Source organism: Panicum hallii, chromosome 8 (genome assembly GCF_002211085.1).
Source record: "Panicum hallii strain FIL2 chromosome 8, PHallii_v3.1, whole genome shotgun sequence".
Classification (NCBI taxonomy): Eukaryota; Viridiplantae; Streptophyta; class Magnoliopsida; order Poales; family Poaceae; genus Panicum; species Panicum hallii.
This window is the reverse complement of record NC_038049.1, coordinates 108,255-179,918: the sequence shown is the minus strand read 5'-3', so window position 1 is coordinate 179,918 and position 71,664 is coordinate 108,255. Positions and strand designations below refer to the sequence as shown.

At 45.1% G+C, this 71,664-nt stretch overlaps 2 protein-coding genes and 1 long non-coding RNA gene across 6 annotated transcripts; 2 read left to right on the top strand and 1 right to left on the bottom strand.

The window, feature by feature from the left end:
• Nucleotides 1-32,383: 32,383 nt before the first annotated feature.
• Nucleotides 32,384-41,294, top strand: LOC112902350 (nuclear pore complex protein NUP98B-like). Of its 2 annotated transcripts, XM_025971384.1 has the most exons (9): nucleotides 32,384-32,656; nucleotides 33,217-33,570; nucleotides 33,879-34,207; nucleotides 34,314-34,374; nucleotides 34,602-34,817; nucleotides 35,355-35,877; nucleotides 36,002-36,071; nucleotides 36,181-36,241; nucleotides 36,581-41,294. In XM_025971384.1, the coding sequence occupies exons 1-9, from the start codon at nucleotides 32,638-32,640 to the stop codon at nucleotides 36,775-36,777; spliced, it is 1,830 nt and encodes a 609-aa protein (XP_025827169.1). In that variant the 5' UTR covers nucleotides 32,384-32,637; the 3' UTR covers nucleotides 36,778-41,294. The 2 variants fall into 2 exon arrangements, with proteins under 2 accessions (XP_025827169.1, XP_025827170.1); XM_025971385.1 differs by lacking the exons at nucleotides 34,314-34,374; nucleotides 35,355-35,877; nucleotides 36,002-36,071; nucleotides 36,181-36,241; nucleotides 36,581-41,294 and having other exon boundaries at nucleotides 32,389-32,656; nucleotides 34,602-34,740.
• A 2,686-nt stretch (nucleotides 41,295-43,980) lies between these two features.
• Nucleotides 43,981-45,384, top strand: LOC112903119. 2 transcript variants are annotated; one of them, XR_003230728.1, is made up of 5 exons: nucleotides 43,981-44,040; nucleotides 44,140-44,187; nucleotides 44,472-44,514; nucleotides 44,610-44,746; nucleotides 45,022-45,384. It is a non-coding gene; the product is annotated as an uncharacterized LOC112903119 (long non-coding RNA). The 2 variants fall into 2 exon arrangements; XR_003230729.1 differs by having other exon boundaries at nucleotides 43,990-44,040; nucleotides 44,418-44,514.
• Nucleotides 45,385-53,433: 8,049 nt separating this feature from the next.
• LOC112902409 (nuclear pore complex protein NUP98A-like) lies at nucleotides 53,434-59,264 on the bottom strand. 2 transcript variants are annotated; one of them, XM_025971475.1, is made up of 11 exons: nucleotides 59,010-59,264; nucleotides 58,096-58,449; nucleotides 57,290-57,787; nucleotides 56,861-57,076; nucleotides 55,787-56,310; nucleotides 55,595-55,664; nucleotides 55,426-55,486; nucleotides 54,916-55,051; nucleotides 54,652-54,765; nucleotides 54,378-54,555; nucleotides 53,434-54,267 (listed from the first exon to the last, which is right to left on the bottom strand). In XM_025971475.1, exons 1-11 carry the CDS (start codon nucleotides 59,026-59,028, stop codon nucleotides 53,678-53,680), a joined length of 2,760 nt encoding a protein of 919 aa, XP_025827260.1. In that variant the 5' UTR covers nucleotides 59,029-59,264; the 3' UTR covers nucleotides 53,434-53,677. The 2 variants fall into 2 exon arrangements, with proteins under 2 accessions (XP_025827260.1, XP_025827261.1); XM_025971476.1 differs by having other exon boundaries at nucleotides 55,426-55,477.
• Nucleotides 59,265-71,664: the final 12,400 nt, after the last annotated feature.

Below are 71,664 nucleotides of genomic sequence, written 5' to 3'. Positions count from 1 at the left end.
GGGCCACGGTACAGGCTGAGCTGAGTCATCAGGAGAATTACCTGAACAAAAGTTACAAGGCAAGGCTGAGTATTCTAATACTCAGCAAGGCTTACCCGGTGATGGTATACATAGCCATATAACTAGACTCATGATAACTTGTAATGGATATGGGTTCATTTCTCAGCGGAAAAGCAACTAAGAGTAGATCCTTATTTTCAACTTTTAGCTTTCAAGTTCTAGTTGAATATCCATTCTAGGTAAGCACCTAAATCTATACAAGCATGGTATAATCTCTGATCAATCATCATTTATGATAATAATATGATTGCTCTTGATACTCAATGTGGCAAAGGGATTAAGCAGTCTCATTCATCGTGAGAGGCGGATGATTCCTGAATCGAAATTCAACCTTGCAAGGTAAACCTAACTCACACGCTTGGAACACCAAAGGGTCGTTCCGAAGCAACCATTTGCCTTTCATTCCGACTCGTGGATCAGAGCCACCACAAGCGACTGCAGGACCATACGCACTTCCAAAGTGCAGGACATACGTTTGTAGCGCGACTACAAAATCCGTACTCCTGGTTGCCCTTGCAACACGTATTCCCACACGTCGAACTTAAGTAACCAGAAGAAGCAAGACGAGTGGTGGGAGGTATGTCCACTCTTCGGGCCGATTGGTTACTAGGCTTACCGCCTACCATATTTCGCAGCATGTGGCTAGTACTTTCAAACGCTTAACCTGCACTACCACACGCTGCGACCTTATCAAATTCAACAACACAGACGGGTATCATCTCAACCATGATACCTCACAAAATTCCCGTCCGTCATCCTTATAGTGATAGCAGGAATGTAAACATCATAACTCCTATATCACGCGAGTGACAGAAAATCACCCGACTTCTACCGGTCCTATTAGCATAGCAGCTAGTCGGACTCAAGTGCTAATATTCAATACATTGGTTCCTAGGGAAATGCAACTAGGGTTTCAAGCAATTCCTAGGAACTTAATGCATAGAATACATAAATAGATATAGATTGCAGTGTAATTAAAATAGTGGATTATGTCCGGGGCTTGCCTTCTTGTATAGGGTTGGGGCCAGTAGGATCAAGGTTTTCCGAACCTTGGTTCGGAGCTTCAGTTAGATTCTCGACGGTGTCTCCGGGATCTGCAGGAGTCTCCTCGGCTTGGTCCGCGATTAGCTCGTAATCACCGTCGGCGAGAGTAAACGGTTCTACATGATATGCAACAATATAAGGTTAAGAAATGCATATTCTTTTTATTTTATTTTATAATGAGGTTGCAACCTAAACAGCTAACATATATAAATATCATGAACTAATGATACAGAAGGGGGTTTAATTTTGGGCTAACAATCATATTTAAGTCATGATTACAGTATCAAATTTATTGAAATAGGAACTGAAACCTTTGAATTTGAATATTAATTTCAAATTTAAGTTCAAATTTTGGACAAAAGAATTATAAAGCCTAGAAAATTTAACTATAAATTGGTTATTAACATATTGGATTATGGTAAAAAGATCTAGTTATAAAAAGCCTAAGGAAAATACTTAATTAAATTTATAGCATTTCAAATTTGAAATGCCCAAGTTTAAAAGAACTTAGACTACAAAATATTTCTGGGTTTGAAATTTTTACCTAAGCTCACACATAACCTATGGATGTTGTATACCAAAAATTACAAGCAACAAAACAATTATGTGAGAGTTATGCATCCTTTACCCTTTTACCTTGAATTTAAAATAGATCCAAAAATATTTAGTTTCACACCAAACTTTATTAACAAAAGCTGTAGGATTTGAAATCTAGTTTTCAGCAAAATTGATTTGACATTTTTTGAAATTTCCTACGAATTTCTATGGATTTTACAATACAGAAACACTACTCACATGAAATGATAGACATGTTTACACAGAGGTCCCTAAGCAGAACTGTTCCTATGCAAAAAGCCCCTCAAGTTTCTTTCTCTTCTAACCCGCAGTCCCCCCCCCCGGGTCAAGGCAGAGGTCGCGGGGTTGACCGGTTTGGCCCGGCGACGGCGATCGCCGGCGGTGAGAACAGAGGGGCGGGGGAGCACCAAGGGCTTCTTGCGCACCTGTGCTAGCTTGGAATCGGGGAGAGATGGCTCGTAGTGGTGGCGCGACAGAAGCTTGCGGCCGGCGGCGAGGTGGAACGGTGGGGACGGTACTCCGGTGGTCGGAGAGGGCGGGGAAATGGTCGATTAGCTTCTGGGCGAGATGGAGATGCTCGGGATGGGGACAATCGAGGTCGGGGAGAGCTGGAGACTAGAGTTCCACGATGAGGCCGAGACGGCGGCGGGCGGCGCTCGTCGATAAGGAGCTTTGGCCGGAATTGGGGAACAATTGGGGATCGATGAGCACAGGTAGGGGTCAGGGAAGCTCGCAAGGGGAGTGATATGGGTGAGGAACGCTTGCTGGTGGCTGCCCATTGCGACCCGTGTTTTGCCGGAGGGGAGGAATGGGCGGCGGAGGCAATAGAGCTGGAAGCTTGTACAGTAAAGGGGAAGAGAGTGCAAATGAGGTCTCTATGTTCTCCTGGTCAGGTTGAGTAGAAGAAGAGAGACGGGAGGGTAAGCGTGGGCACGGAAATGGCGGCGACAACGTGGCAGCCGGCGAGCAGCTCGGGTCACTGTGGCACGCGCGCAAGGATGCAGCACAGGGAGGGGAACAGGGCTAGGATGGGAGGACGACGACGCGTGGATGCGAGCCCAGCATGAGGTGGACGGCGGCGGTCTGAAGAGCGGCGGCCAGGGGAGCGGCACTGACAGCGGCGCAGAGGAGGCAGAGCGAAGCAGAGCAGAGCAGGTGCTCGGGGAAGAAGAAGAGAGGAAAGGGGATCCAGGGACCCGTTTGCAAAATTCAAAAATTACAGGGTCTCTGTGATAATCTAATTTTTCCCGCTGATCTAGGGGTTTTCTGAGAAAAAGCCCAACATGAAAGTTGTAGAGTTTTTCAAGCTCTACATTTTTGCTTTAAGGCTCAACTTCAAAAACTCAAAGTTTGCAACTTTATAAGTTGAATTTTAAGCAAGGTAAAATTTAAATCACCCCTGTCCTTACCAAATTAGATTTTAACCAAAATTTTGATATGTTTGCAAATATTCATGAAATGTCATGATGACAAGTAATTTTACAAATAAACCCTCAGGTAAGCATGAAAGTTACTTTTATTCCTCAACTATTTGCACAAAAGACCCTATAACCTATATTTATTTACACATAGGCCCTTATCCTTACTTAAGGGCTTATTTCTCCTTATGATCATATCCAAAGCACACTCCTTGCACTTAAAGACCTATAGTGCATGGAAATTTTCAAATACACCCCTAGCTCTTATTACAACCCTTAACAACCATGTCTATTTCACCCAGGGTTTAGTATTTATGAATCTTATTACCTGGATGTCACAGCCTGCACCTTCGTCGATCAGCACGTGGTGGAGGCGGACGTTGGAGATGGTGGGTGCCGTGACAAGCGGCAGCACACGTGCGCCCACCATGTTCTCTGGGCAATCTGACGGCCCGAAGGAGATGGTGGTGTTCTTCCACCGCTGGTGTGGCGCCGCCTTTGGTGTCGCCGGCTTCACCGAGAGGACTTCTCGGCGAAGGGTCTTGACGTCCCGCTGGGAGACGAGCTCCGAACTGCTGCTGTACATGACGTACAGCTTCTTGCAGCGCTCGTCACCACCGGACTCGGAGTCGGACTGGTGGAAGAGTCCCTTGAGGTCTTTGTTGGGGGTTTGATACGCCAACTCCCTCTCCGCCGCGATCGCATCGGCGTCGGAGACCTTCTCCTTGCCGGACTGCCACGGAGGGGAGGAGCCTTCCCTTGAGGCTTGGTCGCGCCTCTTGCTGAGGCGCTCCGCGAGCTTCTGGATCTCGCGGCACTCGGTGGCGCTGTGGCGAGCCCCAGGGTGAACAGGGCACGACCCGGGGTCGGTGCGCTGTTGCCGTGGGCGCTTGCCGCGGGGGTTCTGGCCCTCGGTCGTTGCTGCAGCAATGGCCGGACCCCCGACCCGTGACTTATCGAAGCCACGGCTCTTCTTGTTCTTCTTCTTGCCGCTGCCAGGGGTAGCAACACTAGGCCCACTCGTCTGAGCGGGACTTGCCTGGGTTGTAGAGTGCCATGCACGGCCTTCTGCTGCCCTGGCGCATTTGTCCGCCAAAGCGAACAAGGTGGTGACGGTTTCCACCTGGTGGGTCGCCAGCTTCTCCAGCATCTTCTCATCATGGACCCCCTGTCGGAAAGCCGTGATAATAGACACGTCGGAGATACGCGGAATCGTTCCACGTACCTTGGTGAAGCGGGAGATGAAGGCCTGGAGGGTTTCTCCGGGTTGCTGCCTCACGGCGTGAAGGTGGGCCTCCACACCGTGCTGCTGATACTCACTGGCAAAGTTTGCCGTGAACTGTGCGCACAGCTCCCCCCAGGATCGGATGGATCCCGGAGTAACGTTCATGAGCTAGGTCCGGGCTGGCCCGGTCAAGGCTACATGAAAGTAACTTGCCATGACAGCGTCATTACCTCCAGCCGCCGTGATGGCGATGATGTAGACCTGCAGGAATTCTGACGGGTTAGAGGACCCATCATACTTTTCCGGCAGGTGCGGCCGAAACTTGGACGGCCAGGCGATGGCACGAAGGTGATCTGCGAGCGCGGCGCAGCCCACCCCGGACACCGGTGCCTGGACAGGTCCCTGCGGGGCCGGAACCACCGCAGCGAATTCGGCATCGAGGTCGCGACCCTCGATATTGAGCCGGCGACCACGCGCCCGCTCGATGGAGACACGGGTGTCCTCTCCCGCACGTCTGCGGTTGAGCTCCGCCCGGAGGTCGTCAGTTCATGCACTCCTCACTGATGGTGAGTGCACTGAACCGGATGCGCCACCCCGACAACGGCGTTGCCTGGAGGCAGACCCCCCGCTGAACATGGGGAAGCCTGTGCCAGGTTGAGGAGGCGGTCGACGTCGTCACGCCATTCCCTCTGGGCGTCGGGCGAGGCCGCTTCACCACGAGGGTTGCGAAGCAACTCCCTGGCTGCCATGAGTGGCCCATTCGGTGCGGGCATCGATTGGGCAACGGAGGCCCGCGCCGCAGCACGCTGCGGTGCTGCCCGCGCCACCCTGGACGTTGGACGACGGGAAACATGTGGCATCATGGACGCCACCTCCTCGCCCAACTGGAGGTTGTGGTGACCATCTTCCTGCACCATTGCGGTCTTGAGGGTCGACCGAGCGCAAACCAAACCTAAGCGCCCCTACCTGGCGCATCAAATGTCGGAGGATCTCTCCAGCCGGGTGGCGGAATGCACCCGCCTAATCCTAGTTAAGGATGGGTTTGGAGGAGACTTAGGAGCGCTCGATCGATGTGCGGATGAACGCAGAAAAGACACAAGGATTTAGAGTGGTTCGGGCCACCGGAGCATAACACCCTACGTCCACTTAGAAGTTGTATTGGTTGTAGAAGCCTGTCTGTGAGCCCTGTGAACCTTGTCTTCTAACGAGTGCACTCTCCCTTTTATAGTCCAAGGGATGTGCTTACACTGTGCGGGGCCCCGACAGGTGGACTCGGCCAACAGGAGCCTGTTCTATGAGAGATATGGAGATCTTCATGTCTAGCTCCTCTCCGTAGTCTTCTCTATCGAGAAGTTGATGTGCGTATCTACAGCCAGGATATGGCCGTGTGCAGCCTTGTCTTGCATAGTGACCGCTGTTGAGTGGGAACCTGTCAGGCGAAGGAGCAGCGCTGACCCGCTGCGCCGTTGCCTTCGCGTGCACTGTGGCAGCGCACGCCTTGGCTCTCCTGTTACGGGCCATCATCACGCCGTGCGCGGTGCTGTGACGGGGCTGTACGCCGCCTGCGCACAGTATACGGTGACACGACGCGCTTGGGCACGCGGAGGCCCCAGACCTAGAAGAGCACGGGGAGGGTCCGGAGACCATGGTCCCAGCTGTCAGGCCTGGGCCGTATGCCACGTCACCCAGAAGGCGAGGGGGAGATTACGGATTGTGAGATGCTAAAGGCCTGGACACCCTAGCAGTAGGCACCCCTGTTCATATGTACCGACACATGCATTTTCACAGAACTCCTAAAACTGGTTGGTGTAAGTGCAATCAAGCTCTTTGTGGGTTTTGGCGTTGATGACCACCTAATTAGGGAACTAATGAGATTCATCGAGATGCATGCAGGTAATTTAAAAAGAGGATGATGTACAGGTTGGAGGATCCCCCAAATCTATTTGATGGCTATCTTTACTCATGAAGGCTTAATTTATTTTATATTTTGAATATTGAGTTTAAGGAAAGCCGTACTATAAAGAGGGATCCAAGAACAACTGTCCAACTGTTGAACCAAATGCTCAAATCCTGAAAACCACATCCTCATACTCAACCAAAACAGCCAGCAAAATTTCACATTCAGTAGAGTTGTTTTGATGGGTGCGGCAGTGCCGCGCCCTGGTGCGGCAGTGCTGCACTTAATGTACCGTTGGAACCAGAGGGGTATAAATTCCCCAACGGTTACTGACCTCCTAACAGTGCTCCCAAACGTTCAGATTCGCAGAAGAAAGAACCAGAGCTCTTCTCTCTCTCCTCCATTGCTCCCACCTCTTCCCCCAAGCGGATCTCCACATCCACCCACCAAATCTTGAGGGAAAGGGCAATAAACTTCGATTGGAGAGCAGATCTACTGTTTCCCCCACTCAAAAGAGCATTTGGTTTGCGTTTGGCCGGCGGTTCTAGGGTTTGTTACTCTTGGAGTTTGCTCCTAACCGGCTAGTGGTCGCCCTTGTGCTTGCCCCTCCGTGTAGCAGCCTTGGGAGGTCTGTAACTTTCCCTTGCAGCTAGTAAAATCACTCCTCATCTTAAGAGTTCACTCTCTTGACTTGAGAACGAGGACGGGCTGACCTTTGTGGTGCAGCCCAAGCCTTTTGTGGCAGCCTCAACAACGTGGACTTAGGCCAGCCTTTGTGGCGACGCCGAACCACGGGATAAATCCCTGTCTTGCGTGCTGTTCTACTTTATTGCTAAGTTACTCTCTTGTTCAAGGTTTGAGGCCGATCTATTTATCTACTGCGGTGTTCTCTGTTTTAGTTCCATATATATGTTGCTGACACCTGCAGGAAACCTAGAAATTAACTCGATCTATTTTTGGTTCGGCAGTTCTTGAGTTCTGTAATTTGTGTTCTGTTTGAGCACGGCAGTGCCACACTCGGCACGGCAGTGCCGCACTCACCTCTAACGAGAATTTGGAGTTGAGTTTTTGCAGGCCTATTCACCCCCCCCCCTCTAGGCCTCTTTACTGGTCCAGTGATCCTACAAGTGGTATCAGAGCCGCGTTGCTTCGTATACGCTTCACCGCGTGAAGCATGGAGACCGGTGGAGGTTCGAGGAAGATCGGTGGCAAGGGAAAAGAAGTTCGCATGGAGGATGTTGGTAGTAGTAGTGAGTTGTCACTATCTACAGCCAGCAACACCACTCTCAAGGATGCTCCCGAAGAAAACACCACCGATGCTACGAGAAGAAAAGAAAGAAAAGAAAGAAGAGAAGCAAAGCTCAAGAAAAGAGAGGAGCGTGAGCAAGAAAAGAAGCTTCAAGAGAAGCTGAGCCGCAAGGAAGCTAGAAGAATCACAAGAGAAGAAAGAGCCAAGAGAAGAGAAGAAAGGGTCAAGAAGGTGTATGAAGCATCATCAAGTGAACTATCATCTAGTTCGGATGATGGTGATGATGATGTATCATACCATGTCTCTAAGGACAGCAAGAATGGTGAGAAGAAGAAGAAGGATGAGAGCAGCAGCAACAAGAATAAATACTCCGCTGTATCCTTCAATTATTCTTCTTATTTCACTAACCGCGATAAGAAGTCTTTCATTAATGTACCCGCGGGCAAGTTGCCTCATTTTGATGGGACCAACTTTGCCAAGTGGAAGCACTTAATGAGAGCCTATCTTATTGGCCTTCACCCCGGTCTTTGGGAAATTGTGTGCAGTGGTTTTGAAGGACCGGAGGATCCCGAAGCTCCCACAAATGATGAGCTAGCTGCTGTCCATCTCAACGGCCAAGCCACAAGCATTCTTCTTAGCGCCTTGGATGGAAATGAGTACAATAGAGTGATGAATGTTGATGTTGCAAAACAGATTTGGGACACTTTGCATCTAGCACATGAAGGTGTTGATAAAGTGAGAAAAGCAAAGATTGATTTGTTGATGGCCAAGCTCAACCGGTTTGTCATTGTTGATGGAGAAGGACCACAAGAGATGTTTGATAGGTTGATGATTTTGGTGGGCAAGATTAGAGGCTATGGTGGTGATGAGCTTGATGACCACAAGGTAGTGAAGATTATGTTAGAAGCTTACTCACCGAGAAATGAGACCGTAGTCACCTTGATTAGAGACAAGAAGAAGTTTGAGCACTTCACTCCCAATGATGTGCTTGGAAGACTTTGACATTTGATATGCAAAGAGAAGAAGCAAATGAGAGAAGAAAGCTTGGTGAGCTGCAAGCAAGGTTGGATGGCATGAAAATCAAAGATGTAGCTCTCAAGGCCAACAAATCAAGCAAACAAGGCTGTTCAAGCAAGGCAAAGGGCAGCAAGCAAACTTCTACTTCTCAGCCCAAGAAAGAGAAGGAAATGCAACAAAATGATGATCCAACTTCCTCCTCAAGCGAAGAAGAAGACCATGGGGCAGATTTCAAGAAGATAGATGATATGGCACTATTCATCAAGAAGTATCACAAAGGGCTGAAATCAAATGGGTACAAGCTTGTGCAAAGAAGGTTCCCAAACAAGAAGAAACGGACTTGCTATAATTGTGGCAGCACCGAGCACTTCATAGCAAATTGTCCTTATGAGAAGAAAAACAACAACTACAAGAAGGACAATCATGAAGGCAAGCATGAGCACAAACAAGTTTATAAGAGAAAGAAGAAGCCTATGGGAGAGGCACACATTGGGCATGAATGGGATTCGAGTAAGGAGTCAAGTGAAGAGGATGTGAAGATTGCAACCGTAGCCATCCAAAAGCCATCCTCTACACCAAGACTCTTCAACAACATGTCCGATGATGATGACTACCACTCCTCTCACATTTGTCTTATGGCAAAGGGTGAGAAGGTAAAACTGAAAGCCACATCTCCTCCCTCACCATCTCTTTGTGATATCTCTAGTGAACTTAGTGATAGCTCTAGTGAAGATGATGTCTCCAGTGATGAGGAACTAAATGAGATAACTAGAAAACTAGACCCTTCAACTAAAATCTTCATCACTAAAACTTTGGAGGACTTAGAGAGTGTTCAAGCTGAGCTAGCAGCTAGAGATGATGATCTCTTAGCACAAGAAAAGCTGTACATTGCTTGCAAGGAAGCTCTTGCATTAGAGAGAAGTGAGGTGTCCTCTTTGCGCAAAGCTTTGGCTAATGAGCAAAGAGAACATGCTCTCACAAAGAAGGCAAATATTGCACTCAATGACAAGTATTGTGTCTTAGATGAAAAGCATAAGGACCTTGAGATGCAATACAACCTTCTTTGGGAGAGCACCTCACATCCTTCTAAAGCAAAGGACACCTCTACTCCCTCCACTAGTCAAGATTGTGGAAAATGTCATAATGTTGATTTGAATGTTTATTCCACTAACCTTGCAAACATGGAGGCCATGAGAAAGGAGATTACAAGGCTCAATGCTATGCTGAATAAAAGTGGCAAAGATGAACAAAAAGGACCAAAGTACAAGGATGGAAGATTACCTCACATTAAAAATGGACTTGGTCATAAAAAGGGTAACAAAACCAATGGTCGCAAAGTGATCAATGGTTTTGAGTGTGTTCAGTTCATCAGCAAAGGGAAGATAGGTACAGATAGACCTGCACAGAGTGTGACACAAAGGCCAACCCGAGCAGCACAGTCTGTCAAGCGCAGCAGTGCCGCTGTGAAGGGCGGCAGTGTCACGACCCCAAGAAAGGGGAAGGTCACCTACTTTTCCTTTGCTCATGATAAGCCCAAGAAGCAGGTCTACAAAGTGAAGAATGAGCCCCAGAAGTCGAAGAATACCATCTGGGCCACCCCAAACAGATATTCTTATCAACCGAAGGCTCATGCATATAGACAAAGCTTGAGTTCATGCTTTGTGCTGAAGAAAAACAGCAAGGGGGAGGTGTATGCCAAATATGTTGGCAAGGACAGAAATGTTTATATTAACACCTCTATTTGGGTTCCTAAGATTCTTGTTACTAATATGCAAGGCCCCAAAAATATTTGGGGACCTAAATCAAGGAACTAAATCTGTTTTGTAGGCATACTCCTCCGGTGGATCAAGTTGGGTGCTTGACAGCGGATGTACAAATCATATGACCGGAGAAAGGAGCATGTTCTCATCATATTCCCCAACTACAGATTCTAGTGAGAATATTATTTTTGGTGATAACTCAAAGGGGATGTGATTGGTCTTGGTAAAGTTGCTATTACACTTGAGCATTCAATTTCTGATGTTTTACATGTTGATTCGTTGAGTTACAATTTGTTGTCGGTTTCACAACTTTGTGAGAAAGGCTTCAATTGTCTCTTTACGGATAAGGGTGTGGAAGTCTTTAGTAGGGAGGATTCCTCTATTGTCTTCACAGGCCGCCTCAAGAACAAGCTCTACTTAGTTGATTTCAACAAAAGTGAGCCTACGCTTGAGACCTGTTTAGTGGCAAAATCTAGCATGGGTTGGTTATGGCATCGCCGACTAGCTCATGTTGGGATGAGGAACTTGGCCAAACTACAAAAGGACGACCACATTCTTGGACTAACCAATGTTGATTTTGACAAAGACAGGATTTGTAGCGCTTGCCAAGCCGGAAAGCAAGTAGGCGTACCTCACCCACCAAAGAGCATCATGACCACCACTCAACCTTTGGAGTTGATTCATATGGATCTCTTTGGACCGGTTGCCTACCTTAGCATTGGGGGTAACAAATATGAATTAGTTATTGTTGATGATTATTCCCGTTTCACTTGGGTATTCTTTGTCTTTGATAAGTGCCAGGTACAAGACAAGGTGAAGACATTTACAAGAAGGGCACAAAAGGAATTTGGTCTCCCAATCAAGAAAGTGAGAAGCGACAATGGGACCGAATTTAGAAACACCCAAGTTCAAGAGTTTCTTGATGATGAGGGCATCAAGCATGAGTTTTCAACCCCATACACCCCTCAACAAAATGGTGTAGTAGAGAGGAAGAATAGGACACTCATTGACATGGCAAGGACAATGCTTAATGAGTACAAGGTGTCGGATATCTTTTTGTGTGAAGCCGTCAACACCGCTTGTCATGCCATCAACCGCCTCTACTTACACAAGAAACTTAAGAAGACTTCATATGAACTTCTCACCGGTAACAAACCAAAGGTATCATACTTTAGGGTGTTTGGGTGCAAATGTTTCATTCTAAACAAAAGGCTCTGAACCTCTAAATTTGTACCTAAAGTTGATGAAGGCATTCTTCTTGGTTATGGATCAAATGAGCATGCCTATCGTGTCTTCAACAAAACCTTGGGTAGAGTTGAAGTCACAATAGATGTGACATTTGATGAATCTAACGGCTCTCAAGTAGAGCAAGTTGATTCAAGTGTTGTAGGAAAGGAGGATCCACCATGTGAGGCAATCAAGCAATTGGCCATCGGCGATATTAGGCCACAAGAAGTTCAGGCCACAGACGAGGAGGATCCACAAGCTGTTGCTGCACAAGATTCCACTGACGTACTCGATGACCAAGTGCAGCACACTCCTGCTGGAAATCAGCAGAGCGGCAGTGCCGCACTTAGGAGCGGCAGTGCTGCTCCCTCTGCCTCGGCAACAGCTTCACCAACTCCTGCACCACCAATTCAGGGGGTCAATCTTGATCCCATATTTGAAGTAGAAGAAGCTGAAGGTGAAGAAGAAGAAGAAGAAGAAGAAGAAGATGTTGAGCATCCTAAACTACGCCAAATCATTCAACGGGATCACCCTATTGACAACATCATTGGAAGCATCCGAAGGGGAGTAACAACAAGATCACATTTGGCAAGTTTCTGCCAACACTACTCTTTTGTGTCACCCAAGGAACCAACCAAGATTGAAGATGCTCTAAAGGATCCAGATTGGGTTTTGGCAATGCAAGAAGAGCTCAACAACTTTGAGAGAAATCAAGTGTGGAGCTTGGTGGAAAGACCCAAGACCAACATCATCGGCACCAAGTGGGTTTTCCGCAACAAGCAAGATGAGAATGGCGTGGTGACAAGGAACAAGGCAAGATTGGTAGCTCAAGGCTTCACTCAAGTTGAGGGCTTGGACTTCGACGAGACATATGCACCTGTGGCAAGGCTTGAAGCAATCCGGATACTTTTAGCGTTTGCTGCTCATCATGACTTCAAGTTATACCAAATGGATGTCAAAAGTGCATTTCTCAATGGCCCAATTCAAGAATTGGTTTATGTGAGGCAGCCACCAGGTTTTGAAGATCCCAAGTTCCCCGACCACGTCTTCAAGCTCCATAAGGCGCTCTATGGGCTTAAGCAAGCTCCAAGAGCATGGTATGAATGCCTTAAGGATTTCTTACTCAAACAAGGCTTTGAAATAGGCAAAGCCGATCCTACACTCTTTACACATAAAGTTGGTAATGATTTATTTGTGTGCCAAATATATGTCGATGACATAATATTTGGTAGTACTAATCATGTGTATGTTGAAGAGTTTAGTAGGACCATGACAAAGAGATTTGAGATGTCCATGATGGGTGAACTCAAGTTCTTCCTTGGATTTCAAGTCAAGCAAATGAAGGTAGGGACCTTCATATGCCAAACCAAGTACACCCAAGATATGTTAAAGAAATTTGACATGGTGAATGCAAAGCCAATCAAAACTCCCATGCCAAGCAATGGACATCTTGATCTTGATGAAGAAGGAGCACCCGTGGAGACCAAGATATATCGTTCCATGATAGGTTCTCTACTTTATCTTTGTGCATCTAGGCCCGATATTATGCTTAGTGTGTGCATGTGTGCTAGATTTCAAGCTAACCCGAAAGAGTGTCATTTAACGGCTGTTAAAAGAATCTTGAGATATTTAGTGCACACTCCTAACCTTGGCTTGTGGTATCCCAAGGGCTCCAAGTTCAATCTACTTGGGTATTCGGATTCCGATTACGCCGGTTGCAAAGTAGATAGAAAAAGCACTTCGGGGACTTGTCAATTCCTTGGACGGTCCCTAGTGTCTTGGAGCTCTAAGAAGCAAAATTGTGTAGCCCTTTCCACTGCCGAGGCCGAGTATGTTGCAGCCGGTGCATGCTGTGCTCAACTACTTTGGATGAAGCAAACCTTAAAAGATTTCGGATGTCAATACTCAAAAATCCCACTCTTGTGTGACAATGAAAGTGCTATCAAACTTGCAAATAATCCTATAGCACACTCTCGTACCAAACACATTGACATCCGTCATCACTTCTTGAGAGACCATGAACTTAAAGGAGATATCGAAATTCGTCATGTGAGCACCGAAAAGCAACTAGCCGATATCTTCACTAAGCCTCTTGATGAGACAAGGTTTTGTGCTTTGCGCAGTGAGCTAAATATACTTGATTCTCGTAACGTGGTTTGAATTCCTGCACACCTTCTGATTGATCAACTAGTATGTGTAGGAAACGAATTTTAAAATAAAACATCATATTGGGTTTCAAAAACTAATTGCAAAACTAGCTCCAAAAATCCTGACCATAGCTTGTATTGATTATTTGTTTCTGGTCATGAAATCTGGAAAATATATGTCCATATCTAAGATAAATAGAGTCATTTAGATAGTAGCTAAATCTGGTCACTCTGGGCAGGAGCGGCACTGCCGCTCCCTGTGCGGCAGTGCCGCACTTACGGTTTTCTATTAAAAATTCGCCCGTGACTCATTTTCTCTGTGGGGGCCCGTTTTTTTTTTCTTCCCTATCTACTCTGGCCCCGCAGTAACTCTTTTCTCTCTCTCTTCTCCCCGTCGCCCGTGACCGTGCGCTCTCTCTCCCTCTCGCGCGCACACGGGGTGACGGCCGCCGCGCGCCCTGCCACAGCAGTGCTGCGCCGCCCCTGGGTGTCCTCCTGCTCGACAGCACCCAAGGGCTAGGGTTCCTGGCTGGACCCCTTCTCTCCTTTCCTCTCCATTCCACGCGGGCAGTCAAGGTGAAACCCTAACCAAATCTGTTTGTGTCCGATCTGTGCAATGTGATGTTCTTGCTCACGGATTTCTGTTTCTAGATGCAATGTGGGGTATTTACAATTGATTTTGATGGTTTAAATCGAATCAATTTGGTGTTCCATGATTTGGAAGAAAAAGGGGGAGGGCGGCAGTGCTGCCCAAGATAGAACATCAATGTTTTGTGTTGATTCAAACAGCATTTAACCCCTCTTTCATCCACGTCATTGATAACCAAATAGATTGGATTTACTCTTTACAAAGTCAAGTCTTTATTTCTCATGTTTATTCTCTCAAATTCGTGAGCAAACATCATAACTTTTAGACTGTGATTCAGAGATTTTGGTAAAGAAAAGATGGAACTTGGAGATGATCAGAGAGGCAAGAGAAAGCCAATTAGAAAGCAGCTTGCTCGCAGAGGCAGGGGGAGGGGATCCAGCAGCAGTGCAGCCCCTCGAGAGTCAGTTGACAGAGAGACTCACAGGCAGGACATGCATCAGGAGGAATTGCAGCAGCAGATTGGGTACACCATCCCTCTTGAAGGTGATCAAGGCACTCCTCTTCACCTTGCAAATGCTAACATTGTATACATGGTCTTAAGGACAGAAGAGTTTAACCTCACAGCTCCAAAGAATGCAGCAAATCACCGTTTTGAAAGCTATTACAGAAAATTCAAGGAAGTGGCAGATGCTAGAGAGATCAATACTTACACAAATCCAAAGAGTCTAGTTGTTGACCATAGATTTTGGGATGGGTTCCATTCCAACTTCTATGCTTCTGTCATCTTCGACTGTAAGAAGAGTAAGATTTGCAAGATGCACTATATTGACTGGGCAGCTATGAGAGATAAAAATGAGCCCGAGTTCAATGCTGCAATTGACACTTGTGAGAAATATGAGTTGACTAACATCATGGGTTTCAGGTATAATTGGAATGTGGAGATCCTTGCTCAGTTTCATTCCACATACTTTTGGAACAGGGATTCAGATGAGATCCACTGGATGACTGATGGTAGACACTACCGTGTTAGCTTTATCACTTTCTGTCAGATTCTTAGTTTTGGGCAGATGCACAGGACTTACTCCAGGATTCACCAGGATAATCCTTTCAGGGTCAGTGACATTAGCCATTGTTGGAGAGACCCCAGCCAGGCAGATGGCAAGAGGAGTGGTCTGAAAAGCTACTATTATGTCATGAACAATCTTCTGAGGAACACCATTGATCCTAAGGATGGAGCAGCTTCAGATATTTGTGGCTTTGTGAGGAACTTGCTTGCTCGTTTTCCTGATGGTGAGAAATTTAATGTTGGTAGGTTTATTTGGGTGCAGCTGGCTTATGCTATGGATGATGCTAGGAGGAGTCTACCCTATGCTCCCTACCTTATGTTTATGATTGAGAGGGTTTCTGGTTATATATTTCCTAAGGATGGTTTCCACACCGTCTATAATATTGAGAAGACCCAGTCTTATGCAGCAGCCACAGAGACAGTTGGTGGCACCTCCAGAGGTCGTGAGGACGTTCCTGAGAGTTCTCACTCTAGGTCTCGCTCTAGGAGCAGTGGCAGAGGACTAAGTAGCACTGTTAAGGCTTGGATGAGAGCTATCTTTGGACATTGCTCTTATGCTTCTCAGACAGCCTATGACACAAGGATGGAGCTCAGAGAGTCACTCCAAAGGACCAGAGAGCGTGCTGGGCTTGCACCATTTCCACCTGCTCCTGTCCCACCTCAGTTTGAGTTGCCTGATCTTTCTGGGACAGAGCAGAGCAGTGACTCAGGACAGCATTCCAGTGATGATGATGAGTGATTCCTCTATCTTCTCTTCTCTTTTTGGTACTTGATGCCAAAGGGGGAGAAAATTAGAGGGGTCAAACTTTTCTTTTGATGCCGTGTCCCTGTTGCAGCTGCGTTTCATGTCAGATCCGATGAGAGCAGATGTTAGGTTGTGAGTTTGAGAGACGATCAAAACTCTATTTGTGTAATATTACTACCTATATGACTCTATTTGTATCGGATAAGGACATGTATGTGTTTGTGTGCTGCAGCGTACTTCATATTTATGCTAGAGTTATTATCTTTCATATATGTCTTGCTGTGAAATCTTTCTTGTTGATCTGACTGATGCATATGAGTGCGGCAGTGCTGCACCTGTGTGCAGCAGTGCTGCACCCCATTGCAACAGGCAGATCCTATTATGCTCTGAACTGTCACATGCATCACGTATTGTTATTTTGACACAGTGTTCAGCACCCCACAGCAGGCATGGATGTAGGGGGAGGCCCCAAATCACATCTAAATATATGAACTTTGACCTTCATGTCAAAATTGGAATTATAATTCAACTCATATATTTAGGGGGAGGCTCCTACATCCATTTCTCGAAAAATTCTCAGTTATAGTTTATATTTTTGTAAGCTCTAATTGGGTTGTTATCAATCACCAAAAAGGGGGAGATTGTAAGTGCAATCAAGCTCTTTGTGGGTTTTGGCGTTGATGACCACCTAATTAGGGAACTAATGAGATTCATCGAGATGCATGCAGGTAATTTAAAAAGAGGATGATGTACAGGTTGGAGGATCCCCCAAATCTATTTGATGGCTATCTTGACTCATGAAGGCTTAATTTATTTTATATTTTGAATATTGAGTTTAAGGAAAGCCGTACTATAAAGAGGGATCCAAGAACAACTGTCCAACTGTTGAACCAAATGCTCAAATCCTGAAAACCACATCCTCATACTCAACCAAAACAGCCAGCAAAATTTCACATTCAGCAGAGTTGTTTTGATGGGTGCGGCAGTGCCGTGCCCTGGTGCGGCAGTGCTGCACTTAATGTACCGTTGGAACCAGAGAGGTATAAATTCCCCAACGGTTACTGACCTCCTAACAGTGCTCCCAAACGTTCAGATTCGCAGAAGAAAGAACCAGAGCTCTTCTCTCTCTCCTCCATTGCTCCCACCTCTTCCCCCAAGCGGATCTCCACATCCACCCACCAAATCTTGAGGGAAAGGGCAATAAACTTCGATTGGAGAGCAGATCTACTGTTTCCCCCACTCAAAAGAGCATTTGGTTTGCGTTTGGCCGGCGGTTCTAGGGTTTGTTACTCTTGGAGTTTGCTCCTAACCGGCTAGTGGTCGCCCTTGTGCTTGCCCCTCCGTGTAGCAGCCTTGGGAGGTCTGTAACTTTCCCTTGCAGCTAGTAAAATCACTCCTCATCTTAAGAGTTCACTCTCTTGACTTGAGAACGAGGACGGGCTGACCTTTGTGGTGCAGCCCAAGCCTTTTGTGGCAGCCTCAACAACGTGGACTTAGGCCAGCCTTTGTGGCGACGCCGAACCACGGGATAAATCCCTGTCTTGCGTGCTGTTCTACTTTATTGCTAAGTTACTCTCTTGTTCAAGGTTTGAGGCCGATCTATTTATCTACTGCGGTGTTCTCTGTTTTAGTTCCATATATATGTTGCTGACACCTGCAGGAAACCTAGAAATTAACTCGATCTATTTTTGGTTCGGCAGTTCTTGAGTTCTGTAATTTGTGTTCTGTTTGAGCACGGCAGTGCCACACTCGGCACGGCAGTGCCGCACTCACCTCTAATGAGAATTTGGAGTTGAGTTTTTGCAGGCCTATTCACCCCCCCCCCCCTCTAGGCCTCTTTACTGGTCCAGTGATCCTACAGTTGGCCGTGAAGTTTGATCCCAAGTTCATGATGATGGTATTCGGGATCCCAAAGCGATGCAAGATATCGGAGATGAAATCAACAACTCGATCTGGTCTGAGCTTGGCTATCGGCTTGTACTCGATCCACTTGGTAAACTTGTCGATAGCCACCAATACATGGGTGAAACCGCCTGGCGCCGTTGTGAAGGGCCCGATCATGTCAAGGCTCCAGCAAGCAAATGGCCAGGATGGCGGTATGGTGATGAGACTGTGAGCTGGGATGTGAGATTGCTTGCCAAAGAATTGGCAGTTTTGGCATCTCTGCACAAGGTTCTCAGCATCGGACACTGCGGTGGGCCACCAGAAACCAACTCTGTATGCTTTCCCCACCAACGTTTTTGAAGCTGCGTGGTTGCCGCAAACACCCTCATGTATCTCCCGCAGTATGTCATAGCCGTCTTCTTTCGTGATGCACTTCATGAGAACGCCTGAACGTGCGCCACGCCGGTAAAGCTTGCTGCCAACTAGGACGAACCCCTTACTTCTACGCATGACACGAGTTGCCTCTGCGCTTCTTGCATCCATCCCCACTGGTAGTCTTTGATCCCGGATGAAATCGATATAAGCCTCTCTCCAGTCCTCACCAAGCATCATAACCTCCCGATCAGGTTGTTGAGGACCCGCATTGGTGGTTATCTGAGATGAGGACTTGATGGATGGCTGCTTTAACTCCTGGACAAAGACTCCTGCTTGGATAGTATATCTGCACCAACATTATGCTCCCGTACCACATGATGAACCTCCAGACCAGAAAACTTGTTTTCCAGCTTGCACACTTCTTGTACATAAGCGTCCATCGTCTCCTTGTTAGCTTCTGCACATCTTTGATTGTGGCCGGAGCCCCCATATCAGTGATGGCCAAAATCTTCATAGGGTTGGCTTCAATTCCCCGGTTGCTGACGATGAACCCGAGCAATTTCCCTGATGGTACTCCGAAAACGCATTTAGTTGGGTTGAGCTTCTACCGAAACCTGCGTAGACTGCTGAACGTCTCTTCCAAGTCTGCAATCAGGCCGTCGGGATTCCTGGTCTTAATGACCACGTCATCCACATAGGCTTCAACGTTCCGATGCAGCTGATCAGCAAAGCACATCTGGATCGCGCGTTGATAGGTTGCTCCTGCATTTTTCAACCTAAAAGACATAGTTTTGTAGGCGTACATCCCGAACAGGGTGATGAACACAGTTTTGATTTGGTCCTCCTCCTTGAGTGCAATCTGGTGATATCCTGAATAACAATCAAGGAAGCAAAGGAGTACACAACCCGCCGTCGAGTCGACGACTTGATCAATGCGCAGTAGCCCGAAGTGATCCTTTGGGCAATGCTTGTTGAGATCGGTGTAGTCGACACACATTCTCCATTCATTATTCTTTTTCCTTACAAGGATGGGATTAGCTACCCACTCTGGATGAATCACTTCTTTAATGAAGCCAGCCGCGAGGAGTTTAGCTATTTTCCTTTTAATTGCTTCACGCTTATCGTGGGCAAATCTTTGAAGGCATTGCTTTTTGAGCACAGCTTGTGGGTGTACATTCAGACTATGCTCGATCAGTTCTCTGGGCACCCCTAGCATATCCGCTGGTTTCCACGCGAATATGTCTCGGTTGACCCGAAGGAAACTGACGAGCGCGAGTTCCTATTTCTCATCTAAGCCTGCGCCGATGACGGCGGTCTTAGATGAGTCACCCTCCTAGAGCTGGATCGACTTGAGGGCCACATCACCAGTCGACTGGATGCTCGACTTGCTGGCCTTTCTTAAAGGGATCTCCAGCCCGGCTTGGGAGAGCTGTTGCGCGGCCGCGAGTACTTCCCCTGAAGCATCTAGCACACGCGTAGTCGAAGCATATTGGATCGCCTTCTGGTTGCAATCATATGACTTCTTCAAGTCGCCTCGGAGAGTGAGTACCCCACTTTGTCCTGGCATCTTAAGAAGCAGATAAACATAATGTGGCACTGCCATGAATTTGGCGAGTGCCGAACGACCAAGTATGGCATGATAAGAAGATTTGAAGTTAGCAATTTCGAATTTAATGAACTCGGTGTGGTAGTTCTCCCTAGTGCCGAAGGTGACTGGAAGAACCACCGTGCCGAGTGGGTGCGCCGCATTACTTGGGACGATGCCGTAGAAAGAAGACTTGCTTGAACCAGCATGTCCGTGAAGTCCAGACCCATCTTTCTCAAAGTGCTGGCGAAGATGAGGTTGGGACCACTCCCACCATCAATGAGCACCTTGGTGAGCCTGACTTCTGCCACCACCGGGTCCAGGACCAAGGGGAACTTACCGAGCTCTGAAAAGCTTGTCCACTGATCATCGCAGGAGAATGAGATGGGCACCTCTGACCAGCGGAGTGGTCGTGGTGCTGCCGGCTCGACGGACATGATCTCCTGGAGAAGCAGTTTTTGTTCCTGCCTGCAACCGAAGTCTCCATCTCCCCCGAAGATGATGTTGACGGTCTTTGAAGCATCCTGGAACTTCACATTGGGCCCTTGGTCCCGCTAGTCGTCATCTTCGGGTTCTTTGTCCACTGGCTTCTTATTCTTCTTGCCAGCACCGGAACTGTTGAATGTCCTCCGGAGATGTTAGCAATCGATTGCCGTGTGATTGGCACCTGGATGCCATGGGCATTTCTTCTGCAGGAGCTTCTCGAATTCCTCCTGCATCGTCGACTTCTTGCCTCGCGAGGGACGATCCACAGCTGTGATGAGATCATCTGGCTTGCGCTTTCGGGATGGACCCGAATAGTCCCGCTGGCTCTTGTCGTTGCGGTTGTCATGTGGACGCCTTAGATTACTATCATTGCGCCTCGGGAACCGCTCCCGCATCTTCTCTTCCTGCTCGGACCAGTCGTGCATCATGTCGCGAAGCCCCGCAACAGTCTTCAGCTTGTTCCGCCCGAAGTCTCTATAGATGCCTGGATCGGTGATGCCGTTGTAGAAGCAGTCGATGATGTCCTCCTTCGAGATATTCGCAATGGTGGCGCGGACATCGAAGAAATAGCGTGTATAGGACCGTAGGAGCTCATTACGTTCCTGTTTACATTGAGCAAGATCGTGACGAGTACCTGCACGAGCGATTGCCCCCTGGAAGTTGTCGATGAAGACCTTCTTGAGCCGCTCCCAGGAGTCGATCGAGTTGTTGCTGAGGCTCTCCAACCATGCGAGCGGCGCAGGGTCCAAAGCCATCGGGAAGTAGATGACCTTGGTGATGTTGGAGCCCCCTGCGACTTCAATGGTAGTGGAGTAGCAACGTAACCATTGCTGAGGAGCTTGCTTGCCATCATACTTAGTGATGCCGATCGGCTTGAAGCCCTCAGGGTACTTGTCACTGCTAAACCGTGCGGAGAAAGCTGGAAAACGGTCGCTGCAGTCATTACCTTCTGTCTCGACTTCTTCCCGCACTTTGCGCCTGGAATCGATCACGGATCGCGGCCTTCATTGATGCGCTGGCGCAGGTCTTCTGGAGGAGGCCGATGATTGGCCTGTCACGGGTTACCTCCTGGAGGTGGCTGCTGCCTCCCGCCAGGAGCCTGACTCCCGCGAGCGTTGTCGTTGTTGCCGCGCTGAGGTCGAGGACAGCCGCCTACTGTTCGGCTGTGAGCCTGGCTTCGGCTCTTGCCCACGCGCTCCTCCCTGAGGGTAGACACCAGGTTTTGCTGATCAAGCTGAATCCAGGCCCTCTACGCGTAACGAAGTGCTTGACGCACGTTCAGATCGTTACTGCGCTCGAGTATGGCCGTAACCCTGGCGATGTTGGCCACCGGAGTCTTGAAGCCCCGCTCGCTTCCAGCAGCGAATTCGGCGTCAAGCTCACGATGCATGGATCGCATGTGCTCATTGACCCTCCTTCGGCGAGCTGCGCGCGCTCTGTTCCGAGTCCTCCGTGCCTCACGATCGGCGTCATTCTCATCACCGGCATTGGCTGTGGCCTCATCTTCAGATACTGCATCAAATTCAACGATGGGCAAGTCGCCATCGTCCTCGCCTTCTTCCGCCATCAGCACCTAGCGTGAGATGAGCTCGTCAGAGCTCGCGTCGATTAGCTCGGTAGACTCCTCCACCATGGTGGCTAACAGCCTGCCCTCCTGAAAAGGCAAAGGCTCGAGGTGTGCCACAAGTCGATCTTCGGCCTTGAGTAGATCAGAAAATTTCATGCCCTTCCAATGCACGAAACGTCCCTCCGGGGTGGAGGTGATCATCAGACCATTTGTACCAAAACAACCCGAAGCCCCCCACGTGCGGTGGCTTTGGGCTTTCCGAGTTGGAGTAGAGAGTCCAAGTCCTTCTCCAATGTGGAGAGGGACTCGGAGGTGTTGGCCTCCTGAAGATCAGTGGCCAAATCGCATAGGCCAAGTCGTGATCGGCTACGTGAGTCCTTAGATTGGAACAAGTCCAACCCAAGGAAAGTTCTTGCAGCGCCGGATGAAGTCGCGCCGGAAGCAGACTCCTCCTCGATCCTCATTGCGGACCCATGAATTGACATATCATTGAGACCGTCAACAAACTTGTCAAGGTCGCTTTGAGAAACCGCCGCGGGGATTTTCGGCTTCATGTTGACGAGGAATCGATGGAAACTGCCCGCACCATCTGCGCCGCAGACCCAGGAGCCAAAAACAAACATTGTACCTTGAGAAGGTTCTGACCTGGAGAACTGGAAAGATGCCATCGAGTTCGCCAGTGGATCTTCAATGCGCCCCCCTACCTGGAGCGCCAGCTGTCAGTGTTTTATCGGCTACCCACCGAAGGGTATACCTAAGGTGGTAAATTTAGGTGAGGAGGCACCGAGATCAGGAACTCGAAAGTGCAAGGAACATAAGATTTAGACAGGTTCGGGCCGCGAGGTGCGTAATACCCTACGTCCTGTATGGTGGTTTGTATTCCCTTGGGTGTTGATGTTTTGAATGGGTCCCTGCCCCCCCCTATATATCCGGGAGATCAGGTTACATGGATCTAGTCAATACTAGCCAAGGAATCGTACCCGGGTATAACTCGAAAAATTTCCTTCTGTACCGACTAGCTTTATCTCCTACCCAAACGAGTAGAAAACAACATAAATAAGAGACAAGACAGGTTTTATCTCTTAACCTTGTTTAAACTACATTATGTACACAGGCCCATAGCCCCGGGTCTAACAGCGGCAGAACGGTGTTGTCGTGCCGCATGCGGTGGCGCGATAGCCCGGCCACGCTGGTACCGGCGTGGCGCCTTGGCGCTGGCTGCCCCTGGGCTTGTTGCACCAATCCGTTTGGCATGAGTAAGTGAGATAGAGATTACCTTCCTAAGAGGACGGGGATCAATTCCTCCTATTTTTCCACCCCAAATCGGCCAATTTGAGGTGGATCTGTGGCGGATGGCAACGAGAGAGGTGGCAGACTCGGGCTGGATGGAGAGGAAGAAATGAGAGAGGAGGGCGCTGGGCCCTCCATTATGTCGAGATTGTTGTGTCAGCCCGCTTGGCGTGACAATCTTCCCGTGCCACATGCCGCAGCGCGACAACTTCTTCCTGCCGCACCATGCAAATTATGAAAATAAAATCTTGGATGGGTTAACTAAAAAAGGTTAAAAATAAAAATACTTGTATCATACTGAAATTATGAGATTTAAATTGAATTAACCAAACTATGTTTCTAATTCCAACTATTTTTTCAATTTTTTATTAAAAACCAAATAAGTATGAAACAATTTTCCAAACATAACATGCACAAGTTACTTCATTTTCTTTATTAAAAATTAAGTCCATGTTATTTTCACGAACCTACTCAAATACATCTACGGGCAATCAATGAACTTAAAATTCATGTCTACAATTATGCTTAAGGTCCAAGGCACCATTTAATCAAGATAAACAACCCACGAGAGGCTCAATACATAATACATAGTATCCATTCACATGATACTTGGTATTGTCACGTGTGTAGCCAACAACTAGAGAACTTCTGGTGTACCGCCTCAGGATAAAAAGCAGAGGTCACCGCACCCTATTGCCGCAGCCAGTAGTAGGAGGATTGGGACTTGTGATGCTGACCGTAAGAGGAACAAGCCGAACGAGGTCCTTATCCTTATATACCAAACGGAAGAATTGTAGATCCTTAACTTTTAGCCCAGTAAAGTCCATTATTCATCTCTTCTTCTCTGACAGCGATCGGCGTGCTTGTTCTGTCGCCTCCATCCCTCTCCCGTCTCTATCCTGTTGTGCCGCCTCAATCGCAGTTGTTGGTGCCTCATCGGCGCCACGGTATGACTCCTACCACCTATCAACCTCCCGATTCCCATCACTGTCACTCTTCCGGTTCCCACCGCCATCGTTCATACCACCATCTTGGCCATCCGATTGTCTCCAACCGCCCCAGCCGATGACGACCCGCCGCCATCTCACCCACCTCCACCGCCGGGCCAATCGGCCACCCTGTCAGACCCGGGGCTACGGGGCTGTGTACATAGCGTAGTTTAAGAGATTAAGTCCGTCTTATCTCTTATTTATCTCGTTTATCTCTTACTTATCCCGTTTAAGTAGGAGATAGACCTAACCGATACAGAGGGAATCTACACGAGATATGTTCTGGTATGATTCCTTAGCTGGTGTTGGTTAGCATCTTTGTAACCCTGGCCTCCCGGATATATAAGGGAGGACAGGGACCCCTCTCAAAAGAGAATCTCTAGATCATTCTACACCTAAGTCAATACAAACCACCATACAGGACATAGGGTATTACGCACCTAGCGGCCTGAACCTATCTAAGCTTTGTGTTCCTTGTACCTTTGAGTTCCTGATCTCGGCGTCCCCTCACCCAAAACCTACCACCTTGGGTATATCCCTCGGTGGGCAGCCGGTGAAACACCGACAGCTGGCGCGCCAGGTAGGGGAGCGCGTCGAAGATCCACCGGCGAGCTCGATGGCATCTTTCCAGTTCACCAGTCGGAATCAACTCCGACTAGTCGAGCTTCATCAACAAACCGTCGCAGAGCGCCAGGAGGCACAACTGGTGACTCAGCAATAGCAGATGACAGATGGATCACCGGGCACATACTACACGTATTAAACAGGGAAGATTCCTTTTCTATTTTTCCTACATTGGATACAATCCGTGGTTGTTACTAGCAAGGATTATTATACTGATCTACCTTTGCTAACGTGATCTTTGCATGGTATTCTCATCCGTGCGGAGCTTGCTGGGGAGCTCTCACAGACAAGGATGGCACGAGGCTGTTGGTGGCAGCGAGGAAGTTGCATAGCAAACTGACCTAGAGCCGCGTCATGACTCTGCGACGGAATTCCACCGCAACTGGAGCTGGTTAGGAGCGAGTGCCAACCGGTTTGCCTCATCAGACGCACTGTCGCCGACCTCGACTACTCAGCTCGACTTCACCTCGCGCTGCAACGTCGATGCACCGCGGCCGTCGACCTCGACGACCCGGTTCAATTTCGGCTTGTGCCGCAATATCCGTGCGCAGCAGCGACGGGTTCGACTACTTCGATGAAGCGTCCCCCCATCAGGGAAGACTTAAAAGTGTTGCTTTATCAGTCCCAGGAGGCTGATAACACTTTTATTACATCAGATGGTACATTACCGTACAACTCTGCGCGTTAATGGGCAGTGAAGCGCCACTATCGCGAGGATTACAACTAAAACCCACACTACTACACTAACTACGGAAAGAGGATCATCAGAGTCTTGCACCATGCGGGGTTCCAGCGGTGGCCTTAACCACAGGCAAGACTGGGTGCAGGACGAAACCCTACTCGATGTCTTCGGGGACGTAGTCTGGGTCTTCCACTGTAAAAATAAGAATGGGGTGAGTACAAACGTACTCAGCAAGTCCAATCACACCCACGGAGGGGGTTATAAACAGAAATCCATGCACAGGACAACCCAAGGTTAAGGTTAGGGTTTATTTGCGAAAAACTCGGTTATATGCAAAGGTTCGTTTAAAAATATTTTCAAAACAAGTTTTCAAATACCAAGAAGCACATGATGTTGGTCCACACAGGATCCAAGTTTTAAGCTGCTACCGGACTCCCCGTCCGTCGCAGCACACGGCACAACTGCCGGACACTTTCCAACCAACTCACACCAGCCCAACCATTCCCGGAGAGAAACACTAGTTATGTGACCACACCATAACTTGCCCAATACCGTGGGCACGGCTATTCGAATAGATTTTAACTCTGCAGAGGTGTGCAACTTTACCCACAGGTGGGGTACCACAGCACGATCACCTTAGTGTCGGTGCAGATCCCAACAAAGCCATTACCCACCTTAGCTAGACCTGACTAGCCACCACGGGATCCATCAAGGGGTCATTTGACCTACCTCCGAGGTTTAACCGGGGCATAAGTCACACAGAGCTTATCCCTTCTCCTTGATCACCCGTTGCTCTCAGCTCTCCTGATGGCTATCAGACTAACTAGTGGGATTTATGCTAAGCCGTTGCCCATACAACGGTCAAGTGGTTTGCACGACAGGAAGCTAGGTGAGATGACACATCAACTCGGTCCTTAGGGGTGACAAGATGGATATCTCCCTTCCTTGCTCTACCACACAGGTACGAGCACACCAACGACAATTCACACAGAAATGCCATCCATCCCGTCTGACTCGTCTTTCAAAACCACATTTTATCCCTTCCCACACACACACACACACTTTCTCTATAAAACCAGGTGGTCAAGGTATGGTTGTCACAAACAAGGGTGGCTATCCTACCATGTTTTCAGCAAGCAAAACCATGCAATTTTAGAAAACCGGCCACGGGGTTGTGTTTATAAAAACTAGGACAGAAACATGCATCAAAGGGCGGGATTGAACTTGCCATCGTCAAGTCCTTGCGGGAGGTCCTGATCGAAGCACTGTCCCTCGGGTTCTGGGTCGCAGAACTGGTCCTCGTTCGCTTGATCACACTCGGGAACTTCCTCGTTCACTCCGTGTCCTACGACGCAAACAAACAAGCACACAATCAAGCGAAAGAACTAAAAGCTTTTATCGTTGAGCTTGAATCGGAAATAATTTAGTTACGGAGGTAGGGGTAATATTTTTGGGTGGTTTCTTAATGGCATGGCTAGAACTATACTAGAAAGGGTGTGGTAAAGTTTCGGGTCGATCGGAGATCGTTTGGCGCATAAAATGACGAGTTAAAGATGGTTTCAGGAGTTAAACGGGGGTCCAGGGACTTGTTTGTAATTATCCGGAAGGAGTAAGGACCTATTTGCGAATCCTAGAAATACTCAGGGCACGCTAAAGGGTATAGGTTTTGTTTAGGTTTATGTAATGGGGGTTTGGTTTGAAATGCTAGAAAGAGTAGGGTCTTTTTAGCAAAACGGAGCAAATAGGGGGAGGGAGGGGTTCTTTTGGGGTAATACAGGAAAAGAGGGGGGGCCTTGGGCAAAATTGCCCTTCTCCTTCCTCTCCCCCGTGCAGAACAGAGGAGGGGGAAGGGGGCGCCGGCGGTGGCCAAATCCGGCCGGCCCGGGGTTCGATGGCGGTCCGGGGGTGGGGGAAAGGGAGAGGGGGGCACGGGGATTCTATTCCCGGCCTCACCTTGGGCCGAGGTGGAGCGAGGGAGCGTGACGACGGGAGTGGGCGGCGGTGGTGCCGGTGGCTTGGCGGGGCGGCGCTGGGAGCTTGGAAGGCGGCGGGCGGTGGCGGTGGAGGCCGTGGGGGAACGAGGAGCGGGGCGGGGGCCTATTTATAGGCGGGTTGAGGCGGTGAGGAGGCGGGGCCGTGCGGTGGCTCGGCGGGCACCATTAATGGCGTTTTGGCCGCTCGCGGCCGTCGTGGTGTGGTGGCAAGGGCCGAGGCATCGCACGTGGGGGAGTGCTGTGCGGCCACAGTAGCGGGGAAGCGACGGCGCGCGCGGCGGGGCGGGACGCGGCAGCGGCGGGCGGCGCGGCACGCGCGGGACCGGGCGCGCGCGTGCGCGCTCGGCGCGGCGAGGCGCGGGCCAAAGCGGGGGCGCGAGCGGCGGCCGGCACGGCGGTTGGCGCGGCATGTGGTGCACGCGCGGGACGCGCGCGCGTGGGCACGGGCGGCCGAGCCCAGGGGCGTGCATGCGCGTGAGGGGAGGGAGGTGGTCGTGGCTCGGGAGCTAGGCGGTGCTCGGGAGCAGGGGAAGGGGAAAAGAGAAGGGAGGAGGAGGGAGGAGAAGAAAGAAGAAAGAAAAAAAAGAAAAAGGGAAGAAAGGAAAAGAAAGAAAGGAAGAGGAAAAGAGATTGGGAAGAAAAGAAAAGAAATAGGAGAGAGAGAGAAAAAGGGAAAAGAAGAAGGAGGGAGAGAGGGGCGCGTCGGCACCGATCGCGGCGGCGACCGCGGCCGGTCGGCCACGCGCGCGCGGCATCCGCGCGCTGCGCGGGGAGAAAGAATCGCGCCGGCGGCGATCGCGGAAAGGCGGTCGCGCGTGAGCGGTTCGGGATGGGACAGCGATCAGATTCGGTGTCGCTCAGAAGGGGTTAGGGCTAGGGTCCTGATGACGAAGAGTTTTTAAACGAAGCACTCTAGCGCGTGATTTAATTTGGTGAATTTTCAGGGTGTCACATTCGACTTCGCGAGGACGATCGGCAGCCCACCGACGACTACTTCAACTACTCGTCTCGACTTGAAAACTAGTCGGAATCGACTCCGACTAGTCGAGCTTCATCAACAAACCGTCGCAGCTCCATCAACGAGCTCCACGGCTTCATCGATATTCGTCCACGAATTAAGCTAAGTGATTTATACCTTTTCCGACTTGTTCTTCACAGGATCGGCTACCTTTTCGGGTACGCCTCTAGATGGGCATGAAATCCTCGGGGGCTATGCCTTGATCGACTACTCCTGGGATGCTAGACCGACAGCCACAGCTTTGGTGCACAGAGTACTGGAGGCTCTGCCACAGACTTAATGCACCGAGTGCTGGCAGCTTTGCCACGGCCTTAGGACACTGACTACGGAGGCTATGCCACAAGGTTGTGTTCTGAGTGCTGGAGGCTTCATGGGACTACACCCTATGGAAGTATAGATCTTTGTGTGTTGCCACACACGCTCTCGCCGACTACTTATGCATGTATGTCTCTCGATGGGTACAAAACCCTCCAGAGCTACACATCGCCGACTACTTTATGCGCACCGCGCATCCTCTTTGTCGCATGACAATTTCTTTGTCTTCTCTTAACGGTTGCTAAAGTACTCGGGTAGCACACGCCTTAATCCGTGAAACCTCGACTCTTCTGTAAGCCTATGCTCCTACGCGTGCATGCGGCTAAGCTCCCTACGCTATGGTCTACGGCCATCAGGGATCAGGTGCTTAAACGTAACAGGCTAACTGCCCGGGGAAATTACATGGCCTAGCAAGAGCAAGACGCGAAATTTTTACACCAAATAAATTTTGGTTCCTTCATATTATTACTGAGTACTACTCGGTATCTTCGCATTATGCTACATAATGTACGCATTGTCTTTTTTCAGATCAAGCTTCGGCAACAACCCTCCAGGCAGCACGGCGTGCCATCACAGTTATGCTAGTTCCCAGGCTTGGGGGCTGGGTGATGCGCACTACTCGACATGCCTCCTTTGGCTCTCCTGGCTCGTAAGCTCGGGGGCTGGACGCGTAAAACTACTCGAAGATGACTCATATGAAGACTGAGAGTGCAGAAGAAACCTTAAGTCACCGCGTGGTTAAATAAACCAGCGGGAGGCTTAATTTCACTATGCAGAAGACGAAGAGTTTTTCTCGGGATTTCAGAGTAACACCAATGTCACGATTCTTGGATCCTTTTTTCCAAATTTGAGAGATTTGGATTCAAGGCTCGGGGGTTGCGGGATACGTGGCATCGACTACTTATTTTTTAAATTTATTTGAAAAGTAAGGAGGATTACAGACTAATGTGACCCTCAGCCTGATTCTCCGATTCAACCTAAGGCTCGGGGGCTACTCCATATGGAGTGCGATTTTTGAATCGCACACCATATCAAGGATAAAATTCGGGGTATGAGCACCTCATAGCTTCGATGCAGCCGAGTAAGTACTCGAAGGACTTCAAGATGGAGCTTCAAAGAAGCCGAAGACTACTTTGAAAGTACTTGATAAGCCTGCAGTACTCAGCTACGAAGAGTTTGGGGGCTTGTCAGACCCGGGGCTACGGGGCTGTGTACATAGCGTAGTTTAAGAGATTAAGTCCGTCTTATCTCTTATTTATCTCGTTTATCTCTTACTTATCCCGTTTAAGTAGGAGATAGAGCTAACCGATACAGAGGGAATCTACACGAGATATGTTCTGGTATGATTCCTTAGCTGGTGTTGGTTAGCATCTTTGTAACCCTGGCCTCCCGGATATATAAGGGAGGACAGGGACCCCTCTCAAAAGAGAATCTCTAGATCATTCTACACCTAAGATAATACAAACCACCATACAGGATGTAGGGTATTACGCACCTAGCGGCCCGAACCTGTCTAAGCTTTGTGTTCCTTGTACCTTCGAGTTCCTGATCTCGGCGTCCCCTCACCCAAAACCTACCACCTTGGGTATATCCCTCGGTGGGCAGCCGGTTAAAGACCGACACACCCCAGGCCTCCTTCTAAGCCCCCGAACTCGAAGCCCTAACACCCCCACAACGGCGGCTGAGGGGACCCTCAGAAGTAGTCACGTGGAGGAAGAAGAAGATGGATCAGACGGTTCCGAAGATGTGCACGAATCTCTAATATTGGAAGTTGAATGCGGGAGAGCTATATATCGCGTGCGACAAATCAGCCTGCCATCACCTGAAGAAGTAATGTGACCCGTTTAACTTTCACGACAACTCGGCCCGTTATCACCTTAGTGGCCTGTCTAGCTTTTGGCCCATGCGGACGGAGAAAGACGCCCAGAGTTAAATTGAATTCAGCCCGTCATTAGATTTTCACCTTTTTATGCGTAGTGAGGGACACAGCGTGGTTGCGGCCCATTTGCAAATTTTTTGTTATGTTTTCTTTTCCTTTTGCCTTCAACATTACTTTTTAATTTTTTAATTTATTATTCTATTTTATCTATTTTTATTTTTTATTCACTTCTTTGTTTTAGTTTTATTTTCTTTTCTTTTCTTTTTGATTTTCCTTTTTAGTTTATTTTTCTTTTTATACAACTTGTTTTTCTATTTTTAAGACTTCTTTGTTTTTCTATTTTTAAGACTTCTTCTTTATATTCATTTGATTATTTTTACATTTTTTTTCCTTTCTTTCTTGTAACAAGATTGTACCTTTTTTCTTTTCCTTTCTTTGTTTTCTATTTTTGGTTTATACTAAATTTCCTCTATTTTTATTTAATTTTATATATCCTTTTTTTGGTGATAATAATTGTTTTATTTTTTATTGTTTTCCATCTTAGCTTTATTCTCAACTTTTTATCCCCTTCTTCTTTTATTTTTTCACTTTTTCTTTTTTCTTTGTGGGCTCTTTTCTTTTTTCTTTTCTTTTGTATACTACCTGCTGTATTATATTTTGTTTGTCTGTTTTTACATTCATTTTTTATTTATTATTTATTTTGTATAAATATTTTTATAATCTTTTGCTAATTTTCGTTGTTTTTTATTTTGTTCGTCTATAAGGATAATTTTGCTCGTGTGTATGGATAATTTGTTCGTGTTGTGTGTATATTTGTTCTTCATGTAAAGTTAATATTTTATTCATTTTGTAGACTAATTTATTCATGATATTAAATCATTTATTTGATTTATAGACTAAATTGTTTCGTGATGTGAACTCATTTGTTCGTGATATTTAGTTTTTAAATATTCGCAATGTGCAACTTTTTTTTCATCTAGTTTAATCATTTTGTTTGTATAAAGCAATCATTTGTTCATTTGTTCGCAATAGTTAAAATTAATTATCTTGCATTCAAAATATTTTTTTGCAAAATTATTCCAAATATAGTCTCTCGTGGTGAAATAGGAATTTAATTTAGATACTCGATTTGGGATGTATGACTTTTTTGGTGTTGAAGTGGAGTCATGTAATTGTCTACTTTTATATTTATATTTTATTTACACGTCATTTTCAATCATTTTCAATAACTTCTCCATATGCTACGGTATGATGCACAAATTTTTCTTACCGTGGAGTGTGCGCGCAAACGGTCCATGCACCGGACTTTTGGGCTGACGGCCGATTAAATATAGTTGACAGGGGATTCTTAGGTGATGGTCGGTAAAATTGTCACCTCTGGTAACATATAACCGTATGGATTGTATGAGCTTCCCACGTTTGGGAAAGTGTATAAGTTTTTCGGAGCCACGCGGGTGTATGTTGGTCCATGGGCACCCAGACGTTCCTGCTCCTGCTGGGCCTCCCAATCCTTTTGGGCCCAACTTAAATGAAGCCCCGTCATCTTCCTGCCTTCTTGTCCGGCCTGGCCTGACTGCGTTGAAGGCACGCTCCCTGAACTAGAACGCGGCAAGGAGCAGCGTCGGATGCAAGCTACTGCGGTTTCAGGTCGCTGTATAAAGCCGCGGCGTAATCAGGGCCCCACCTTTCATTGAGACAAACAGGCGCCCCGTATCAATCTCTTCTTCACGCTGGGCTGGACTGGATCCCCTTCGCCTCTGCCTCTGAGCGCCTCCCCCTCTCTCCCTCCCTCTTCCTCCCCAAACGAGAAGAGGGCACGCCGCACGCCGCCGCCGGTGATCGAGAGGGGACTAGCCTTCCCTTGCGTCGCGTCGCCTCCTCCTTCCTCACGCCAGAAGAAGCATCGTCATCATCAGCTCAGCAGCAGCCATGTTCGGCTCCACCAACCGTAAGCAGCCTCCCCTCCTATTCTCGTCGATTCCATCACATTGGATTCCTTCGGCATACTTTTCCCGTTCGCTTATAAATCCTCTATTCTCCTACCATCTGTATGGATTGCTGCTCTATTGCGCTTTCGAGTCCATATCTGGATTGATGGATGCCTGCCCACGCTAGGGTTTCGTTTGCTGTCCCGATTTCGATCAAATAGAGTCTTGGTAGTTGCAGTGCGTACTTGCAACGATCCGTGGAATACCTAAGCTAGGCCCTGCTAATGTGGAGGACCGGATTTATGCCCACGGACTCTCCTTTTCCTTCTCATTGTCAACCAAGGAAGAGACCTTGCAAACAAGCAAATGCCTCAGTTCTGGCCCTTTTTGGTTATTATTAATCATAAATCCTGCTCATACAATACAGCACAATACATGATTATGATTGTTCACTCCTTATTCGGTTTTAGTTTAGCTTTCTGTGACACTTACATGTCAGCTTGGAGAGTGTATTTTTCGCAATGTTGTTTCTCTTGATTGATTATCGTCTCATCACTCATGTGTGCTATCTTCATTGCAGCATTTGGGCAGTCATCAACCAGCCCATTTGGCCAGAACTCATTCGGAACCCAGCAGGGATTCGGCCAGGCTACCCCTGCTGCTAGCAACCCCTTTGCGCCAAAACCATTTGGCAGCCCAACCACAACTTTTGGGGCACAGACTGGAAGCTCACTTTTCGGCACTACATCCACTGGTGCATTTGGCCAGCAGCAGTCCACTCCTACATTTGGCACTACATCCACTGCTGCGTTTGGCCAGCAGCAATCCACTCCCACGTTTGGCACCCCGTCCTCCTCTCTGTTCGGGAGCTCTCCAGCTTTCGGTGCATCGCCCACTCCTGCCTTTGGTGCTACATCCTCTACCTTTGGCTCTGGTATGTAGTATGCATCCGCTGATTGTTCCCTTTCCTGCCGAGTCACTGTGCTGATTGTCCTAGATTTTCGAAGTTCTAAAGCCCTGACACTGGAAACATCACCTGCCAGTATTGCTGTTTTTCCCACGTCTTGCAAGATTTGTTTAATTTTTTTAATTAGTTTCTGATACTGCATTCTACAATTGTTCTACATAGCTACCCAAGCTACATTATCTCAATTCATGAATCTGTTATTCTTTAGATCAACAGTGATGTATATATAATTATAGATGATGTCTATGTCACACTGTGCTCTGCACATGTTATAGGATCTTTATTTGGACAAAAGCCAAGCTTCGGGGGTTTTGGATCATCTCCTAGCCAGTCAAGTCCTTTTGGTAGCACGTTCCAGCAAACACAACCGACATTTGGCAGCAGCACTTTTGGTACATCAACTACACCGACATTCGGTACCACAACTACGCCGGCATTTGGTGTAACTACACCAGCCTTTGGCACCACAACTACACCGGCTTTTGGCGCCACGACCACCCCAGCATTTGGTTCCACAGCGCCATCTTTATTTGGTGCTTCTAGCACCCCGGCATTTGGTTCATCAGCTCCTGGTTTTGGAACTTCAGCGACCACAGCATTTGGTGTGAGTAGTACTACTCCAGCTTTTGGATCTTCCAGCACACCTTCATTTGGCACATCAACCAATGCATTCAGTTTTGGTTCTTCACCATCTTTTGGACAAACGGCAGTTTCCTCTGGTAGTTCTCCCTTTGGAACAACATCACCTTTCGGTGCAGACTCCAGCATTTGGTAGGTTTTCCTATTGTAACCCATAATTTCTTAGCTGTAATATATGATCAATCAATTGTTCTATTCAACTCCAAATAATGTAGCAATCGAGTATGTTTACTGATTCTTTTGTTTTTTCTCACTTCAGCAGTCCAATTCTACTGCAGATCTTTCTTTTTTGCCGCTTTTACCCTGTCCATGGCATCATTTATCCGTCTCATCAATTGTTTTCTCACTTTGACTTTCAGGCTCACAGACAGCAGCACCCGCTTTTGGGCAAGCACAATTTGGTAATCAAGCTGGAGGGACTAGAATAAAACCTTATGCTCAAACACCAGATGTTGACGGTACTACCAGTGGTACTCAGCCTGCTGCAAAACTTGATTCCATATCAGCGATGCCTGAATACAAAGACAAGAGTCATGAAGAATTGAGGTGGGAAGATTACCAGCGCGGAGACAAGGGTGAGGGGAATAATTTGGGAATGCTTTGCTTGATTTGCAAACACTTTTGAAACTATATGTTTAATCCGTGTATTCTTGTAGCATGCTTATTTTTGTATGATTCTGGAGTAACCAATTAACTATTATGCCGTGGTCCATGACTCCATGCTACAGCTTAAGCCCTAAATAGAATATATGAATAAAACATGCTGTTATTTGATACTTTCTTTATTAATTGTTTATTATTATTTGGCCCATGTAACTTGTTCCTGTAAAATTTGTGTAAATATTATTGCTAGATTTGCAAGTCCTCACATCAACCACATGTTTAATCTCATATATTATTTTAGCGTGCTTATTTTTGTATGAACAGTAACCAAGTCACTATTATGCCCTGGGTTATGAGACAGCCTAAACCCTAGTTAGAATCAACTAAAGAAACACACTATTCGATGCTCCCTATATTAATTGTTATTATTGTTACAATGTTGCTAGATCTATTTGATCCATATAAATGCTGTAAAATATGTATTAAATTTTTAATGTTTGGATTTACAGGCGGACCAAACCCTTCTGGAACTCCAACAGTGACGCCTACCTTTCCATCATCAACACCACCGAATACTTTTACAACAAGCAGTCTATTTAGCCAAACTACTCCAAACCCATTTTCATCAAACAATCCATTTGCTAAGAATGGTTCAACTAGCGCATCACTATTCAACACCTCATTTAACAATACACCAGTTGCAAGTTCGAGCCCATTCACATCGTCCACTAGTACCACAATGTTTGGACAAACAGGTGTTTCTGCATTTCCAGCAGTAGTTCACCATCTTTGTTTCCAAATACTGCTCCTGCTTTTGCTTCATCTTCGTTGTTTGGCACATCAACAACACGTAATTCAAGTCTATTCGGCACTGGCTTGTTGTTGGCTAACACTCAATCAGCCCCACTATTTCAATCTTCCCCTGCATTTGCACAACAGCCATCGAGTACACCAGCTTTCTCCTCTGGAAACCTATTTAGCACACCTAATACTGGCAGTCTGTTTGGCAGCGGACCTTCACTTTTTACAATGGTGAGCATCTCTTGCTTTTTTTTTCCTTTTCCATATTATAGACTAGATAATCGTTTATCATATTTAGCTTTTTATATATTTTTGGTTCAATGTTTTAACAATTTCATCTTTGCTTCTTATTAAGCCAACATTTCAACAACCTGCCCCTACTCAAACACCAAACATGTTCTCCTTCCAACCTCCGCCTCAACCAGGTCAGTTATTTTGTATCCAAATCATTCTCTTCTGTTTATAATTTATATCTTCAAAACTAATATGAGCATCTTAATTTTAAACAAATGGATGCCTTCATTGATATTGCAGCTTCTACAAGTGGATTTCCTGGTTTTTCCAACACAGCTAATCAGGCCCTCATTGGACCGCAGTATGATCTTTTGCTACTTCTCAGCTTGATATTCTATTTCCTTTTTTTAGTAATAATGTGGCGAAGGAATTATATTGTGATTAGTCGAATTTGGAGATGGATGTTGTAGGCAAAGAAGAAAAGTTCTTGAATGATTCTTTTTAGCTAGTAGCTTATATGTGATTACTTGGAAATGCCATATGGTTATGTTATCCGTAGTCTAAGAACATGGTCTTGACTTCGATCATAGTTATCCTCAGAATTTGCAAATGAGTTTTGACAATACATATGAATGTTTTTATCCTGACGTTATACATTATTCGTTTTAACTTGACAATATCCTGTTGCATTTTGGAGCAGAACTCCTAGCCAATCCAATATGGTCATGCAACCTGCTCCTGTTTCGAATCCATTTGGGACACTTCCAGCAATGCCTCAGATGTCCATTGGGAATGGTGGATGATCTCCTTCGGTTCAGTATGGAATATCAAGTTTGCCAACCCCCCCCCCCCCCCCCCCCAACACACACACACACACCAACCACATTTTCTTTATAACTCACAAGCTAAAGTACAAGGTTTATGGAAAAAAATGCACAACAATTTCCTAATAGTCAAACATGCAGACACTACAGCAGCAGCCTCCCACCGCATCCAAATAATAAACGCCTCTACATAAGCAAACTCTGCACCAGTGTTTATACGCAAAGCAAGAGTTTGGCAATACAATAAAAGCAAAGTGCTAAATACATCCTGAATGTTGTTTTCAAAATTTTCACACTTCCATTATAGTATTAAAGCTAATTTTCTCATACAGAAGAAAACTTTATTGTATGACACTTGCCAATATAATTCATTTGGTACACAGATATAACTGTCACTGGTGGCAAAGTAAGAAAGACACCAAAGACAGAATGCTCATTCCATATGCAGTCTTCTCTGCAAACTAATACTTGATAGTAATGTAGAATGGAACATTTGAAACTGTAAAAGGAAGTTTACAAAAAGAATAATAAAAAAACTACAAGATGTCCACAACAGTATAGTACAAATGATAAATATCACTGGATACATCAGCAGACACCATGAACAAAAAGCTGCAGCAATGAGAAAGTACTGATGATAAATTTATTCCAGATAACGTGTAAATTACCAAACTAGTCACTTATATCAAGTGCAGACCTGTTGTACAATATGCATTTTAAGAAGTAGCTAGTGCAACTATTACCTATTCTTTCTGTTCTGTTCCAAAATTAGACTTGCCTGTGCTTAACAAGTACAATTTCCACTAAAAAATAGTAACTTTTATTTAGAGTCCTTTTTACTTTTGAATGTATTTGCCCAACCTACCACAACTGTGGGTGGCAAATTGCCTGAGGAACAAGCATTTGCGTTTCCTTCCCATTTTTAAGTGGCAAGAAGAAAAGGTAATGCAGCAACATAAAATTTAACATGGTTCATGAAAAAAAGTAGTGACGCCAAAGATCACAGTTTATTAAAGAATAACAGGTACGTGAATCACTCAATGTTTGATATTGAAATTGAAAGAAGTCACCACATCCATGTCTAAAACAGTTTGTATGAAAGATGACAGAGTGGATCCTTCCATGGAAATATTTCTAAAACACGATAACTATTGCTGCCCAACACTTAATTTACATTAACATGCTCTTACCACCATGGAGAAGATAACGACAAAAAAAAATATCAAAAGGGCGCAGCGATAAGCAACTGCCAAAGCGTGCAGCTGGCAAACAAATTCACCTCATGCTTAACAAACATTATGATAGCTCGTACATCTCACCAGAGCTGCTGTACCATGCACCTTCCTATTCTGCGCAGAAGTGTCTCACATAAACCTGTCACATACCACATGATCACCTTTAGTGTGCATGCTCTCATCCAGCATACAAAGATGCATGTAGTTATGCAGGATGGGTCTTCTCACTTCATCGATAGTCAGATCTTAAAAAAGAGATTTGATCTTGGTGGGTAAGCTTCCTAGAAATGTCATAAGCCAAATAACTGCAGACATCTGTACAAAATTATGATCCTGAGCTATCAACTTCCTTTTACTCAACTTGGTTATTATCTTATCAGTAGAACTTTGTTACCCAAAATTAGTTATGTTAGCAGCATTAGTATTATCATCACTCGAGGTAGTCACCTCAGAAGTCAATGGGAGCCTAGTCATGGTCAACAAAGTCAGTAGAGTGAACAAGGTTCATATGGCAAATCCCCCAATAGCCTGCATATCAATTTAGTACTATTCTAGATAAATAGTCTTACGGTGCTCATCAGCAAAGTCAATAGGGTTAGCATTAAGGATTGTTGTCAACAAGGTGTTGAAAAGCACACATCAGATGCCTCAATGACCACTGTTCCCATCACACAATCATAGATGTTAGGGTAAACTCATCGTGCATAGGTTCCAATCATCTGCTATAGGTTAGTTCCATCCTCTTTTCTTTTGCCCGAGTTAGTAGAGTATCTAGTGTTGTGACACCAGTCTTTGGATCGGAGGGTAATAGAAGAGTCATGGGGTCAGCCTTATCATGATCAACTAGTTCCATCCTCTTCCTCTTGCCCAAGTTAGTTACAGTGTTATCCGAGTATCCAGTACTGTGACCAGCATCCTTTGGATCTTAGGGGAACATAAGAGTCATGGGTCAGCCTCATCTTAATCAACAAAACATGTAGGCTGCCTGGGCTTATTTGGCAAAGTTAGTCCTATTCCTCATAGACAGTCTCCTCAGGTAACAACGGCCTATGTTGATGTCGAGCCATTTCTAGTACCCTTCAGATCTACATAACGCTTGGACTACATGCAGATACATAGGTAACTTGTAATGGAGCAACTTGATGATATCAGAACGAGTGTACTTGCCAATAAGAGCTGCCAGCTTCTTACTGAAAGGATGCATTGCGCCATTGCGGTTTATGGTCACCAACCAACAACCAGCAGCCATAACATCAATATGCTCCTGATCCTCAAAAGTCAGCTCAGTTACCTCCTCCTGCTGCTGCTGCCCATGAGACATCTTGCTCTTTACATCTTTGTTGTATTCACGCAACTCCTCGAAAAAAGGGTGCATAGCATCTATACCGATGCCAAGATAACCAAGACTCTTATAGATAGCCTGTATTTTTGGTATCGTAGATGATCCAAAAGATTTAATGATGTCATCCTTGAAAATGGAGGTCAGCTTCATTTTAGCCACGCTCTTCCCTCAGAGGTTAACAGAGCTGCATGATAGCAAGCCGGGATTTCATGCAGTGCTCCCACATCCAGCACGTTCAGCAAATGAGAGACATCTAGAGAAAGATCAGAGATGATATTATCTTCGTAGACTTGTTTCATTAGGCTCTCAAACAGTTTCTTCACTTGCTTGAAACCTATAAACTCTAACTTGTCCTTCCCTGATATTTTATCATGTAGTGGCTCGTTGATGCGGAATGTACCATGCAGAGTTGAGACTCCGAGGTTTCCCTCGACTAGCGCAGGTGCAATACAATAACCATGCTGCCTGTTCCTGGAGACTAGTTTTATGGCAGACCTCCACAATTTTTGGCATTCATATTGCATAATCAATGGCTTGCCGTCATAATTATTAATCAAGAAGTTGCTTACTGTACCAACAGCCGGTATTCTCTTTAGATAAGGGACCGGGTCTTCCCAGCTGGTCAACTTGACGTCTTCTGGATCATAGAAGCTGCAACAGCAACAACATTATACGTAGTATGGTTACTACGGTAAGACAGGCACGCTAGGATGTTCATATGGTTACTTCAGGATATGCTAGGGGATTCGATTTCAATTTTTTACACTGATCAAAATGAGCACAATAACATAAGCTAAATTCCGTTTCACGGAGATCAGGCATTTACCTGAGTTGCGTAAGGACGGGAAGCTTCGGCCCCTGCTGGATGGGCTCCTTCCCCCCCCCCCCCCACATGTTCGTGGAATATGGAAAGTAAAGCCCCTCTAGCATGCGCGGCAGGATGATCTTGGTGTTGGCCGGTCGAATGACCTTGGTCTGGATGGGTCCCAGCTGTGACGTGGTGGAAAGGCACCTGGTGCTCTTGGCCACGGCGGCGGCGCAGCGAGTGGTGGGTACCGGATTGAAGGGTGCGGAGAACACCTCCAGCCCCATGGAACGAGCCAAGAACGAGAGTCTCCTCAACCCGATCATGTCGGCGTTGGGGCGGTGATTGATCGGCGGCTGGAAAGGCGGCGAGAGGTGGGTGGAGTTAGGCAACGGCAGTGGGTGAGAGGTGGGCGGCGGCGGGTGAAAGGGTTAAGAGTTTGCGCGGAGTTCGTTGCAGCGAGGAGTGGGTGGTGTCTTTGGTGAGCCGTGAGTCCAGGATAGATGGACGACGACGACGGGTGGTGTAGTAGGATTGGGCCCTAGCACGGCCCAGTCCAATTAGTATTATTACACCACCATATAGAATATATGAATCTCGCATGAATGAGTAAAATTTCAACACAGGTCATTGAAAAGGTGAACCATACTTTTTGCTTCTTAACCCTTTTTCCAAAAGAATTTCATATTCAGAACTCTGGAGAAAGTTTGGCGTTTCTGGACCTAGGGGGTCGGCGCCATGGCTCGTGGCACCGAGGTAACACGCCAGCCCTTTTCCACCGCATCGCAGCCGGGACCTGTCCAGACCAAGGTCATTCGGCCGGCCGACACCAAGATCATCCTGCGGCGCATGCCAGAGAGGCTTTACTTTCTATATTCCACGAACACGTGGGAAGGCAAGGAGCCCATCCAGCAGGGGCCGAAGCTTCGTGTCCTTACGCAACTTAGGTAAATGCCTGATCTCCGTGAAACGGAATTTAGCTTATATTATTGTGCTCATTTTGATCAGTGTAAAAAATTGAAATCGAATCCTCTAGCATATCCTGAAGTAACCATGTGGACATCCTAGCATGTCTGTCTTACCGTAGTAACCATACTACCTATAATGTTGCTGTTGCAGCTTCTATGATCCAAAAGATGTCAAGTTGACCAGCTGGGAAGACCCGGTCCCTTATTAGAAGAGAATACAGGTTGTGATACATTAAGCAACTATTTGATTAATAATTACGACGGCAAGCCATTGATTATGCAATATGAATGCTAGAAATTGTGGAGGTCTGCTATAAAACTAGTCTCCAGAAACAGGTGGCGTGGTTATTGTATTGCACTTGCACTAGTTGAGAGAAACCTCGAAGTCTCAACTCTGCATGGTACATTCTGCATCAAGAAGCCACTACATGATAAAATATCAGGGAAGGACAAGGTAGAGTTTATGGGTTTCAAGCAAGTGAAAAACTGTTTGAGAGCCTAATGAAGCAAGTCTTCGGAGATAATGTCATGTCTGATCTTTCTCTAGATGTCTCTTATTTGTTGAACGTGCTGGATGTGGGAGCACTGCATGAAATTCTGGCTTGCTATTATGCAGCTCTGTTAACCTCTGAGGGAAGAGCGTGGCTAAGCATCAAGCTGGCCTCCATTTACAAGGATGACATCATTGAATCTTTTGGATCATCTGCAATACCAAAAATACAGGCTATCTATGAGAGTCTTTGTTATCTTGGCATCGGTATAGATGCTATGCACCCTTTTTTCGAGGAGTTGCGTGAATACAACAAAGATGTAAAGATCAAGATGTCTCATGGGCGGCAGTAGGAGGAGGAGGAGGTAGCTAAGCTGACTTTTGAGGATCAGGAGCATATTGATGTTATGGCTGCTGGTTGTTGGTTGGTGATCGTAAACCGGAATAGCGCAATGCTTCTTTCAGTAAGAAGCTGGCAGCTCTCACTGGCAAGTACACTCGTTCTGATATCATCAAGTTGTTGTTGCTCCATTACAAGTTACCTATATATCTGCATGTAGTCCAAGCGTTATGTAGGTCTGAAGGGTACTGGAAATGGCTCGACATCAACATGGGCTGTTGTTACCCTGAGGAGACTGTCTATGAGGAATATGACTAATTTTGCCAAATGAGCCCAGCCAGCCTACATGTTTTGTTGATCATGATGAGGTGGACCCATGACTCTTATGTTACCCTAAGATCCAAAGAATGCTGGTCACAACACTGGATACTCGGATAACACTGTAACTAACTTGGGCAAGAGGAAGAGGATAGAATTAGTTGATCATGATAAGGCTGACCCTATGACTCTTCTATTACCCTCTGATCCAAAGACTGGTGTCACAACACTAGATATTCTACTAACTTGGCAAAAGGAAAGAGGATGGATCTTACCTATGGCAGATGACTGGAACCTATGCACGATGAGTTTACCCTAATCTCTATGATTGTGTGATGGGAACAGTGGTCATTGAGGCATCTGATGTGTGCTTTTCAACACCTTGTTGACAACAATCCTTAATGCTAACCCTATTGACTTTGCTGATGAGCACGGTAAGACTATTTACCTAGAATAGTACTAAATTGACATGCAGGCTATTAGGGGATTTGCCATATGAACCTTGTTCACCCTATTGGCTTTGTTGACCATGACTAGGCTCCCATTGACTTCTGCGGTGACTACCTCGAGTGATGATAACACTAATGCTAGTAACATAACTAATTTTGGGTAACAAAGTTCTACTGAGAAGATAACAAGAAGTTGAGTAAGAGGAAGTTGATAGCTCAGGATCATGATTTTGTACAGATGTCTGCAGTTATTTGGCTTATGATATTTGTAAGAAGCTTACCCACCAAGATCAAATTCCTTTTTTAAAATTTGACTATTGATGAAGTGAGAAGACCGCTCCTGCATAACTACATGCATGTTTGTATGCTGGATGAGAGCATGCACACTAAAGGTGATCATGTGGTGTGTGATAGATTTATGTGAGACACTTCTGCGTAGAATAGGAAGGTGCATGGTACAGCAGCTCTGGTGATATGTACAAGCTATCATAATGTTTGTTAAGCATGAGGTGAATTTGTTTGCCAGCTGCACACTTTGGCAGCTGCTTATCGCTGCGCCCTTTTGATTTTTTTTTTTGTCGTTGTCTTCTCCATGGTATGGTAAGAGCATATTAGTGTGAATTAAGTGTTGGGCAGCAATAGTTATCGTGTTTTAGAAATATTTCCATGGAAGGATCCACTCTGTCATCTTTCATACAAACTGTTTTAGACATTGAGTGATTCATGTACCTGTTATTCTTTAATGAACTGTGATCTTTGGCGTCACTACCTTTTGTTCATAACCATGTTAAATTTTATGTTGCTGCATTACGTTTTCTTCTTGCCACTTAAAGATGGGAAGGAAACGCAAATGCTTGTTCCTCAGGCAATTTGCCACCCACAGTTGTGGTAGGTTGGGCAAATACATTCAAAAGTAAAAAGGACTCCAAATAAAAGTTACTATTTTTTAGTGGAAATTGTACTGGAAATTGTACTTGTTTAACTTTAACTGTAAAAAGGACTCCAAATAAAAGTTAATTTCGTGGGCCCAGGCCCACGAAATTAACTTGTTTATTTATCGTCAGCCCTCTCAGACCCACGAAATTAACCTCTTTATTTTCGTCGGCCCATTAAGCCGACGAAAATATGTGTACCATAAATCGCCACGCAAGCCAGCCGCCAGCCGCCGCACTTATAACTCCCGCCCGCCCCCGGGCCCCCTCGCCCCGGCCGACCGCCGCCCCTGCCGCTCCCGCACTCCGCCCCCCCCCCCCCCGCGCCCCGGCTGCCCCCGCCGCGCCGCGCGCACCGGCCGGCCCCGCGCCCCCGCCTCCCGCGTGGCCCGCCGCCCCCGCCCCCGCCGCGGGGATGAGCAGGATTCGCGGGGAAGAAGGAGCAGCAAGCAACAAGGTACCCATCCAAGATCTGAGCTCGTCATCACTAATTATTATATTGCTTGGTGAATCAACTTAGGTATTGATGAAGTGGTGTTGCTGTTTTGGATCTTAGATTGGTGAATTATCACGTGCGCGCAGTACAACCAGTGATTCGAATGTGGTATTTATCCTTTTTACCTGATTCAATTCAGCATGATTGTTTTATATTTTTTTTCATGCAGGCTGCAATATGCTTTTACTTCTTAAATCCATGGAAATACATACGTAGCTAAGAAAGGATTGACATGCAGTAATTAGTGTGATTCAAACTTCTGCATGACTTACTTGATATGGGAAGTATAGGGATATATTTGTGTATAGTGCATCTATAATGTATACATTGTTACTCAGTGAGTTCTGTCCTGGTGTTGCTGTTGATCTCAATATATTAACTTGCTTCTTCAGCCATTCACCTATTATTGAGAAGCTTATATTCCAGCTTTCTAAGGTATGGTATTTTTTTTAGACATGTGGCATGTGTTATTGAATATCTGTTACCTGCTTTCTAAGTTATTTGCCATTGGAACAACCATTGGTGTGCAGGCATCTTAAGGTAGTTGAGATCAAATGCAAAGAAGTTGACAGGAGAATTCAACAGCTTTTAGACATCTTGAGTACTTATGGCATGCCACTCGAGCAAGAAAATATCCAACGAACAAATAGAGCTTCTGGATCTTGATGTGAGTCAAACTACTGAAACTTATGCTTCTCCTATTTCTGCAATATGCCAATATGTGTATTTATCTGGAGACAAAGACTGCCCATACTTGATGAATTAAATAAGTGAATGAGCAAAGTGTGCATCATTTTTCTTAGTAATATTTATGAAGTTTGGAAGTATTTATATAGATTACATATTGGTTCAAGTGAAAGTATTGTTCATTGATGGAAATTATCCATATTTGAGGCTTCCTTTACAATACTTTGATTATGTTTGCATTTTCATTTTGTACAGGTACCTTTAAATCTTCAAGTACAGAATAAGGAGACCTGGGTTATTGATGGATCAACTAGTGTCCCTAACCATAACATTGGGGCAACCTTGTAATGGGATGCTTCCATCTTCCTTCTAGAGACATCTTTTGTCACTTCCACTCAAACAACCAAACGACCGACTTGCTAGTATGACTTGTATAGTCAGCTGGACAAATTATATTGTTTCTATTCCAGTTTTTGTTGATGGATTAGCAAGATAATTTATCAGATAAGTCATGTAGACAGCCGTGATTGAACTTTTCTTTTAGGCTGGTCGGTCCGTAAAATTATACTCCAAAACTTTCAGTTGATCTATTGCTTGGTGTTAATTCAGGCATTGCTATTTTCTGTGTGAGAGGTTCTTACTGCCTCTGCTCCTGTATTCTCCCTGGTCAGTGTGCAAGTATGTGAAGTCTCGTCCATTATTTTGAGAGCTCTTTCACAACCTGTTTTAAACCAAGATTGTCTGCTTTTCGCTGGCTAGATGTAATTTCGTCGGCCAAGGTCGTAGCCGACAAAAATAGTACAAGTAATTTCGTCGGCCACGGGCTGATGAAAATACGTGACCTATTTTCGTCGGCCTTGGAAGCCGACGAAAATACTACTGACAAGTATTTTCAGCGGCCATTTAGGACCATATTTTCGTCAGCTGCCGACGAAAAAGCGCCTGTTTTCTTCGACTTTATTTCGTCGGCCTAATTTCGTCGGTTGGCCGACGAAAATAGCTATTTTCGTCGGCATTGAGCCTATTTTCGTCGGCTTCTGGTTGACGAAAATATCCTATTTTTCTGTAGTGATTGCTTTCCAGCTTACTGTTGTCCATGTCAGCCCCATCCACATTGATTTCATGATATTCCCCTTCCCTGCAAAGAGCAGCGTTGAATATACAGTTGTCATATGAATTTTCCAGAACCTCCTTGTCGGTACCATCAGCTGGAATACTGTTGTCCATGTCAAAGACAGGCAGAAAAGTTCCAGTTCTGTCCATGAATGAAGGTGTTGACAACACATCATATTCCCTTTCCCCGCGAAGAGCAGCGTTGAATATACAGTTGTCATATGAAAATCTGTTTTCCAGAACCTCCACATCATCATCATCAATTATGACCTCAGCTGGTTTGTTGAGCTTGTGGCGGCGAAGGTGTACGGAAGTTTCTATGCGGCATTTTTCGACCATATCCTGCAATTTTAATTAATTTATAGCAAAAGCCTAGATAGATAGATAGTAAATTAGATAGCTAACAGCTTTTCTGACAGGCTTACTAAACAGTATTGATTTATAGCCTACTTGCATAGAAAGGTAAAGCAAATGATAACTTAAGCTAGGTAACTGCATGCATCATTAAATGTTGAATTACCTTATTAACACCACAAATCTGCTCTGCCTTTTTATCATCGAATCCATTAATGTATAGTAACACGTGAAAACTGCAATCATAGCTGAAAAAAATAACCACAAAAGTGAGGCAGCAGCAGCAGCAGCAGCAAGCAGCAAATAATGTTTTTTGTAAATGAGGCATACTTGTTTTCCTGTTGCTGAACTTCGACTTGGAATGAAATGAATCAAGGATGTAAATGGTCTTCTCTCGTGAGATCACGATCGAAAACCAATGAAGATCATGAACAATAGGTATAAATATCTGCGGGGAGAAATATCCCATTATAAAACTCAACAATGTAAAAGAACTATGTAACAAAAAGAAAATAGAAGAAAATCTATAACATACCAAATTTGCTTGCAGTTCAAGATCACCAGTTAACAGCTCAGCAGCTAAGGTACTTTGTCCCTCCTTCTGGCCTGACAATTCCAACATTGCCTTGTAAGACGATATAACTTTGTCGATGGCTTTCTCCTTCCACTCTTCATTCCATAATGCACATTGCATGAACATTATGGAAGTGTGCATATAGCCTTTTTGCTTGAAACATTCAACATAGTTCATTTCTGACACTTCATGATTCAAGATATTTAGTACTATCTTGTCACGAGTTTTTTCTACAACATTTTCCTTGTAGAAATGAAGAATGTCCCTGAAGAGTTTAAGAGATGTTAATACTTAGAGCATGATAACACTAGGCTAACACTAACGAAGACCACCTCTTCTTTACCTGTCGATATCAGCACGAAAAAACTGATCATGCTTGTTGCTGTCATCAGTGGACTTCTCATCCCTTTTGGGCCTCTTCTTCGACACACCCTTGTTCTCCTTCAACACTCTCGACGGATCCTTACCCTCCTTCAACACTTTCCTCTTCCTAACCTGAAAGGCGGTATGGAATGTGTAACATGTATGTACTGATCCAAAAAATGTGGATAAATGTGTGTAGGTACCAATGACATTGGAGACTTGACTCAATTGGTTTTATCTTGTTCATTATGTGATTGGGTCAAGTAATTGAAGCCTAGTGCTATTCTCATCCCAATGTCAAGTCAAAACAATGAAGTCCAAGTACTACAACATACAAATGTCTTATTCTAGTTGTGATGATTTATTGGAAATATTTGATGGCTTGCAAATTTATTTGAGTTGAATCTTGTTTTGGATGAAAAATCATTTTGCATATTGGAAAATAAGTTAAATGACATTGACTTCTCAAAAATGATTTGAAAACTAGTACATATGACATTTGGTTCTTATGTATACTCTTTGTTTTATTTTTCTGAATTTTTGAAGCAATTTTGAGCCATTTATGAATTTTTATGATTTTACTCGTTTTATTTTTGAATTCTTGTTGTAACTTGTTCATATCAGTCTTTGGAAGGTTTTCATGCAAGATTTGAGATTTTTAGATTTTTATATGAGCAATGATACCAATTCAAAGTTGAAATTATGAAAGTTGGCAAAATTCTGGGCTGTCAGAATTTTGGTAGCACGGACAGTCCGCCATTGTCCGCGGACAGTCCGCCAGATGCACCGGCAAGCTTCGGTTACACCGATGGTGTGTCCACTAAGCAAGCGCGGACGGTCCGCCAAGGAACGCGGACAGTCCGCTCATGCGGTTTTCAGGTGGATCCAAGCAGCTAAATTTATCATGAGCTACAAAGGTATATCCCTAGTTGATCACATTCATTTGGGTGCATATGAGATGCTTGAATTGGATATATATGCTCTTATTGCTTGCTATAAGATGTTTGAATGGATTAAATGCTTGTAATCAAAATTGAGTTAATTTGAATGGATATGATCATGAGATGACATTTAGTATGTGATATAATTGGATATATGTCTTGTGAGAGTATTCAAACAAGTTGACATCAAGTTTGATTCAATTTGATGAAGTATAGCTCAATTGCTCAAAATCTGTCCTTTATTGAAAATCTGAGTAAGCTGAGAAGATAGCCATAGTTGGATGATCAAATCTATTTGGATTGGCTTGAAATTTGGTATGCATGCCCTACACTTATGGTACTAGTTGCTGTACAAATTTCATGAGAATATGATGAGAAATACTTTGGTTTTAGAGCGGATCTTGTCAATGCATGTGCAGCAGTTTTCAGCATGCACCCATGAGTGAAGATGTGAAACCTGGTAGCAATCTAGAAATTCATTGAAGCTCAAATTTTTATGGCTACTAGATGACTTAGTGCCACACATCTCCACAAATTTTCGTGGCAATTCAACTTGTACTTTGAGAGATTTGATGTATTCTTTGAAAATTACAAAATCTGCCAGAAAAGTGACAAATGTTGGATTGATCTTGAGTCACTTAAATTGAAAGGTCTTCAAGTTGGAATCATCGTTACAAGTGGTTGAAGAACCTAGGTTTGGTTTTGAGAGGAGCTAGAAGCATGACAAGTATTAGGTACAAGGCCATTTGATTGTAGTGTGTACTTATCACATTTTTGGTACTTAAATTGGAAGATCAAGAAAAGCAAGCAACACCGAACATAGAGAGATTCATGATAATTCAAGTGATATCCAAATGGTATTCTCTCATGCAAGCAAGGATCAAAGAGATGAAGCAAGCCAACCACAACAAGATAGTGCATTTCATGATAAGTGGTATTCATTTCATATGGGTGAAGAATGGTTTTCATATTGGTATTCAGTGTCTTCACCAAGCTATTATAATTGGACTTCATGATGCTATTTGGAGAGCTAAATTAGAATCTAATGACTATCCTCTACTCCAACATAGCAAGGTGAAATTGATTGACATATACATTCATACTATGCTAAGGACATGATTAGTGCATATAGTCATATATAGTGATCATTCATGAAAAATAAAATAATTTTAAATGTTTTATGATGCCACTATTGCTTCTATGCTTGATATGATCTAGTGGTAACATATGACATGTTTATGAGCTAGTAAATCCAAGTAGTTGATCTAGAAAATGAGCTTTCAAGTGTTTAACTCAACACTGTCAAGATAACCCTTAGAATGAGGTGTGAAGAAGCTTGTTATTGGTTCAAACCGAGTTGAATTATTTGGGTAAGTATTCTAGATCAAGTCAAAGAGAAAGAAGCTCATGGAAACAATCTAGTTCAAGAATTTATTATTAATGTCAAATTCAACAAAGTGGTCCATCATGATTTTACAAGTGATACTAGATTCAACAAAAGATATATCACTATATCTCTACAAGTGATATACATGGTCATACAAATGGTATTCATTCAAGTAGATCTAGTGCAACAATGGTGATTCCACAAGTGATCCTCTACTTTAAGTGATCAATTCAAATCAAGAAAACAACCCTCATCAAGAAAAGCTCAACATTCAAGTAGATTGACAAACACTTTGACATAGGGGGAGGAGCCCCACTACAAGGTATTAAGGTCAAGAATCCTACTAGTATCCTACATGTGGCATTTAAATGTGGTCTTCATGCTTTCACATGTTGTTTGTTACAAGTGGTGTCAATTTTAATCAAATTTAAAGTGTCCATCAAAAATGAAGATTCAAGACTCAGCCATCTACCTAAGTCCAACTCTTTGTATCAAACCACAAGCGCTTCATATGATTGCCTATAAGGGGTATTCAAGTGGTAACCCTACAAGTACAAGAGGTACAACTTCAAGTGGTAGCCATTGATCTTCACATGGCAAATTTCATGTAGTTTCGGCCCTTTTTTATGGTCATTGATGACAAAGGGGGAGAGAAATGAACAAAGATATGAATTACCCTTGGATGACAAAGGGGGAGATGAGATGAGAGTGCGATCATGGACATGGATCAAGAGGAGCAATATTGAGGAGGATCAATATTCTTGGACAAGAGGAGCACACAAGTAGGGGGAGCAAGCTCATGAACGTAGTTGTTTGCATTTGATATGTGCATATTCGTGTGCTTGCTTGCATTTGCATAAGTTTTAAAATATATATATGCATTGCGTGTGTGTGATGTATGCTAGTCATAGAACTTGATTGATGATTTGATAACTAGCATGCATAGATTGTAGCTAGACATTTTTTTTACAAATAAATCAAGAGCCTTTCTAATATTGTTGATCTCATGCGTGTGTGTGATGTATGCTAGTCATAGAACTTGATTGATGATTTGATAACTAGCATGCATAGATTGTAGCTAGACATTTTTTTACAAATGAATCAAGAGCCTTTCTAATATTGTTGATCTCATGAGGTATCTTGAGTTTTTGATGAATGTCTAGTTACTCATTGATGCTAAGGAACGAACTTCAAGGATGCAACTCAAATTGGTATCACGCTTCAAAGATTTATCCTATATACCTTAGCATCACTTAGTAGTGATAACAATCCCACAAATTTCATATTTATGCATGTGTGTGAGTCTAAAAATTAAATCTCTTGAGCACACATGTAGGGGGAGTTATCACTACCAAGTCGGATCTTTATGGTGCTTATCCAATCTTTCACAAGTGGTCTTAATGATGGATAAGAAACATAAAATCCAAACCAAGTTAGCTATTTACACGTGTGTAAAGTGCTAGCTTGGAATATGCTTAATTTCCATATCTTTCTAGAGTTGTCATCAATTACCAAAAAGGGGGAGATTGAAAGGCCCTTGTTTGGTTTTGGTAATTGAGTGACAACTTAGGTGGACTAATAAGTGTTTATGTTGAGATACACAGGAGATTAGTCCACACAAAGACACTAGTATGAGCAACATGTGCCATGGAGGAGAAATGGCTAAGGGTTGATGCTATGCTCATATAGTGTGATCGAGGAGCTCATTGCATATGCGACATAACATGGAGTTATGTGACCAAAATGGAGAAGATCAAGACAAGGCTTGGCTTGATGGACCGGTTGCAATGGAGAAGGGCAAGTCAAGGCTTTGAAGCGAGGGACCGCGAGGCGGTGAAGCTTGGGCAAGATTTGGCGCCGATGGACCGAGGCAACGGTGAAGAGCGAGCAAGGTCAAGATCGATGGACCAAAGAGGTCATGTGATGATATGGAGTGGATCATATCATTCAAGGAAGATCAAGCCAAGTGTTGACTTATGAAGATGATCAAAAGGCTTGATGGAATTTGGAGCTTGTGTGGCATCAACATTTGGGAAAATGAAATGAAATGCGCAAGGCAAAGGTATGACTTGTAGGGCATTTCATTTCATCGGTCAAAGGTGTGTAGAGAAGTGCAAGACCGGATTTAGGATAGATGGCCGTACTATCAAGAGGGGCAAACTTGTTTGCATATCGGTCATCTAGTGCCACTTGAGCGATCTAACATTGCGATGTTGCTAGGATCGAGTGGCGTGGTGAGATCAAGTGAAAATCCTTTGAAAATGATTGTGAAATGCTAACACACATGCACATGGTGTTGTTCACGTGGTGGTGTTGGCACATTTGCAAAGGAGAAAGAGTTGGAGTTGATGTTGATCAACTTTGGGAAGCAAGAAAGGTTTTTCGGTTTTCTCCGAAAATTAGGTTGTCTCTTGGAGTGGAATACTGCTTTGATCCATTGTGTTTTGGACCAAGAATTCAGTTGGGTTGTGTAGCCCTCTGAATTAGCTCTCCATAGAGTCCAAAATCACCTAATTTGGACATCGGAGCTAAGAGTTATGGCCGTTTTACCGAGGTACATTTCTGCTGGAAATAGACCTGCGGACGGTCCGCCGTTATCCCGGATGAGCTCTAACAGAGCCGTTTTTGGCTCTGTTGGTGGTCCAAAATGAACTGCGAACCGTCCGGTCCTTGGGGGCGGACGGTCCGCCTCCTACTGAAAATTCTGGGACAGAAACACTACGGTTTCTATGTGTGCTCACTTTTTGAACTGCGGACAGTCCGCCCATGGGGAGCGGACAGTCCGCCGGTCACTTCCAGATTTAGTTAGAGACGTTTGCGAATCGGTTGGTTCAAAGTTTTGAACCGCGGACAGTCCGCCCCAGGGCACGGACAGTCCGCCCGGGGCTCTAACGGTCGACTCTGACACATAATAATTGCAGTTCTAGCCGTTGGTTTTGAATGGCGGACGGTCCGGTTTCTGTGAGGCGGACAGTCCGCGAAATCTCTGTTTTCACGGGATTTGAGTGTAACGGCTAGTTTGGGGCCTCCCTCTATAAATAGAGGGTGTGGCCGGCCATTTGAGGGTGCTGAGCACCTTGGGGACTCGGTGTCCATGTGTGAGAGTGCTTGAGAGCCCTCTACTCACTCTAACTTGATAGTGATCATCCGATTGAGTGAGAGAGCAATTCTAGTGCGATTGCTTTGAGAGATTGCATCGAGTGGCACTATGTGATCATGTTGCAAGCCGGTGTACTTGTTACTCTTGGAGGTTGCCACCTCCTAGACGGCTTGGTGGGAAGAGGCTCCGTTGAAGCCCGCAAGAAGATTATGTGGTGCTCCGGAGAAGAGATTGTGAGGGGTATTGTGCTCACCCCGCGGGAGCCGCGAAGAGCAACTCTAGTTGAGCGAGACATGAAGAGCAACAAGTGGTTCGTCCGGATCATGTGCTAGAGCTCGGTGTGAGCACTCCACGTGGGAGAGTGTGACTTGAGAGTCACCACTAGCAAGAGGATCGGCGGCAACTTTAGAGCTTGTCTCAATGGGGATTAGCTTTGTGGCAACCAAGTGAACCTCGGGATAAAAATCACCGTGTCAATCTTGTCTACTCTTCTTGGTGGTTTGCATTCTCCAAATCACAAGACTTGTATTTACATTTATATATATCTTGTGCTTGTGTAGTTGCTCTCTAGTGTTTAGTTAGTTTGTGTAACTTGCTAATCATCCGAGGCTGGTTCAAGTTTTGTTTTTCCCTCTCAACTCCAACAAACTGAAGATTCGGGCACGAGTTTAGTTTGCATTCGTATTTGAATTCGTGTAAAGAATAACGAAGCAACCGAGGAGGGCCTCCGCTTGATTTGTCGTGGTGCTCTGTGCTCGCTCACAATTGGGAATATTTTTTTTCTTTTTTAGGGCAACTGGCAAGCATTCTTCTTCTTCTTTTACAAGGGTCAAGGGGAATTGGCAAGCCTTCTTTTTTTTCATTAGGGTAATTGACAAGCATTTTTTTTGTTGACAAGCATTCTACAGCAACGACAACAATAATAACAAAACCCATGCACGACATTGACATCACCACAGCGTGCATGTTTAGTTTGTTGCTACACCAACAAAACTAGTAACCAGAAAAGCGCTACAAGGTAAGGTGGCTACACACTTTCATCATCCATTCCTCCTTCCCTAGGATTCCTAGGATTCATCTCACCAGAGCCCGTAGGCGCTGAAGTGCTTCACCCTGAACTTCCACTCTCCCTTGGCCGCGTCAAATGACACGAACTCGGCGCCCTGCTCCTCCACCTTCTTCATCAGCATCTGCCGGTACCTGTCCACCCGCGGGCCCTCTTGGTACTCCACCCTCGTCTTCTTGTTCACGCACTTGATGTTCAGAAGAGTCACCTCCGCAGCCTTGTTCAGCCCCTCACCCACCGGGGGCTTCTTGTTGTCGTCCTTGTACACAATAACCTCCCTGTTGTTGAACTCCACGATTGACTCCAGATCCAGGCCCCGCACATCTGTCTCCCCCAGGAACTTGATGCTGCCATAGCCATGGCGCCCCACAACAAAGTCCTTCACCCGACCGCAGTAGCCTGGCTCACCACGTTCTTTGGCAGCAAGCTCCTCCAGACTAGGATCTGTGAAGTAATCTGCCTGAGGGAGCTTAGGCAACCCCTCAACTGAAGTGCCCTTCCCGTTCCCATGATGACTGGGCTCATGCTGCTTGCCATTTTCCACCAGAGGACTGCTGCTTGGTGACTTGACAGCCTTATCGCACGCATTTTCAGTGGAAGCATCTGCACAAATATACCAAATCAGAAGTTCAGAACCTGAAATTCGCCCTTGCTGGGGACAAAAAATCTAATACAAATTAAAAACAATTCAATACTGTAATGACAAGATTTACCTTCATATTTGTCCAAACCAGCTGAATCCTTTGGAACTAATTGCCTGTTAATTCCACTCCGCGGGGGCCACTGCTCGATTGGACGGATTATCAGATTCCTCGGGTTCTCTCTAGGGATGAAAAAAGCATCCGCTTTTGGTGTTGCAGGAGATTCCTCCTCATCAGCAAAGAATGGAACCTAGAGTAGTAGTAATAAAAGAAACTTAGCACCAACCTCAATGAGTTCTTAATGGCATTCACAAGCTCATGAATCAATCATGTAAAAGAATATTACCTTGCCATCTGATATTGGATTATATTTTCTTGGCAGCAATTTGATTCTTCTCTGTAAAAAATGCCTAGGAACCGCCACGGACAATGTTCTACTCGGAAGAGGCTTATCAGTAACCTGCAAACCATCAAAATGTTGCAATCAAGCTAACTCATAGCACCCTTAGTACCAAACATTCCCAATGAACAACAACCACCTTGCTACCTCTAGTTTCCACCCGCTCTATGAAAACAATTAGAAAATGTAGGGGGGGGGGGGGGAACTAACTGGTAAACTTATTCCATATTGAACCGAAGGAGAAGATCCACCATTCCCAATGGACATCTGAGGCATTGCTGGAAGTGTCCCAAATGGATTCGAAACAGGAGCAGGTTGCATGACCATATTGGATTGGCTAGGAGTTCTGTTTCAACATGCAACAGGATATTGTCAAGTTAAAACAAATAATGTATAACGTCAGGATAAAAACATTCATATGTGTTGCCAAAACTCATTTGCAAATTCTGAGGATAACTATGATCGGAGTCAAGACCATGTTCTTAAGACTACAGATAACATAACCATGTGGCATTTCCAAGTAATCACATATAAGCTACTAGCTAAAAAGAATCATTCAAGAACTTTTCTTCTTTGCCTACAACATCCATCTCCAAATTCAACTGATCACAATATAATTCCTTCACCATAATAGATTTAGTAAGTGTTTCAAACCATCAAAAGAAAATTACTAAAAAAAGGCAAAAGAATATCAAGCTGTGAAGTAGCAAAAGATCATACTGCTGTCCAATGAGGGCCTGATTAGCAGTGTTGGAAAAACCAGGAAATCCACCTGTAGAAGCTGCAATATCAATGAAGGCATGCATTTGTTTAAAGTTAATATGCTCATATTAGTTTTGAAGATATATATTATAAACAGAAGAGAATGATTTGGATACAAAATACTGACCTGGTTGAGACGGAGGTTGGAAGGAGAACATGTTTGGAGTTTGAGCAGGGGCAGGTTGTTGAAATGTTGGCTTAATAAGAAGCAAAGATGAAATTGTTAGAACATTGAACCAAAAAGATATAAAAAGCTAAATATGATAAACGATTATCTAGTCTATAATATGGAAAAGAAAAAATAGCAAGAGATGTTCACCGTTGTAAAAAGTGAAGGTCCGCTGCCAAACAGACTGCCAGTATTAGGTGTACTAAATAGGTTTCCAGAGGAGAAAGCTGGTGTACTTGATGGCTGTTGTGCAAATGCAGGGGAAGATTGAAATAGTGGGGCTGATTGAGTGTTAGCCAACGACAAGCCAGTGCCGAATAGACTTGAATTACTTGTTGTTGATGTGCCAAACAACGAAGATGAAGCAAAAGCAGGAGCAGTATTTGGAAACAAAGATGGTGAACTACTTGCTGGAAATGCAGAAACACCTGTTTGTCCAAACATTGTGGTACTAGTGGACGATGTGAATGGGCTCGAACTTGCAACTGTTGTATTGTTAAATGAGGTGTTGAATAGTGATGCACCAGTTGAACCATTCTTAGCAAATGGATTGTTTGATGAAAATGGGTTTGGAGTAGTTTGGCTAAATAGACTGCTTGTTGTAAAAGTATTTGGTGGTGTTGATGATGGAAAGGTAGGCGTCAGTGTTGGAGTTCCAGAAGGGTTTGATCCACCTGTAAATCCAAACATTAAAAATTTAATACATATTTTATGGCAACAAGTTATATGGATCAAATAGATCTAGCAACATTGTAACAATAATAACAATTAATAAAGGGAGCATCAAATAGTGTGTTTCTTTAGTTGATTCTAACTAGGGTTTAGGCTGTCTCATAACCCAGGGCATAATAGTGACTTGGTTACTGTTCATACAAAAATAAGCACGCTAAAATAATATATGAGATTAACATGTGGTTGATGTGAGGGCTTGCAAATCTAGCAATAATATTTACGCAAATTTTACAGGAATAAGTTACATGGGCCAAATAAATGTAGCAATAATAATAAACAATTAATAAAGAAAGTATCAAATAAAAGCATGTTATTCATATATTCTATTTAGGGCTTAAGCTGTAGCATGGACTCATGGACCACGGCATAATAGTTAATTGGTTACTCCAGAATCATACAAAAATAAGCACGCTAGAAGAATACACAGATTAAACATATGGTTTCAAAAGTGTTCGCAAATCAAGCAAAGCATTCCCAAATTATTTCCCTCACCCTTGTCTCCGCGCTGGTAATCTTCCCACCTCAATTCTTCATGACTCTTGTCTTTGTATTCAGGCATCGCTGATATGGAATCAAGTTTCGCAGCAGGCTGAGTACCACTGGTAGCACCGTCAACATCTGGTGTTTGAGCATAAGGTTTTATTCTAGTCCCTCGAGCTTGATTACCAAATTGTGCTTGCCCAAAAGCGGGTGCTGCTGTCTGTGAGCCTGAAAGTCAAAATGAGCAAACAATTGATGAGATGGATAAATGATGCCATGGCCAGGGTAAAAGCAGTGAAAAAGAAAGATCTGCAGTAGAATTGGACTGCGGAAGTGAGAAAAAACAAAAGAATCAGTAAATATACTCGATTGCTACATTACTTGGAGTTGAATAGAACAATTGATTGATCAAATTATGGGATATACAATGGGAAAACCTACCAAATGCTGGAGTCTGCGCACCGAAAGGTGATGTTGTTCCAAAGGGAGAACTACCAGAGGAAACTGCCGTTTGTCCAAAAGATGGTGAAGAACCAAAACTGAATGCATTGGTTGATGTGCCAAATGAAGGTGTGCTGGAAGATCCAAAACCTGGAGTAGCACTACTCACACCAAATGCTGTGGTCGCTGAAGTTCCAAAACCAGGAGCAGATGAACCAAATGCCGGGGTGCTAGAAGCACCAAATAAAGATGGCGATGTTGAACCAAGTGCTGGGGTAGTTGTGGCGCCGAAAGCCGGTGTAGTTGTGGTGCCAAGGGCTGGTGTAGTTACACCAAATGCCGGCGTAGTTGTGGTACCGAATGTCGGTGTAGTTGATGTACCAAAAGTGCTGCTGCCAAATGTCGGTTGTGTTTGCTGGAACGTGCTACCAAAAGGACTTGACTGGCTAGGAGATGATCCAAAACCCCCGAAACTTGGCTTTTGTCCAAATAAAGATCCTATAACATGTGCAGAGCACAGTGTGACATAGACATCATATATAATTATATATACATCACTGTTGATCTAAAGAATAACAGATTAATGAATTGAGATAATGTAACTTGGGGTAGCTACGTAGAACAATTGTAGAATGCAGTATCAGAAACTAATTAAAAAATTAAACAAATCTTGCAAGACGTGGGAAAAACAGCAATACTGGCAGGTGACGTTTCCAGTGTCAGGGCTTTAGAACTTCGAAAATGTAGGACAATCAGCAAAGTGACTCGGCAGGAAAGGAAACAATCAGCGAATGCATACTACATACCAGAGCCAAAGGTAGAGGATGTAGCACCAAAGGCAGGAGTGGGCGATGCACCGAAAGCTGGAGAGCTCCCGAATGGAGAGGAGGACGGGGTGCCAAACGTGGGAGTGGATTGCTGCTGGCCAAACGCAGCAGTGGATGTAGTGCCAAATGTAGGAGTGGACTGCTGCTGGCCAAATGCACCAGTGGATGTAGTGCCGAAAAGTGAGCTTCCAGTCTGTGCCCCAAAAGTTGTGGTTGGGCTGCCAAATGGTTTTGGCGCAAAGGGGTTGCTAGCAGCAGGGGTAGCCTGGCCGAATCCCTGCTGGGTTCCGAATGAGTTCTGGCCAAATGGGCTGGTTGATGACTGGCCAAATGCTGCAATGAAGATAGCACACATGAGCGATGAGACGATAATCAATCAAGAGAAACAACATTGCGAAAAATACACTCTCCAAGCTGACATGTAAAGTGTCACAGAAAGCTAAACTAAAACCGTATAAGGAGTGAACAATCATAATCATGTATTGTGCTGTATTGTATGAGCAGGATTTATGATTAATAATAACCAAAAAGGGCCAGAACTGAGGCATTTGCTTGTTTGCAAGGTCTCTTCCTTGGTTGACAATGAGAAGGAAAAGGAGAGTCCGTGGGCATAAATCCGGTCCTCCACATTAGCAGGGCCTAGCTTAGGTATTCCACGGATCGTTGCAAGTACGCACTGCAACTACCAAGACTCTATTTGATCGAAATCGGGACAGCAAACGAAACCCTAGCGTGGGCAGGCATCCATCAATCCAGATATGGACTCGAAAGCGCAATAGAGCAGCAATCCATACAGACGGTAGGAGAATAGAGGATTTATAAGCGAACGGGAAAAGTATGCCGAAGGAATCAATGTGATGGAATCGACGAGAATAGGAGGGGAGGCTGCTTACGGTTGGTGGAGCCGAACATGGCTGCTGCTGAGCTGATGATGACGATGCTTCTTCTGGCGTGAGGAAGGAGGAGGCGACGCGACGCAAGGGAAGGCTAGTCCCCTCTCGATCACCGGCGGCGGCGTGCGGCGTGCCCTCTTCTCGTTTGGGGAGGAAGAGGGAGGGAGAGAGGGGGAGGCGCTCAGAGGCAGAGGCGAAGGGGATCCAGTCCAGCCCAGCGTGAAGAAGAGATTGATACGGGGCGCCTGTTTGTCTCAATGAAAGGTGGGGCCCTGATTACGCCGCGGCTTTATACAGCGACCTGAAACCGCAGTAGCTTGCATCCGACGCTGCTGCTCGCTGCGTATAGTTCAGGGAGCGTGCCTTCAACACAGTCAGGCCAGGCCGGACAAGAAGACAGGAAGATGACGGGGCTTCATTTAAGTTGGGCCCAAAAGAACTGGGAGCAGGAACGTCTGGGCGCCCATGGGCCAACATACATCCGTGTGGTTCCAGAAAACTTATACAATTTCCCGAACGTGGGAAGCTCATTCAGGCTGCGTTTGGTTCAGCTTTCTGAACCTGCTTTTGCTTTCAGAAAGCACAAGCTGAATTAAAGGGGTTCAGCTTTTCTGCAGCTGCTTAAAAAAGCTGCTTTTCTATAGTACAAATTTGAAAGCAGTTTATACCCTGCTTTTGCAGCTTTTCCGAATTTGTGAAAACTACACACCTACTATTGGTCACATGTATACCCTTTCAATTCTTTTTATATATAAGAAAATAAAGATTTTCATATATAGGAAAATAAAAATTAAAAAGAATACAAAAAAGTTAACTCCAAATATTTTCATATATATATAAATAAAGATTTAAAGGAAAAAGAATTTGGTCATCACAAAGAAATATTATATACTGTCAATTTGCATAAAGACAATATATAACTTTTTCACAGTCGACAACTCGCAGCAGTTTGAACCAAACGACTTTCAGCTTTTTCACAGCAGGCATCTCACAGCAGTTTTTTCACAGCAGACATCTGACAGCATCTATTTCACAGCTCACAGCTGAACCAAACGCACCCTCAATCGACGTCGTTATATGGTAAGTGACAATTTCAACAACCATCACCTGAGAATCCCCTGTCAGCCGTCAGTCCAAAAATCCGATGCATGAACCGTTTGCGCGCACACTCCGCGGTAAGAAAAAACTGTGCATGGTACCGTAACATATACAGCGCATGCACAGTCCATTGAAGACGACGTGTAAATAAAATATAAATATAAAAGTAGACAATTACATGACTCCACTTCAACATAAAAAGTTATAAATCCCAAATTGAGTATCTAAATTAAATTTCTATTTCACCACAAGACCACACTTTGTCGGTGTTTAACCGGCTGCCCACCGTGGGGTATACCCAAGGTGGTAAGTTTTGGGTGAGGGGACGCCGAGATCAGGAACTCGAAGGTGCAAGGAACACAAGACTTAGACAGGTTCGGGCCGCACGGAGCGTAACACCCTACGTCCTGTATGGTTTGTATTGCCTTCTGTATAGAATGACCTGATGATCTTCTGTTTTGAGGGGGGTCCCTGACCTCCCTTATATATCCGAGAGGCCAGGGTTACAAAGATGCTAACCAACCCCCTCCGAGGGATCACACCCAAACTGATCTCGAGTAGATCCTCTCTGTGTTGGTTAGCTCTATCTCCTATTTAAACGGGATAAACAAGAGATAAACAAAACAAATAAGAGACAAGACGGGCTTAATCTCTTAAACTTCGTAACGTGCCCAGCCCGGTGGCCCCGGGTCCGACACACTTGACTATATTTGAAATACTTTTTTAAAAATATTTTTTAATGCAAGTAATTAATTTTAACTATTGCAAATAAATACTTTAATAACTAGAACAAATAAATGCTTTATACGAACAAAATGATTAAACTAGACGAACAAAAAGGTTGCATATTGCGAATATTTGAAAACTAAATATCACGAACAAACGAGTTCACATCACATCACCAAACAATTTATTCTAAAAATCAAATAAATAATTTAATATTATGAATAAATTAGTCTACAAAATGAATAAAATATTATTTTTACATGAAGAACATGTCAGACTCGGGGTCACGGGACTGTGCACATGGCGTACATGTTCTAGGATAGGGGGTGGGACATGGCACACACTCTACACCAATTGTAACTACGCGTACTGTAATAGAACTAGTCGGAACAGAAGGAAACTATTCGAAAAGTACTCGGGTAGAACTCCTGAGCTCGTATCTGGCTAGGATTTCCTTGTAACCCTGTCCCCACAAACTATATAAGGGCGGGCAGACACCCTCTCCAAACAAGATCAACCTGATCAACACCTAAGGGAATACAAACTACCACACAGGATGTAGGGTATTATGCTCTCGGTGATCCGAACCTGTCTAAACTTTATGTTCCTTGCACCTTCGAGTTCCTAATCTCGGCGACACCCTACCTACAACTCAACACCTCGGGGTATCCCTCGATGGGCTTGGCGATAAAACACGTTCTATTGGTTCACGATGCAAGTTTGCTAAAGCGGTCTCGTTCCCATACTTCCAGTAACATATCAATAGTTTCCGACTAGTATTCCCTGTTACCGGAGGGGCTTTGCTCCTATGCTTCCAATAATGCACAGATTACTAGTTTTCGACTAGTATTCTATGTTACTGAAGGGGCCTCGCTCCTATACTTCTATTACTACTCCATTTACTAGTTCTTTACTAGTTATACATGGAGTTTACTACAAGGGCATTGCACCCAACACGGTTTCATGTATATCAGTTACATCATACTTTTATGTTTACTTTACAGGGACCTTATCTGGACCGTGCTGCTAGGCGAATTAGATTCAACTCGACTAGTTGGCTTCATCAACAATCGCCAACGACTACTTTGACTTCGCGAGAACGCTCGACTACATGTCGCAGACTACAACGACTACTCGTCAGATTTGACTTCGACTAGTTGGCTTCATCAACAACCGTCGGCGACTAGTTCATGAAGAATGCACGGTGACAAGTTGGCGACTACTTCGACTACTCGCCTCACCTACAAAGCTAGTCGGAGATGACTATGCTTGGTGACACGCTGGCAACTACTTCGACTACTGTTACGCCTACAAGACTAGTCGGAAACGACTATGCTTGACGATGCGCTGGTGACTATTTTGACTACTCTTCTTGCCTACAAAACTAGTCGGAATTGACTCCGACTAGTCGGCTACATCGATAGTTCAAGATTTAGTAGCAACTTGGTCGATGCCTAGGCTCGAGGACTGGTGCCACCGACTACTAGGCCTATACTATGCGACTCATCTAGCTCCCAGGCTCGGGGACTGGATACAACACGGCTCTCAGCAACGATGGTTTGATTTGAGTGGTAACTTATGGTGCTTTTTGGTGAAGTTACTTGTTTAACCATTTTTTTAGGGACTTCATCCAAAAGCGTTTTTCGAATTTCTAAACCAATTTGCCCCATCTTAACCATCAAATCTTTACCGTCATATATTGCATGCCATAATTTTCTGGATCCTTTGTTCAAAACCTTGAGGGGATTCAAGGCTCAGGGTTGCAGGGACACGTGTCATCAATGACTTATTTTTTAAATCTTTTGGAAGATAAGGACAGAAGACTCAAGAGTAAATTTACCCTCAGTCTGATTTTACGGGTCAATCTAAGGCTCGGGGGCTGCTCCATATGGAGTGCGAGTTCAATCGCACCTCATATAAAAGAAGACTTGACAACTACTCAGGGCATAAGCACTTCACAGCCTCGATGCAGCCAAGCAAGTACTCGAAAGACACCTTCAAGATGAGGGAGAACCTGAAGATGCCTTCAGAATTACTCGGAAGCCTGCAATACTCGACTACGAAGAGCTCGGGGGTTTGTCAGACCCAAGCCTACGAGACTGCTGTGACATTCAGGTACTTAGGATTTAAAACACCCCAAATTCTAGTATAAGTTTGTGTGTTTGATCTTTTGTTTGTGTGTTTAAAAACTTTAATGCAAATACAAAAGGATCTTTTTGTAATTCTAGAAAATTTAGGTCCTTTGGTGCAAAATGTGTGAGAATGGTAGGTAAAATCAAATTATGTAAAGGGTTGTTTTGTAAGAAGTAAGTACTTACTTTTAACCACAAATAGAGGTGAAACTACCCTAAGGATTCATTTGGAGTGTAGATTTTAAATAGGATTTCTCCGAAGTTTAAACTTTTGCCAAGTTTGAAATTAGATTCAAATTCTTAACTCTTTTGAAACTGAACCTTAAAGCAAAGTTGTAGGTCTTGCTAAGCTCTACACTTTTTCTTTTGGGTACATTTTCATTTGAGCTATGGTTTGAAAGTTAACTTGGCTTTATAGTAGAGTCCCTGCCTTTTTGGAAAATCGCAGATCAGTCCTTGTCTTCAACCTCCAGCCTCTCCTCTCTCTGTTCTTCTTTGCGCCCGCACGCCGGCTGTTTTCCGAGCTTCCAGCTGACCCTGCGCGGCCGCGCCGCTCTCCTCCACACCACGTGGCTCCTAGCTAGCCCGCCCGCCGCCCGCGCAGCCCCTGCTGGCTCTCCCCCGCCCCGCCACGCCGAGCCGCCGGTACCGAGGCCGCCACGCGGCCGAGGATGCCCAACGGGGCACGGCGATGACGCCGTCGGTCTGTGCCCAGCTGCACGCCTACTCCCTCCCTTCTGCCACACGACACCCCTCTACAAAATATCGACCCGAAGCTTCCCTCGCTCACGTTCCTTTCTTCTTCCTCACGAGCGTCAAGCCGAGCGCCGAGCCGTCCGCTGGACCTCCTCGCAGCCCCGCCCTACCCCTTCCCAATTCCAGCGCCCCAAAGCTTCCTCCCCACCCCCGCTTGCCCTTCGACCCACCCTAGCCGAGATTTTTCCTCTCCTCGGTTGGAATTGAGGTGAATCCCGTGCCGCCCCTACCACCGGAGAAGCCCGAGGCCCCCTCAACGCCGACGATCACCTTCCGCCCCACCTCCGGCCGAAATAGGTACCGAAACCGCATCCCCACAACTCCACGATGCTTGTGCGCGCTCCATCCTTCCACGTTTGCCGGCCCCTTGCCGGGAACACGAGCGCGCCGCCACGGTCGCCGCCACTCCTTGCCGTCGACCATGCTCCGCGGCCCTTCTTTGTGCCCATCACCCGCCAACGTGTGCACCTCGTCCTGTGGATCGTGTAGGACCCGTTTCCCCTCGCCAAAACCTCGCCGCCGGCGAGAACACGCCGGTCAGGCTGGCCGGCCGCCATCTTGGCCTAGCAGGGGTCACATTGCAATTTAGGTTTTTTGTTTTAGGGTCCCATATGCAAAACCCGAGAGCCTCTCTGCAATTTCCTCTTTCAGTCTTGTTTGCAAAAGCTGTCAACATGTAAAATTGATAGAAATTTGTAGAAAAATCCAAAAATTGTTAAACTAGTTTTGTTATACTCTTGAAGTTTAGGTCTACAACTTTGGTTAATAGAGTATGGTTTGAAACCAAACGCTTTTTAAGTTATTCTAAAGTTTAGCAAAAGGGTATCTTGTGTGTAACTTTTGCATTTTAGCTTCTTTTCATGTGATTTTTGGTGTGTAGCATGTTTAAAGTGTATGCAAGTTTGTGTAAAAAGTTCACCTTAATTTCTGCACTATAGCTTGAACTAATTTGAACTTATGCAAATCAAGTTTAAAGTGGTTTAAATTTATTAAAACATGTTCCTAAGGTTTTCATGCTTAGATCTTTTTACCATGTGTTAATCTATTGATAACTAGTTTATAGTTAAAATTTTCAAGATTTATAGCACTGTTTTGCCTAAGGTTTGAATTTAAACTTGAATTTTGAATTTAATTCAAAGAATTTAGTTTCTATTTTCAAAAATTTATGAAACTTTTACAGTAAGCTTATTTGAAAGAAGTAAGCTTACTTACAAAAATTCAAAACCAGATCCTGTGTGAATTTCAAAATAAAAATCAAACTTGTTAACTTAATTCAATTAAACCAATTAATTTGATAATTGAATTAAAGTACACATAGTAGGTTTGAATTCAAACTTTCTGCTTTATGAAATTGCGTTTATTAATTTATTAGATTGCAACTAGGGATGGCAATTTAACCCGCGGGTTCGGGTTACCCGCGGGTACCCGACCCGACGGGCACGGGTCTGGGTACGTATTTTGACCCGTGGGTCTTACCCGAACCCGACCCGTGAAAAAATCGGGTCGGGCGCGGGTCTTAATTCCCGCCCGCGGGTAACCCGTCGGGTAACCGAATTCGGCCCATATCTAAATTTGGCCCAGCCCACTAAACTAAAAACCCTAGCTCTCACTGTCTCACACCACCACTCCACCTGAGTACCTGACCACCCACGACCCACCCCACTACCACTACCAGACCATCTCACCAGCCGCCACCAGCCACCCAGGCACCCAGCCCAGGCCGCCGCCTCCTGCCCCGGCCGCCGCACGCCGCCCAGGCCGCCGCCTCCTGCCCCGGCCGCCGCCCGCCGCCCAGGCCACCGCCCGCCTCCTGCCCGCCCGCCGCCCAGGCCACCGCCGCCTCCCAGGCCACCGCCCGCCGCCCAGGCCACCGCCCGCCTCCTGCCCGCCCGCCGCCCAGGCCGCCGCCTCCTGCCCCGGCCGCTGCCCGCCGCCCGGGCCGCCGCCTCCCGTGCCGCATGTCCTCGCGCCCAACGGCCGCGGCCAGCTGCGCCACCCGTCCTCGCGCCCGCTGCCAGCCACGCTGCCCGTCCTCGCGACCGCATCCGGCCTCCTTGCAGCACGACGCGGCCGGCACTACGCGCCCAAGGGCCACCGCCAGACGCGCCCCCTCCTCGCGGTCTTGCCTTCCGTCGTCACGCCCACGGCCGGCCTCCTCACGCTCACGTCCGCGGCCGCCACCACACGCCTGAGGCCACCGCGAACCGCGTTGATCGGAGCCACCACGTCTTCCTTGACGCGCTACTGCACGTCAACGCCGGAGCTGAGCCCGTGACGCCTTCTGCAGCGACCCTAGGAGCATCCTGCCACGCCGAAGCTGAGGCTGTGACGCCTTCTGCCTCCACCTCGCGCTTCTGACGCCGTCTTCAATTAGACTGAGGTAATTTTTGATCGTTTTCTTCAGAAATCAGTACATGTTGTGCTCTACCAGTGAATGTGCGTTGTGGAAATCGAATGTTTATTTGACTAATTTGTTGCTAACCACTATAGCACTGCTAAGTTGTATTAGCCATGCTGCAGCACTGCTGCTTGTTAAGCCTAATTCATGATTTCAGATGTTCATATTTAGATAAGATGGGAATTGGGACAACATTACAGGTATTAAGGGAATGGGGTTATCTTTTGAAAACAATAATTGCTAGTAAGTGTTGTAGTGTAGTGCTGCTTGTTATGGCTGTGATCTGAAATTAGTTTTGCAGTATCTCCAACGCTAAAATTTGAGTATAAGAAGAGATGCTACAGCTTCCTTTCCTTTTCATATGTTATAGCTAATATGTTTTGTTAATCTGTAGCAAGTACTGCATGTACTAGGTTGAAACTTGGGTCAGATTATTGTGATTCTAAATATTTTATCTTTTTAAATCAGAACCAAACAGTGGAAGATCATGAATTCAGAATAGAGGCGGTTCAAGACCATGGGGAGAAACACAACAATTGCTGGTATGGAATTTTTAAGCTTTTCATTGTTTTTACTTCTGCTACTAAATGAGACTCGCTATGAATAATAATGCTATAATTTTACATAGAGCTAATTACCTTAAGTTTCAAACATCATGTAACATTAGTCGGATGGTCTTGTAGGAACATAAATTTGGTCCAGAGAAGGCTGGCACTTTAAACACATCTGCTCAACATCTTCGGTCATCCTCATCTATGGCATCAACAAGTGGATCTGGCTCGCGAGCTCCTCGTCCTCCTCGTGCTGCTGGCGGTACTCCATCCTCAAGCATTGGCGCCAGCAGCGCTACAACCCCAACATTAAGTGTTATCCCTACTACTACTCCGAGTGGTACGCCATCGTCAAGTGCTGAAGCTCAACCTGCGGCAGCACAACCAGAACAAGGTATAGATCGTGTGGTTATAGATGATGAAGATGATGTTCCTTTTGTGAAGAAAAGGAAGCTCAAATCTGATGTTTGGCTAGATTTTGAACAAGTAACTGTTAATGGCAGAACTAGAGCTGAGTGCAAATGGTGTAAAAAAACATTAGCTGGGGATGGTAGAGCAGGCACGACTCACTTGCGTAATCACATTGCAAGTTGTCAATCGAGACAAGTTAGGAAAGGTTTAAAGCAATCAACCTTGAAGTTGGGTAAAGATAAGAATGGGGCAGTATTACTGGACAAGTATGTCTTTGATAAGCAAGTTGCTAGGAAAGAACTCGCACTAATGATATGTCTTCATGAGTATCCACTTTCTATGGTTGATCATGCTGGTTTTAGGAGGTTTTGTGCAGCAATGCAACCTCTTTTTAAAGTAATGTCTAGGAACACTATTAAAAAAGACATATTGGATATGTACGAGGTGCAAAGGCGTTCTATGCTGAATTTCTTCCAACAATGTCAATCTCGAATTGCTGTAACAACTGATATGTGGACAGCAAATCATCAAAAGAAGGGATATATGTCAGTTACAGTGCATTTTATTGATAATGATTGGAAGTTGAAATCTTTTCTTTTGAGGTAAATGATGTATTTTCTATTTTTATACTATCCTATTAGCTGAAAATCATACTATCCTATGTTGATGCATGCTGTATTGCTGTTTGTAGGTTTATATATGTGCCCGCTCCACATACCGGTGAAGTCATAAGTGATGTACTTTATGAAGTCCTACAAGATTGGCAAATTCAAAAGAAGATCTCGACAGTTACTCTTGATAACTGCAGCAGCAACGATACTTTGATGAATACTATGCAAGATAAGCTACCTCTTTCCTCTCTCATGTTACATGGTAAACTGTTACATATGCGTTGTGCGGCACATATTATAAATCTTATTGTCAAAGATGGAATGGCTGTGATGGATGAGGGCATTGAAAGGGTGCGTGATAGTGTTGGATTTTGGTGTGCCACTCCCAAAAGACATGAGCGTTTTGAGCGCACAGCAGCCCAAATGAATGTTAAATATGATAGAAGGATAGCTCTAGATTGTAAAACTAGATGGAATTCTACTTATATTATGCTTAGCACTGCATTAGAGTATCAATCAGTTTTTGATCGCCTAGCAAGTAAAGAAAAACTCTGTGCTCCTTTTAAGCCAACGGAGGATGATTGGATATTTGCTAGGGAGCTATGTGGTAGGCTGAAAATGTTTTTTGATGCAACAGAGTTATTGTCAGGTTCCAATTATGTGACAGCAAATCTTTTTTTCCCCAAAATATGTGGTATCTATTTAGCTATTGAGAAATGGAAAACTAGTGGTATCCCAAAGGTAGAAGAGATGTCAGCCTTGATGAAAGATAAATTTACAAAGTATTGGACAGATGTGCATGGCCTTATGGAGATAGCCACTGTTTTAGATCCTAGGTATAAATTGATATTCATGAAAGCATTTTATAGAACTATTTATGGGGAAGAAGCTACAGATATTGAAGTGTCTAGAGTTAAAAGTTTATTGTATGAATTGGTATTGGAATACCAAGATTTTATGGAGGGTATGGCAACAACTGATGCTCTAGGTGCAGCTAATAGAAACGTTGCCCTAAATGAAGGAGATGATCTTATGTTTGGTATATTTGATAAGTTCTTGTCAGAAAAACCCGAAGAATCCTCAACTTATTTGCGCACTGAGTTGGATTTGTATTTGGAGGAGCCAACATTGCCTAGAACTCAAGAACTTGACATCATTAGCTGGTGGCAGTATGCAGGAATTAAGTATCCAACTCTTAGAAGAATTGCTCGAGATATAATGGCAATTCCTGTTACGACAGTGGCATCAGAATCTGTGTTTAGTACTGGTGGAAGGGTAATTAGCCCGCATCGAAGTAGACTTGCTCCTAAAACAGTTGAAGGGTTGATGTGCATGCAAGCTTGGTCTCGTGCTGATATGTTAGGTGATCAATCTGGTTTCATGAATGCACTAATGACTTGTTTGGAGGATGAAGAGGAGGAAATGGTAATATTAAAGTTAAACTCATTAGCATTTATATTATTTTTGTTTGTTTATTGAACCAACTCTTAACATTATCATTGTTATTAGGATGATCCTAATTCTACCATCATTGATTGAAATATAGGAAGATTGCAACACAATCCATGCTGCTTTTTCATGTCAAGTGATTAGGTGAGGTGTTTCCTCATGCTGTCAAGTGATTCTACCATCATATTTTCATGTTGTTTTCTCATATGAGGTGTTTTCTCATATTGCTAGGCCTACTTGCTGCTTGCTGCTGCCTACTGGATTGTTGGTAGGCCTAACTGCTGGTGGTTCTTTATATGTGCTAGCTGCTGCCTGCTGCTATGCTGCTGGTTGTATGAACTGTAATTTGTGGTTGGAATTGTACTCAATAATGCGTGTATGATTGTAATTTCTTGTTGTATCAACTGAAATTTGTGGTTTTACTTGATCAATTGACTTTCATATTCATATTTTCATGTTATTCAATGCGGTTCTACTTAGTATTGCTGTTGGAATGCTGTTGCATTAGAGTTTTGTTAGTTGGTCAGTGGTTATGCTGTTGTATTTAACTGTATATCGCTGTTTTTGAAAAACCCGACGGGTACCCGAAACCCGCCCGAAACCCGACGGGTTCGGGCATGGGTACGAGATTTTACCCGCGGGTACGCTCGCGGGCGGGTATGAGCTGTGGCCGCGGGTACGCTCGCGGGCGGGTATTTGCTCTACCCGACCCGAACCCGACCCGTTGCCATCCCTAATTGCAACTTTATCGTGAAATAAAATTCTTAACTCAAAAACCACCTAATTCAAACCATTGCATATCTGTTGTCGGTCAAAACCCACCGGCGAGCAGCGCAGGCAACACGAGGAGCCGGGAGGCTTCCGGGACTGCTGGTGGGCCCCGGTCCCTCGATTAACGGCCCAAGAGTCCGGCACACGCCCTGGCTTGGTGAAGTGCTAGGCGTGCCACCTGACCTATACCTGATCAGGAAGGTGTAGAAACCGTTCGTCAGCTATTTTCCTGCGTACACAGCCAAGTTAAACATTAGTCCGAACCGTGATCGGCTCTGACAACGACTCCCAGATCAGCCAAAGAAGCCGATGGAGTCATTGTATTAGATCGATTCTTCTGGTGCCTTTCAGAATCGGCTAGAAGAAGCCGATTGCCATGTTTAACAGATCGGATCTACTAAACATATAAACGTTCACACAAATCCGATGGAAAGGATAGAAACATGCTCTGTAATTACCAAGCTAATTCAATCTGCGATGATAAAAGCTTTCACCGTACAACCGGAACATGCTACGCGTGGTTAAGCCTAACGAACATGAAAGATAACAATACGCTAACCCAAAAAGAGGCCTAAAAACCAACTAACAAGTCGATTCCCGGAACAATCCCTCGTCAGGTTATCATAAGGTATCAAACATGCAGCCGGAATGTTTAACCCGTTTGAAGGGCCTAATCATACGGATATTAAACCAATTCTTTGTAACACAAAGAACTACCATAACATATTAGATCTACTAAGCAATAACAGAGCAAGGCGCTGCCCTTGCGCTCAAAATCGAACATAAGGACAGCTAAACGATTACAAGCAGCAAGCAAAGCATGGATTTACTATTTAGGATCATTGCAGCATCATAATCGTTTAAGATAACTAGTGCTACTCGCCATCAAAAACGCTTCAGTACGAGCAACATAAACAGACAAACGTGACGCAGCTCCGACCATGCAGGACATGATCGGAGCAGCATGTCGATTACCTGGAGAAAGCCCTCGGGAAGGGGTGGCGATGCGCCGAGAATTTGTTGTGAATGATTGATTGTTTTGATTGAATCTCACGATACATATTTATAGTCCGGAGACTTAATCTTTTCTAACTAATCCTAGATGATTACGGTACAATCTCTAACTTAGGGCCTGTTTAGTTCCATCCGCAAAAACGCAAAAAAGCTGTAAACGCAAAGATGCTAAAGGAATCTTACTAATTTGAAGTATTAAATGAAGTCTATTTATAAAACTTTTTGCATGGATGGGTTGTAAATCGCGAGACGAATCTAATGAGCCTACTTAATCCATGTTTTGCAACAGTGATGCTACAGTAACCATCCGCTAATTATTGCTTAATCATGGATTAATTAGCATCATTAGATTCGTCTCGTGATTTACAACCCATCCATGCAAAAAGTTTTGCAAATAGACTTCATTTAGTACTTCAAATTAGCAAGATTCCTTTGCTACAGTGAAATTTTGCAAAAACGCAAAATGAACTAAACAGGCCCTTACTATATTTAAACTATCCTTAGATAAACGGCCATCCTGGCCCTTGACACGTTCGCTCAGAAGCCGATTTGCAGACTATTACGATGACTTCCTTCAGTCCATGTTGCTCTCGGCCCATCCTTTGGCCCAGTCAAATTATGGCGATAACACATGCCCCCCTGATTTTGGCAATGATAATTCCGAAACCATTGCCTCCTCGGCTTCTTGGACTTGTGCACGCTCATACCGCTTCCATGCCATTAGATGCGGCCCTTCGA

What these genes read in the sequence shown, in the direction of transcription:
- LOC112902350 (XM_025971384.1), top strand. An exon ending in ATCCTCTACCTTTGGCTCTG is followed by an intron (nt 33,571 to 33,878) that starts GTATGTAGTATG and finishes CACATGTTATAG; the next exon opens with GATCTTTATTTGGACAAAAG. An exon ending in GACCTTCACTTTTTACAATG is followed by an intron (nt 35,878 to 36,001) that starts GTGAGCATCTCT and finishes CTTCTTATTAAG; the next exon opens with CCAACATTTCAACAACCTGC.
- LOC112902409 (XM_025971475.1), bottom strand. An exon ending in ATCCTCTACCTTTGGCTCTG is followed by an intron (nt 57,788 to 58,095) that starts GTATGTAGTATG and finishes CACATGTTATAG; the next exon opens with GATCTTTATTTGGACAAAAG. An exon ending in TGGTTTGGACAAATATGAAG is followed by an intron (nt 54,268 to 54,377) that starts GTAAATCTTGTC and finishes ATATTTGTGCAG; the next exon opens with ATGCTTCCACTGAAAATGCG.